The sequence below is a fragment of the Punica granatum genome, chromosome 5 (assembly GCF_007655135.1).
Source record: "Punica granatum isolate Tunisia-2019 chromosome 5, ASM765513v2, whole genome shotgun sequence".
Taxonomy (NCBI): domain Eukaryota; kingdom Viridiplantae; phylum Streptophyta; class Magnoliopsida; order Myrtales; family Lythraceae; genus Punica; species Punica granatum.
In genome coordinates this window covers 20,857,130-20,929,218 of record NC_045131.1, presented here as the reverse complement: position 1 = coordinate 20,929,218, position 72,089 = coordinate 20,857,130, and the positions used below count along the sequence as shown (strand labels likewise).

General features: G+C 45.6%; 2 non-coding genes and 2 pseudogenes across 2 annotated transcripts; 2 read left to right on the top strand and 2 right to left on the bottom strand.

Moving 5' to 3' along the window:
• Positions 1–48,392: 48,392 nt before the first annotated feature.
• LOC116209411 lies at positions 48,393–53,483 on the bottom strand (annotated as a pseudogene).
• On the top strand, positions 53,117–53,223 carry LOC116209723. Its single transcript, XR_004157316.1, has one exon. It is a non-coding gene; the product is annotated as a small nucleolar RNA R71 (small nucleolar RNA).
• A 3,266-nt stretch (positions 53,484–56,749) lies between the features above and the next one.
• On the bottom strand, positions 56,750–61,840 carry LOC116209412 (annotated as a pseudogene).
• Positions 61,474–61,580, top strand: LOC116209722. The gene has a single exon (XR_004157315.1). It is a non-coding gene; the product is annotated as a small nucleolar RNA R71 (small nucleolar RNA).
• Positions 61,841–72,089: the final 10,249 nt, after the last annotated feature.

Genomic DNA, 72,089 nt, shown 5'->3' with positions numbered 1-72,089 from the left:
ATTTCTGACCTTAGATTTTTCATTTGAAGCTCCCAGCACTTCGTTCCAGCTCTGTCCAGATTCAAGTCCTTAGGGCGTTTTCCCGGTTTCTAAGCGAGTTCTTCCTTCTCGACTTAAGCAAGCTCAACCAAACTTCATATCCCACATGTATTCGACCTCCCGAGTCCATTTCCGGTGTTAGTTTTGCGATTTGAAGTTTCCAGCTTGCCGAACCAGCTCTGTCCAGAACCGAGTTCCATAGGCATTTTCACGGTTTCCCAGGCTTCCTCGACATTTCCACCACCCCATGACTATGGCGAGTCGTGCCATCACTTTCTAGGGGTTCCTTACAACCCTCACTCTCCCCCGCGACGAGGTGGTCGCGTGCTGAGAGCCGTCCAACCGTGCACCACCGTCATTTCCCTCTTTTCTCCCTTCACAGATTTTTCCAGCTTTTTACCGGTTTTCTATGCATCTTTCAGGAAAATCGACATATCAAATCCTTCCGAAACCACCGCAGGCATGATCTTCAGTGAGTTAGGAGTCCAATGCCGCCGACCTTGCAGCAAAATACCACCGGGAACCTCCGGGACAGCCATTTCTTTCTGACCTGCCCAGTCGGATCAGTTCCGCCCAGTCGGTTCTGTTTTCTGCCAGCTAACCCGACTTTGTTTTCTATTTCCAGAAAATCTACGCATGCTCTCCTCCCGAAACCATCGCAGACGCGATCCTTGGTCTCTTGGGAGTCCAATGCAACTGGCCCCGCACGAAAATTCCATCCCGATCACCGATACAGCCCCGACAAGCCGTACTGCCAGTCGGGTCTGCCGCCGACCCGACTTCGCTGATTCGGGTCTGTTCATTCCAGGGGGCAGAACCGATTTCCCAAGCCCTTTTTCCGGCTTTCCTCGAATTTTCCCGCATCCCGGGGCTAGGTATAATCATTCCCAACTCAGAGAAGTTAGGACTTTTACGTTTTCTTTGCGTTTGTGGGGCGATAAGGCGGTCCATGACCGATTCGCATGCAAGTTTATGTTTTTATGTGTTTTTCACATCGTATTATGCATGTCTTCATCGTATATAGTGCTAGCATGTCGGGAAATAGCATGAATCGGAGTCAAGGAGACATCGTTGGATCGGGCAAGCCAAAGGAGCCTCTCGGCCTCACCCCAAGGGAGGTGGCCGAGAGCCCCTCTTGGCTTCCTCGGGCCATGGATGGCCTCCTTTCCCCGACACAAGTCGTTTCCCGAGTTTTTACATTTTTCACTTCCCATGAGTCGGTGCCGTTTTATCGATTCCTCTAAATATCGTGTTTGTGCTTGTTTGTATGTTTAATTGCGTTCCTAAGATCATGGCGGCACCGGCTATGTAAAAAATGTACGTTGTCATCGTGTTTGATGTTTTATGCATGCAAGAAACGGTCAAAACCGATTCTTGGAATTGATTGTAATCACAATTTTCATTTAATCATCGGTTTCATGTTAATTCGTATGTTAGGTACGTTAATATCGAACAATCATTTCATTGATCCATAACAATTGAGGCTCGCGGTCTCAATCATTAAACCACTTCACAAACGGGAAACGGGACGTACCATTCGGCTAAATGAACCACTCGGCCTAAGTAATTGGATAAATCGAATATCAACTCGTAAACGCGTCGACGAATCACTAAACGGTGAGAGTGCCCTTTTAAAATTCACAATTTCAAAACATCGAGACACATAACACGAATAGAATTAGTGTCAAGGGAGCACTCGTGCGCTATGACTCGAGTCAAGGCCCGATTTGAGGAGGCTCATGTCTAAGTGCGCGAGTCCTCTTTGGACCTCTTCGTGTCATGCGATCCCAACTTCCACATACACGCCCTACACGTTTTACCGTTCAAAGGGCATGACCATCATTTCGTGATTCGCCGACATTCTAGGCGTTAGGGAGACGGAAACACCTCGATCTATGGATGAAAAAGGGCAACCCGTTCGGGTGCGAATTTCATTCGTACAGCCCATTCCGTTCACTTTCGGTGTTTCTATCTTCCTACCGTAGATTCGGTGGTGAACATTTTACTTCAGTTACAAAATACCGAAAACCGGATTAATCATGCACTCGGCTTAAACGAACATTAGATAATTGATAGGTGGAATGCTAGGTTCCAATCTAGAGTCAAAACACAAGTTTGGTTAATTCGGTGAAACCATAGTGACACTTGACCGAATAAAAGCTCTAAAACAAATCCACTCATGTAATCGGCTTAGAACCATATTCTAGCCCACCATCCATGTTTGCCTAGGCTAGACACATTGTTTGTTAATCAACCCCGGCTAACAACTGATTAGATCACATACATTCGACTTAGCACACAACTTGTCTGTATTCACCTACATTTGTCAGTTGTTATCTGTCTTTCATCAGTTTTATCAGTTTTCTTCTGTTTTCCATTATCTTTTACTGATTTGTTGCGATTCGGGTCCGAGCCCATAAGTTACGTGTTGCACGGGGTCCAACGCCCCAAATCACCGAACACGAGGTCCAACGCCTCCTAATTCACTGAGCGTGTGCAACCCGAGTGCGGAATGGGATCTAGCCTCGAGTCACCATCGTGCTCCAAACATGGCCTATGTAGAAGGAAATTTGGATTGGATGCATGAAATGTGTTTAGATATCACCTGGGAGCTCAATCGGTCCAACGGTTGCAGTGGGAACTATTCGGTTCTCCTACAAACCGTCGGTTCGATTGGACCCGACCCCCGGCTCTTTGAGCCCGCGTTGCCTTAATTTGTTTGTCGGTCATTCAAAATACGCGGTGAGCCGGAGCGGAATATTGGCCCAATGCAAACCGATCGGGATCCATTTACTTATTCGGTTACACTTTGTAATTATTCGAGAGAACATTGCGAGGATTTTATCTGTACACTCACTCATTCATTTGTAAGGATCCCCGATCGGTGAGCGAGAGGTCCGAGTGTCGAACCGGCCAAGTCGGTCTATTGTTACCAAGAGGTGAGTAAGCTCGAATACTCGCGGTCTCGGTTCGCGCCGGGAATCGACCATCACGGTTCGATGAACTGTAACGTTAAGATAGTGAACCGATTCCTCGACGCACAAGCCTACTCATCTTTCGGATTCTTGGCCCAACTTGATCAATTCATCGACTTTACGGTGTCAAAACGGGCGAGTCAAGTGCAACCCTAAATCACGCAGTAAATAAACAAAACGGCAAGCCTAGCAAGCTAGAGTACCGAAAAGGCGTGCGGGATATAGGCCCGCACGTAATAGAACCCTCGAATTCGAAATTTTCGGTTCCGCATGACCATTGCCTTAGCATTTAGGTGTACCCCGTACCCCTAGACCCGGGCGGCTCAATGGCTCTCGACCTACGGGTCGTAAACAGTAAGTGGCGACTCCTTCTCACCCGTGTCCGTCGCGTGTCCCCGAGAAGGTGGACACTCCCAAGCCGCGTTGCATAGGCTTCGCGCATGCGTGCCCCGACGAGATAAAATTCAGGTGCGCACAGCTTGGCGACTCCACTGGGGACATCTAGATGGTTCGGGCTCAATCCCGTTTGCTTGCTTGCTTGTTTATTTACTGCTTTCCGTCGTTTACCGCTTATCTACTTACGCACATTAATTTCATGCATGCATTGCATATCATGCTAGCTTTAGGTACCTCGTCCGAAATCCCACGGGCGCCAAAGTAGGAAGCTATGTTAGTCAGAGGTTCCGAGTAAGGGAACGGATCGAGTCGGCTATGCCACCGAACCGGCCCCCAAAGATCCTCGCTCGATTTCAAGGAATTCACACCCTTGAGTCGGGAGCCCCCATCCATAGATAGCACGGTCCCTGTAGCACCAAACCATGCATCGTGTTATGGCTCCATGCAAGCCTTCAACCCGACTCCGACAACAGTCCATCGAGTCGGCCTGCGAACCATTTGAGTCTTTTCCATTTCAAGAGCGATGTACATATGTAATTTCTATTAAGCCGTGGGCATTTACTCTCTTCGCACTCATGCATCATGCAATTTTCAAAAATTAGGATGTCATTCATGTTGACGAGTCCTAAGCGGATTTTCCTGTCGTCTTGGTAAGGGACGCCTTGCTCGGCCTCCTGCCCGCACCTCGACAAAGTCCGCCAACACACGAGGACCTCACCGACTCGCCACAGAACGCGAATGGTGTATATTCCGGGACAACATGATCGACCTCATCAACACTAGGTTCGATCACCGAGAGGTCGCTGAGAGATGAAGAACTCGCCGGCTAACCACCTTAGAGGGAGCTCTCCCAAACCCATGCCAAGATGCAGAGATGCGGTCAGGAGCTCGCTTGGGCGAACGCCGCCCTGGAGAGGTCTAGGAAGAGGGCTCGTGGAGGACCATACATGCACTCTAGGATAAATATCTCCGCAAGGCCCTCGCCTAGAACCGGTGCTTTCCTAGGCCGCGCTCGCTCAAACCCCGAGTGTGGTGGCAAATCAGCTTAAGGCTCTATTTTACAAAATTTGCATTGTACTTTGAACCTTTCGAGTCAATGTGAACGACAACATTAGCCTTTGAAAACTCACGCACTGCATGCATCCTATCCATTCACTGTTTTACACGACGATTAACACTACCACACGGTAGACAAAGTTGTGACCGCCTTTGCAGGTGGACCTCTCGTGGTCCTCACCCTTCCTCCACGGCGAGACGATCAGTAGCTCAAGGGCCAACCATCCAGGCAACTTTAACTCCCCATTAATCCCGCGCAATCGATTATGTCATTGCATGGTTGAGCACACGTCCCTCTATGCTACAAGTGCTTCCATCAGCACAACTGAGCGTGCCATTTCCGCGTCGTGCGAGCACACCCCTACCTTGCCCATGCACGCATCATCGACACACCTTGTGCATGTCTCTCAGTGCACTCGCACAACGCCTACCAGGCTAGTTTAATCCCCTACGCCCTTACGCTGAAATCGCGAATATAGTTTTCTCCTTCATTGTTTTCTTTTCCCATTGTAGGAAATTCTACACAAGAAGACAGCCTGAATACTGATCGACCACAAATGAGACAACAAACGTCTCCTCTCCATCCAGCTCCTTGGGATTTCAACACTAAGTCCCCATTCCTGCTCCACAAAGCAAGACCGCAAGCAAATCAGCGTCACCGCATTGCAGCGCCTCACGCTATTCCTCAGCATTGACCTTTGCTTTCGCATTTCTTGCACTTTCCTATCAACCCCGCATTTATTGCATCGGGTTTCGGCCATGCATCGGGCTGCGGCTCTGCATTTACTGCATTGGGCTTCGGCCCCGCATCGGGCTCCGGCCCCGCATTTATTGCATTGGGCTTCGACCTCACATCGGGCTCCGGCCTTGCATTTACTTTTGGGTTTCGGCCCTGCATCGGGCTTCGGCCCTACTTTTGGGCTTCGGCCCCACATCGGGCCTCGGTCCTACATTTACTGCTTTTGGGCTCCGGCCTCGCATTTGCTACTTTCAGGTTTTGAGACCTCGCATCTACTGCTTTCAGGCTCATCTGAAATCCAAAATCGACTTGGATTCAAATTCATCCAAGCGATACTCCGAGGAGCAAGTCTAATCCTTCAACCGCAAAAGATCACAGACAATAGCTCCAGCGAACAGAGCATGGCCCTTCCCACTCGCCGCAAAAGTCACTCGCACGGTCACATCTCCGACCGAAGAATGATCCCTGCCCACCCTCCGCTGTGGCCATCAACCAGCCACTGGGGCAACATGCACTCTTCCCTAAACTCTCTCTTACATTTATTTATATGCATTCCCAAACAAGCTTCCGGCATGAACGAACCCTTCACGGGCGCACTAGGACAGCCCCAAAGACGACCTGTTGTTTCTATCGAAATTGTTTGATTCGTCTGTCCTCATGGGATCTGGCTCCTCGAGCCTTCCCTAGGACGGCTGCGCATACCAACCTGCTGTGCGCACCCGAATTTCATCTCGTCGGGGCACGCATGCGCGAAGCCTATGCAACGCGGCTTGGGGGAGTCCACCTTCTCGGGGACGCGTGACGGACACGCGTGAGAAGGAGTCGCCACTTACTGTTTACGACCCGTAGGTCGAGGACCATTTAGTCGCTCGGGTCTAGGGGTACGGGGTACACTTAAATGCTAAGGCAATGGTCGTACGGAACCGGAAATTCCGAATTCGGGGGTTCTATTATGTGCGGGCCTATATCCCGCACGCCCTTTCGGTACTCTAGCTTGCTAGGCTTGCCGTTTTGTTTATTTACCGCGTGATTTAGAGTTGCACTCGACTCGCCCGTTTTGACTCCGTAAAATCGATGAATTGATTGAGTTGGGCCAAGAACCCGAAAGGTGAGTAGGCTTGTGTGTCGAGGGATCGGTTCACTATCTTATCGTTACAGTTCATCGGACCAAGGCGGTCGATTCCCTGCGCGAACCGAGACCACGATTATTCAAGCTTACTCATCCTTCGGTGATGATAGACCAACTTAACCAATTCGACACTCGGACCTCTCGCTTGCCGATCGGGGATCCTTACAAATGAATGAATAGATGTACAAATAAGGTCCTCACAATGTACACTCGAATAATTACAGAATACAACTGAATAAAGTAAATGGATCCCGATCGGTTTGCATTGGGCCAATATTCCGCTCCGGCTCACCACATGTTTTTGAATGACTGATAAATAAATTAAGGCAATGCGGGCTCAAAGAGCCGAGGGTCGGGTCTAATCGAACCGACGGTTTGCAGGAGAACCGATTAGTTCCCACTGTAACCGTTGGGCCGATCGAGCTCCCGGGTGATATCTAAACACGTTTCACACATCCAATCCAAATTGCCTTCCACATAGGTCATATTTGGAGTGTAACGGTGACTCGAGGCTAGATCCCATTCCGCACTCGGGTTGCACGCGCTCAGTGAGTTAGAAGGTGTTGGACCTCGTGTTCGGTGATTCGGGGCGTTGGACCCTGTGCAACACGTAATCTATGAGTTCGGGCCCGAACCGCGACAAATTAGCAAAGATAAGTGGAATACAGAAGACAAATGATAAAACTAACGAAAAACAGACAACAATTGACAAATAGAAGCGAATACAGACAAATGGTGTATTAGGTCGAGTGTACGTGATTTAATCAGTTATTAACCGGGGTTGATTAACAAACAATGCGTCTATCCTAGGCAAACATAGATGATGGGCTAGGATATGGTTCTAAGCCGATTACGTGTGTGAATTTGTTTTAAGATTCTTATTCAGTGAGATGACACTGCGGTTTCACCGAATTAGCCAAACTCGTATTTTGACTCTAGATTGGAATCTAATATTCCACCTACCCATTATCTAACGTTCGTTTAAGTCGAGTGCATGATTAATCCGGTTCTTCGTATTTTGTAAATGAAATAAAATGTTCACCACCGAATCTACGATAGGAAGATAGAAACACCGAAAGTGAACGGAATGGGCCGTGCGAATGAAACTCGCACCCGAACGGGTTGCCCTTTCTCGCCCATAGATCGAGGTGTTTCCAACTCCCTAACGCCTAGGATATCGGTGAATCTCGGAATGACGATTATGCCCTTGGATAATAAAACGTGTGATGTTCGTGTACAAATTGAAGATCGTGTGACACGAAGAAGTCTAGGGAGGACTCGTGCGTCCCGACTCGAGCCGCCTCAAATCGGGCCCGGACTCGAGTCGTAGCATGCTAGTACTCGCTAGACGGTCGATTCTATTCGTGTTACACGTCTTGGGGTTTTGAAATTGTGGGCTTTTTAAGGAAAAGGGCATTCTCGCCGTTCCGTGAGCCATCGACGCGCTTACGAATTAATAATCAATTTATCTAATTATTTAGTCCAAGATGATTTAATTAACTGAATGATACGTCCCGTTTCTCCCATTTGTGGAATGGTTTAATGATTGAGACCTCAAACCTCAATTGTTATGGATCAATGAAATGATTGTTCGATATTAACGTATCTAGCATACAAATTAACATGAAACCAACGATTAAATGAAAATTGTGATTACAATCAATTCCAAGAATCGGTTTTGACTGTTTCTTGCATGCATAAAACATCAAACACGATGACAACGTACGTTTTTTACATAGCCGTTGCCGCCATGATCTTAGGACCGCAAACGGGCATACAAACATGCACAAACAAAATATTTAAAGGAATCAATAAAACGGCGTCGACTCATACAACGAAGAAATGGAAAATACGGGAACCGACTTATTTCGAGGCGAAAGAGGATTCCTTGGACCCGTGTGGTCCAAAGAAACTCTCGGCCACCTCCCATGAGGAATGGCCGTGAGTTTCCGTACTCACACGGGTCAAGGCGACCTTTTCAACCCCGATTTAAGTTCTTTTCCGTCATGATGCATGTGTTCATACGACGTATAGCATGATAAATGACGTACATTTGCATGGGAGTAGGTAAGAACGTAAACTTGCATGCATTTCAACTTGTTAAACGCCTTAACACCTCATATCAAACGAATATCGGAGATCCTAACTTCTCTAAGTCATAGAGGAGTGTTACCTAGCCTCGGAACACGAGGAAAGAGTCCGAGAAGGGGCAAAGGGAGTCGGGAGACTCGGCTGGAACGAACAGACCCAAATCGGTGCAGTCGGGTCGACTGGCAGACCCGACTGGCAGTCTGGCTTGTCGGGGCCGCATTGGTTGATCGGGATGGAATTTTCAAGCGGGGCCAGTTGCGTTGGATTCCCAAGAGACTAAGGATCGCGCCTGTGGTGGTTTTGGGAGGAGAGCATGCGTAGATTTTCTGGAAATCATAAACAAAGTCGGGTCAGTAAAAAAGGACAGACCCAGTCGGGTCAAACAGACCCGACTGGCACCCAATGAAGAAACGGCTCCACAGGAGGCTCCCGGTGGTCTTTTGATGCAAGGTCGGTGGCATTGGACTCCTAACTGGCTGAGGAGCACGGTGATAGGTGGCTCATAGCGAGATTCAACCCGAGCTGACCTGTACGTTCCTGCAAAGTTCGGGTCAGAATAGAAAACCAGAGGAACAAACCCGACTGGCACCCGATGAAGAAACGACTCTACGGGAGGCTCCCGGTGGTCTTTTGATGCAAGGTCGGTGGCATTGGACTCCTAACTGAGTGAGGATCGTGTCTGCAGTGGTTTCATGATGATTGGACTCGTCAATTTTCCTGAAAGATGCAAAGAAAACCGGTAAAAAAACTGGAAAATCTGTGAAGGGAGAAAAGAGGGAAATGGCGGTGGTGCACGGTTGGACGGCTCTTGGCACGCGACCACCTCATCACGGGGGAGAGTGAGGGTTGTAAGGAACCCCTAGAAAGTGATGGCACGATTCGCCATAGTCGTGGGGTGGTGGAAATGTCGAGGAAGCCCGGGAAACCATGAAGATGCCTATGGAACTCGGTTCTGGACAGAGCTGGTTTGGCAAGCTGGAAGCTTCAAATCGCAAAACTAACATTGGAAATGGACTCGGGAGGTCGAATACATGTGGGATATGAAATTTGGTTGAGCTTGCTTAAGTCGAGAAGGAAGAACTCACTTAGAAACCGGGAAAACGCCCTAGGGATCCGAATCTGGACAGAGCTGGAACGATGTGCTGGGAGCTTCAAATGAAAAATCTAAGGTCAGAAATGGACTTAGGAGGTCGAAAACATGTGGGATATGAAGTTTGGTTGAAGTTGGCTAAGGTTGGGTGGCGGTCGCCGGAAAACGGGATTGGTTTGGCCTTGTTTTGCCCGGTTTCTGGGCTGAGGAGGGGCTGCACGAATTCTGGAATTTGCTGAACTTTGAGAGGGCTTGGAAAGGGTTTCCTAGAGTGAGAAGGCTAGAGAGATGATGGGAGTTGAGTTGTGATTAAGTTAATGATGCAATGGGCTTATAAAGGAAGACTTAATGGCTTGTTTAGTGAAGACTAAGTGCAATTAGTGGGTGCTTAAGGGATCCGAATTTTTGGAGGGAAGATTAGGGTGGGGAAGTTGTCTTGAAAGGTGATGGGAGGTGATGGATGGGAGAAGGGAAGTGATGGGTGTAAGAAGATATTTTGAAAATGTGTGGTGGAGGCTCATTTGGCTTGCTTCTAGAGAAGAGCCATGGCTCGCGGCTCGGCTCGGCTCGGCTCAGCTCGGCTCGGCTTGGCTAGCTCAAGGGTCCCACTTGATTAGGAAGAAAGACAGAAGAAGCTCGGGGCTAGATTGATCATGCATTCGATTTCCGTGGTTCGCTTAAACGACGAATTATCGATGTATGCGCGAATACGGTCTTAATGAGCCTAATATTGACATTCTTCGTATGGGTGAATGCTCGGGCATCCCAGGGACTCGAAAGCCGGTTTTGCTCCGTTTGGATGATTGGGGTGAAGTTGTTCGTTTCTGTCGCTTGTTCGCGCCTCTGCGTGATGTACCGCTCGTGTCGGCGTGCTTTATGCTTTGGGCAGAACGGTTTACTTGCCGGCCCTGACTGGAGATCAATATCCGGAGGCGTCCTAAGAATCCGCGAATGGGGCTTTCTCGGTGTTTCCCTAGTGTTCTGATGTGTTCGGAGACCACTGTGATCTCCGTTTGTCAAAAATGAGTCCCGAAGGCTTGTCAGGAGGCGTTTATGACCATTAAAACGTTTATGACCGAAGGCTAGGAGACCACTCGGGAGCTCGGTATGATTTGCTTGGTCCGAGCCAAAATGATTTCCTAGCCCCTAGGGGTTGTTGGGAGTGGGTGGTGCAAAGCTCGGATGTCAACATTTCCTCGAATGAACTCTAAGCGCGAGATTCCGCTTGAAAGGGGCCCTTTTGTTGCCGGAATAGTACTCGGGAAACCTAAATGGATTGTGCAATGCGATCAGGGTTCGTTTTCCTAGGCCTTGAGGTCTTCGGGATTGGTCGGCGCGGATTTCGTGCACTTACGGTTCATTAAAAGCGTCTCTGGCCACGTTTCTGTGCAAAAAAGGGCCCTTTCTCCGGGTCGGGATCCACTCGGGAGACCAAGACGAACTCCGAAAGGCAGTCTGAAACTTGTTCCTTGGTCCTGGTGGTCCTTGGATGTGTGCGGGCCTGTTTCCGAGTGCCGTTTATTTGTTCGTGAATCGGGCCTCTCGGGGGCCCCGTTAGGAAGGCGTCTGTGAATATTCGGGAGTGCCCCGGCTTAAGCAGGGTGCTTCTGAAGTGTGCCCGGATGTGCCATTGGTCATTTTGGCACCAAGAGGGATTTTTAGAGTCCCATATTGGATATCTTTTGACGCTCCGGTGATCCGGCGATGAATAGTGCCATAGTGCCGGCTTTTGTTATTTTGGGGTTCGTTGCCTGTATGTTCTTCTTACTGCTCTCTTCTGTTTTTCTAATGGGCCCAGCTTTTCTCCTGTCGTTCAGGACTCTGTGACCGCACGTTCGCCTCTGATTGTCGGGTAATGAATAGTAACCTGGTCTTTGGACGGGGATTCTCGTGTAGGAAGCTGGTGGTCCAAAATGGGGTGCTGACACCTGCAATCAGGGAAAATACACCTATGTGGCCCCTAGCCACGGTCTGCCCACTCCAGGGTGGCGATGACTAGATCTCGGAATTGAGTGTCCCCATGCGCGGCACCCCATGGGTCGCACGTTGGATAAGGGGATTTTCCTATGGGTCTACTCTACATTTCTTACCACATATTCCACCGATCAATCACCTAATGCATCTTCTTCTTTAAAATCTCTCATAGGGACACGTCGGTCACAGGTAAAGAACGATACACAGGTTCACACCTCTCCGAGAACTCCTATCGGGTCTTTCTTCCTATACTTCATTAGGGAAGGGCCCGACAAGGAGGTACCCCCTATGAAGCCGATGACGGAAGCGTCCGAACGAGCCGCATACCTTTAGCGCAACCGTCTCAATCGACAAACAAGCATGCCTATTGGCTTCGAGAGCACACCTCTCCAACGTACAACTGATGCTGGAGCCACAAGCATGATCGGGGACGATGGTTGTACAAGGCGCCCACCACAGGTCACATTAACAATGAAGATTGGGGCATTCACATTCATCATTCACACCGAGACCATCTCGAACATCATCCTCCCATGATGAGCACTTCCAAATGACGTACACTGGGGCATCCCCGGTTGAAGCTCGCGACAACACGACCTCGGCAAGCGACGTACACTGGGGCATCCCCGGCTGAAGCTCGCGACAACACGACCTCGGCAAGCGACGTACACTGGGGCATCCTCGGCTGAAGCTCGCGACAACATGACCTCGGCAAGCGACGTAAGTGCATCCCCGGCTGAAGCTCGCGACAACATGACCTCGGCAAGCGACGTACACTGGGGCATCCCCGGCTGAAGCTCGCGACAACATGACCTCGGCAAGCGACGTACACTGGGGCATCCCCGGCTGAAGCTCGCGACAACATGACCTCAGCAAGCGACGTACACTGGGGCATCCCCGGCTGAAGCTCGCGACAACATGACCTCGGCAAGCGACGTACACTGGGGCATCCCTGGTTAAAGTTCGCCCTGAGGTCGCCATGGTGGGTCACTCCAACAAACAACACTGGAACGCTCCTAGTCATTCGCATCAAGAATGGGCATCTTCCATAGCAAGCATCATGACAACCTTGGTCACACACTCCTGGGGTAATTTTGTTTTCTTTTTAGACAATAGGGGAAAGGACTTGTAAAGTTTGCAAGGACAAAAGACGCGAAGTTCGGCTTTTGAGTGCACAAGCATCAGACTTCTGAGAAAACCAGCCATCACAAAATTGGGCTAGGACAACAAAGTACATCAAGTCTCCATGGGGCGAAGCAAACAAAAACAGCCTCGATAATGCAAAGTCGAGGAGTTTCAAACAAATACAAGGGGCACAATACAGACCCTAGCTGCAAGAAAAAAAACAGAGCGAAAAGAAGCGGGAAAAACCCGCTGTGCGCACCCGAATTTGATCTCGTCGGGGCACGCATGCGCGCTTTTGGATCGCGCGGCTTGGGAATGTCCACCTTCCCGTGGGGATGCGCGACGGACACGCGTGAGAAGAAGTCGCCACTTACTGTTTACGACCCGTAGGTCGAGGGCCGTTGAGTCGCCCGGGTCTAGGGGTACGGGGTGTCAGCACCCCATTTTGGCTCACCGATTTAAATTACATCATCAGCAATGATCCAAGCCATGACTTGAGCAAAATACAAAAAAACGACTTAACAGAGCAGAAAATCACTATTCATCCTCAAGTTAGCAAAATCGAGCAAAATGACACATGCATTTGACAGAAGGACTCCAGGGGTCACCAAAGGGTAATAGAGTGACTAGAGAGCTCAGCAATATCCAAAACCGGCATTTCCAGTTTACCACATGGATAGTCCTATTTTCCGATAGTTCGCTCGACCGTCGAAAGATAGCCAACATTGGACTTCAAAAATCTACATCGATGCCAAACAAATGAAAAGTGTCTTCAAACGCATTTCGCAAATCATCTGCTCTATACAGAATAACTTTCTGTATACAGACAACTTTTCAGTGGAAGTCTAAAAATGCCGGTTTCTCGGAGAAAAGTTAATTTCAAATATCAGATGCGGCCATGCCCCACAATCATACAGATCACGAGCAGTGCTTCAGATTGTCTTTTGGAAGCCATACAGACACCCTAAATGACTTCCGAGCGACAAAACGGGCAAACCCCTCTTCAGAGGAGCATAACCGGAGACTGATCTGATGGAATTACAGCAAACAAAGTTCACACTACATTGCCCTGAAAACTCCAGCGGACATTCACAATTGGGCAAAACAGACAGCAAAACCCTTCTCAGTTTCCCGAGTAACCTCCGCGGAGCAGAAATAGCCATTTTCAGTGGAAAGGCATATCCGGAGGTCCTTTTTACGGAAACTTGACGCCGGAAGCCTACGCTACACAGTGGTACACACTCCAAGGCTTAATGTGAAATCGTCGGACTGAACTGCACAATGTGTCTAGGCCTCCTGAGCATTGCTTTAAAGGTCTCAGATACACTTTTCAAGTCCTTAGAGATCTAGTCTTGACAAACGGAGATCACATTGATTTCCGGAACGCCCAAGCAACTCAGACAGCAATCTGAGAAATCCAATTTTGGACTCCTAGGACGTCTCCGGCTTCACATTTGCATTACCGGCTTAAGGGTCAATTGTTCACGTTGTCTGACAATAAATGTCAAAATGACCAACGTGGGATGCAGATACAAGATATGCTGTTAGAAGCGGTTAACTTCGCTCTGGTCACCCGGAACGGGCAAAAACGGCTTCCGAGCCTCGTACGCACCCGAAGCATTCTTCCACAAAAATTGACAATCTTGGGCTTATCGGGATCGTTTTCTCGCACACATTGTCGATACAACGTTCTTTCAAGTCACGGAACTCGAACACGTAACCGATCGACATCTGAGCATTCCCGATTCACCTCCAATCCCGTGTGGGACCCACGGGACCTTCTTCCCCTTGCCAAAGACAAGAAGAACCACCCCTCTCTTGTCATCTTCTTCTTCAAGCCAAGAAGACAACTTGCCTTTGTCTTCCTTTTGCAAAATATCTAAGTGTTTCAATTCAACACTCCAACTTCCCATCCAAGCCATCAATGCTCTTATCTCTTCTCCATTAATGCAATGGATGAGGATTGAGCTTGATATTTCCTTAAGAAATTCGGATTCCACTAATCCATGGCCCTAATTGCACTTTTCTTCACTAATCTTGCATTTAAGCTTTTCTATATATTGTCCAAATGTCATTAACTTAAGGACAGACCTTCAAGCACTCTCTCTCTAGCTTTTCTCACTCAAACAATTGCTCTCAACCTCCCAAGAACTTCAGCAAAATCGCAGCAAGCAAGAACCACCCAAAAAACCAAGCAAAACACTCAAGACTTAAGTCGGAATCCATCCCGACTTAAATCCAAACTTCACCAAACTTCATATCCTACGTTTTTTCGACCCCCTCTATCCATTTCCGAGCTTAGATTTCAAGTTTGAAACCTCTAAGTTAGAGAATCAGCTCAGTACAGAATCGAGCACAGTTTTGGCCCAGCCGGGTCAAAACTTCTAGCCCTGTTTTCTCACCTTTTCGAGTCGGTCTGAACTTTCAAAACCCATCAAACACCTCCGGGGGTTCGTTAGGAGTCGGGAGCCACCGACCTTGCTCAAAAATTCCATCGGAATCCACCGTTATGAATTCCGACCCGAAAACTGCTCAGTTGGGCCGGCGTTTCTGACTGTCTGTTCGGTTTTCTTGCAGATCGGGTTAGCAGTCGGGAGCCGTTGGCCTTGCTCAAAAATTCCATCGGGAGCCTCCGTGGCGACGTCCGACCCGACTTGTGCCAGTCGGGTCCGAAATTCCAGACGTGCTCTGTTTTGGGTGATATTTGCAGGACTGTACGAGTCGACCCGACAACTCTGGGAACAAACGACCACCACGGTCACCTAGAGGGGTCCCTTGGCTACCCAAGGCCGCCGACCTTGCCTCAAAATTCTATCGGGAGCCTCCGTGGCGACGTCCGACCCGACTTGTGCCAGTCGGGTCTGTCCATTATTCCAGCCGGGTCTGTTTGGTGCCATTCGGGTCTGTTCAACGGAAAACAGCCCAAACCCGACCCATCAACGGTCCAACCCGACTCTTGAAGGTACCATCCCGCATCTCGGGACTAGGTATGACCATTCCCGACTTAGAGGAGCTAGGACTTTTATATTATTGTTGTGTTTATGGAGTTTTAAGCATGATTTTAATTCCGAACTTTAATTTTATGCAATTTCCTTATTACATCATGCATATTTATCCTTGATTTATATGCTAGCATGTCGGGAAACACTTGGATCGTAGTCGAGAAGAACATCTCGACCCAAGAAAGGCAAAGAGCTCACGGGTTTCCCTCCAAGGGAGGTGACCGAATGCTCTCTGGCTCCTTTCGGGCAAGGAACGATCTTCTTGACCCGATCCAAGTTCGATTCCTGAGTTTCATCGCATTTTCTCATGTGCATGAAGTCGGTATTGTTTTATATATTCCTTAAATAACTTGTTTGTGCATGTTTCCATGTTCGAATGCGTTATTCAAATCATGGCAATACCGACTTTCGTTTAATCGTGTCATTTATAATGTTTGTCGTTTAAGCATGCGAGAAATGATTCGAAATGAGACAGGGAAACCTCGTGGAACCCCATTCGGGCCATGAGACCTCTCGGCTATCTCCAAGGAGAAGTAATCGAGAGCCTCTTAGACTCGTACAGGTTGCATGAGGCTTCCTCTTCCCGTTTTGAGTCCATTCTCGGCTTTCGTGTAATTTACAATTTACATTATCGTCGCAATATCGCATGAAAATGTCTTTTCAAAACAAAGCATGCATGAATTCGGGTATAGATGACTCATTCGGGTCCATTCAGTTACGAGGATAGTTTCGGTCATTGGACCAAATTATCCTTAATCCTTATGGAATCGTCTTGGTCGTCGAGTCGCGAATCGTTTTCACAATTAATGCATTCGGCACAACCCTTAAGCATTAATTCCACAAACGGGTTAAACGGGACGCTCACATGATTAAACCCATTTCACACTGATAAAGTTTACACGAATTGGCCATTAACTGATAACTCGCGTCGACGAGTTGTCAAATGACGTTGGTGCCCTTTTCAAACTTATTAATTTCAAAACCCGAAACGCGCGGTCCGATGTAGCATGGACGTCTGAAAAGGGCTTCTGTGTCTCAACTTGAGTTTTTACCTGATTCCAGGTAGCTCAGGTCAGGATACAGAAGATCTTTCTAGATCACTTCCGGGCAGATCGACCGGTTTTTTGGCTTTTTCGGGGTTCTTGCACAACCCTGGACGATCCAGGGATTTGGTTGACACCGGCTACAGGCCGAGGTGGCCCGCACTGCGATGTTTCCCCTTTTCTGAAAACAATTTTCAAATAAAGGGCAAAATAGTCTTTTCACAATTCAGTTACACCCTTAGGGTTAGCATGACAGAAACACTACAGTACGGGATAAGAATGGGCTACCTGTTCAGGTGCAGGTTCATCTGCATAGCCTTTTCTTATCTAACTAATGAGTTTCTGTTATCCTAACATAGACTCGGGTAACTAGAACGGTTATCTCTGTCAGAAAACATGCGAAATGCTGATTAACCTTTCACTCGACCTAACCAAACACTAGATAATGGTTAGGAGGAATTCTAGATTCCAAATCTAGAGTCAAAACACGAGTTTGGCTAATTCAATGGAAATTCAGTGTCACAATACAGAACAACTGTAAAAGCAATCCACACACATGAGATTTGACTCTCTTTGTCAAGTTCTCAAAACAAACCCGAATGCTGAAACATTGGCACGTGCTTGTTTGTATAGGGTAGGATTTGCATGCCAAAATACCCCGGATTAACAACTTGTTAAAACACGTACACTCGATAATAACAAACACCTTGTCTGTTATTTACCTGCTGCGTGTTATCTTTCCGCACCTGTTTGCCTGCGGGTCGAGCCTGATCCCTAGGCCGAATAATATTAGGGTTCAACGCCCTAATCATCAAGCACAGGGTTCAATGCCCTAATTAACACTCACAGGGTCCAACGCCCTATTCAGTGAGAGCGTCCATTGAATTTCAGTTCTTCGGTCTTTTCCCTAAACTCACGGTGAGTTAGAGTGGAATAATAACCGAACGCGAAACGACTGGAATTCGACCACTTTGTAATTTGTATTTATTGTTTTCGAGAGCATTGTAAGGATTTTATTTTGTACATTTATTCTGTAAGAATTCCAGTCGGTGAGCGAACGGTCCGAGAGTCGAATTAATCGAATCGGTCTAATGCTTGCCCAGATACAAGTAAATCCAAGAACTCGCGGTTCTGGTTCACGCAGGGAGTCAACCTCCATGGTTCGATGATCTGTAACGTAAGATTGTGAACCAATTCCCCGACACACGGGTTTACTTCTCTCTCGGCTTCTCCACCGACATCGTTTAATTCATCGAAGTTACGGTGTCAAAACGTGTGAGTCGAGTGCACCCTAATTCATGCGATAAATAAAACAAAAATGCAAGCCTAGCAAACCAGAGTACCGAAAGGGCGTGCGGGATATAGGCACGCACGTAACATGAACCCCCGAACACGGATTTTCCGGTTCCGTACAGACCAATGCCTTAACGACAAACTAGGTGTTCCATACCCCTAGACCCCGGGTAACTTATCCGCCCTCGACCTTCGGGTCGCAAAATGATAAGTGGCGACTCCTTCTCTCACGCGTGTCCGTCACGCGTCCCCACGGGAAGGTGGACACTCCTAAGCCGCGCAATCCAAAAGCGCGCATGCGGGCCCCGACGAGAGTCCACATTCGGGTCCGTACAGCTTGGCAACTCCACTGGGGACATACTTAGTGGGTTCAGGCTCGATTCGTTTGCTTGCTTGCATGTTCATTTATCGCTTCCCGCAATTTTTCGCTTATCTACTTTATGCACATTTACTTTTTTGCACTTGCATTGCATCACTCTAGTGGATTTAGGTACCACGCTTGAAATCCCACGAGCGGCAATTTAGGAATCTAGGTTAGACAGGGGTTCGAAGTAGGGGTACGGCGCGCGGTTCGACTGTCGCTTAGGCCTTGAAAAGAATCCCGCCCGATTTCAAGGAATTGATACCCTTGAGTCGGGAGCCCCCATCCCTAGTTAGTTGCTTTCCCGGTAGCACCTAAACCATGCACAAACAGGGACCGTCATGCTGGACCAAAATTGCCTTCATGCCGTCAACCTACCCAAAAGTTGAGTCTTTGAGTCGGCCTGTAGTTTTTCCTTTAGGCGGGCCTTTTGCTGTTTTTCACAAAGAGCGATGTACATTGTAACAGATACAGTTATACTTTACTTTTTTTCACTGCATGCATGTTTTCAAACAAACTAGGACATTGCATTGGTTTATTGCTTAAGTTCCCTTTTTCAAATGAACCATCTTCGTAAATCTGGGAACTTGAATCAAATCAATGCAACGGCATTAGCTTTTGAAAACTCATACATTGCCTGCATCCAATGTTTGCACAGCGACTACCATGTCCCGCACGACAGGCGAGTTGTGCTAACCTTCGCGGGTAGACCACCCACGGTTTTCACCTCTCCATGGCGAGGCGTGCTATGACCAGAGGCCGTCCATCCCGGCCACCCACCCCGCACGACAGGCGAGTCGTGCCAACCTTCGCGGGTAGACCACCCGCGGTCTTCACTTCTCCATAGCGAGATATGCTATGACCAGAGGCCGTCCATCCCGGCCACCCACCCCGCACGATAGGCGAGTCGTGCCCACTTTCGCGGGCAAGCCACTCGCGGCCTTCACCCGTCCTCTACGGCCAGACGAGCTGTGGCCCGAGGGCCGATCAACCTTCCCAGGCGAAGTTAACCAACACTAACTTCTTCCTAACAAAGAATGTCACCGCGTGATCAGACGCATGTCCCTCCGCGTGACCCCGCGCATCTACCAACGATCAAGCGTGCCTCACACATGTCCAAGCATGTTCACACCAACTCATACATGCCTGCTCAATGTATCAATGCATGTCTCTCGGTGTGCTCGCACGACACCTACCAGGCTAGATCGCTTCCCTATACTCTTGCATTGAAATGCTGAACGGTTCATGCTCCTTCATGGTTTTCTTTTCCCATTGCAGGAAATTCTCAACAAGAAGACAGCCTGAATACTAAGCGGCCACAATTGAGACAACAAACGTCTCCCATCCATCCAGCTCCTTGGGATTTCAACACTAAGTCCACATTCCTGCTCCATAGAGCAATACCGCAAGCAAATCGGCGTCACTGCATTGCAGCGCCTTGCACTATTCCTCAGCATTGACCTTTGCTCTTACATCTCTTGCATTTTCCTATCGAGCATGCATTTACTGCATCGGACCTCAGTTCTGCATTTACTGCTTTCGGGCCTCGGCCCAGCATTTACTGCTTTTGGGCTTCGGCCCCGCATTTACTGCTTTCAGGTTTTGACGCCTCGCATTTACTGCTTTCAGGCTCATCTGAAATCCAAAATTGACTTGGATACAAATTCATCCAAGCGATACTTCAAGGAGCAAGTCTAATCTTTCCACCACAAAGACAGAAAGTGACAGCTCCACAAACAGAGCATGACCCAACTCTCGATCGCAGACCAGCACGGTCATGCCTCCGATCAAGAATGGATCTCATCCACCTCCGTTGTGGTCATCGACTAAACACTGGGGCAACACGTGCAGTTTTCTTTAAACTCTCTGTTGCTTTCATTCAAATGCATTCCCACAAATGGGCTCCCGACATGAACAAATCCTTCAATGGAGCATTAGGATAGTCTTTGTGATGCCCTATTAGTTCTGTTGGACCTGTTCGACTCACCTGTCCTCATGGGACCCGGCTCCTCGAGCCTTCCCTAGGACGGCTGCGCATGCCTACTTGCAATTAAGGAAAATATGCTTATGTAACTTCAGTCACGGACTAACCACTCCAGAGTGGCGATGACTAGATTCTCGGAAACAAATGTCGTCTGCACGCAGCACCCCATGGGTTGCGCGCGGGACAAAAATGGATTTTCCCATGGGACCACCTCATATTTCTTACCACATATTCACTCGCATAATCGCCTAATGCATTGTCTTCTTTGTCATCCTTCACAGGGGCACATTGACCACAGGCAAAGAGCGATGCATGAGTTCACACTTTCCTGAGAACTTGTCTCGGACCCTTTCTTTATACTTTAACGAGGGAGGTGTCCAACGATGAGGTACCCCCTATGAAGTCGAAGATGAGGACAATCGAACGAATCACTCAGCATTTATGCAACCGTCTTCCTTGAACATCCAGTGACTTCAGCAGCGTGCACCCTCCAAGAGGCACGTACTGTAAAGAATAACAAAAGATGATCGGAGACATCGCACAAGGTGCCTGCCACAAGCCACTTCCACAAAATGAAGACCGGGGCATCCCCGATCAACATTCACACCGGGGCAACCTCGGTTTCCTATTCACGGGGCAATTCTACATTTTCTTTCTAGTCAACAGGGGAAATTCACATGCAATGCTTGCAAGGGCAAATGACACGGAGTTCGACTTCTGAGTGCACGAGAGTCAAACTTCCAAGAAAACCGGCCCTCACAAAATAGGGCTAGCAACATGTAACAAGTCTCCACGAGGCGAAGCACACTAAAGCGGCCTCGGCGATGCAAAGTCGAGGAGTTTCATACAAAAACATGGGGCACAAAACAAACCCCAGCTGCAAAAAAAAAAAAAACAGAGCGAAAAGAAGCGGGAAAAACCCGCCAATGAAGAGAGAGAGAAAAGACGCGGGAAAAACCCGCCAACCAACAAAACAGGGCAACGCCGACGTTCACCAAAAGCGCCGGCGCCGCCAATCCAGACGATCAACAAACCCCGACAAAAAGGGGAAGCAGCAGACACCAGTCCTCGATGGAGACAGAACACAATGCACTCGGAGATTGAATCCTTCAAAACCTTCGCCCTTGCAAACTCGAGAGATAAAAGAATCGAGCCCGCTAGGTCGAAAACCCCTTTTGGGGCGGCCTAGGCAAAAGCTAGGGCAAAAGAGAGGCACGACCGGAAACCCTCTAGGACGGTCGTGGCAAAAGGAGAGCTCATCCCCTTTAGGTTGAGAGGTACCGCCCCAAGGTGGGTGACCGTAGCAAAAGGAGAGTTAAACGAGGGATGGATAAAAATGACTCCCTGGTTCCTCACACATCGTGCGGACTAGGGATCCTCAACAGAAGTGGCCAGATTATCTACTCCAACATGATCCTCGATCAGCCCTCTAATACAGCTCAACCGTTCAGCGCAGATTCCTTCTCAAGCACAGTGGGCAAACCGAGCGTGCCATCCAAGCAGTTTGGGATAGTCTACATAACAAAAGAACAGAGGAAAAGGGGTACATCTCACTGCAAGCGTGAACTCGTGTATCCTTTTAGCTTGGGGCAGCGCGTTCCCCCAAGCTTTCTATCTTCTCTTTGTCTTTGTATAACTCCAAAATGGGTCACAGCCACCCTTCAACAGGCTACTACAATGCCGAAATCCCAGACATTCCTTTCCGAGGTCTAGTCATAGCATTCTGGAAATGGTCAGACCGAGTCTGATCAAATCTAAACAGAAATCTCCAAACGAGTTGCAAATGTAGCCGCCCTACGGTACCCTATTGAGAAGGGTTCAAAATCGACGGGCACGTCGAACAACCGATAGAGCTGCTAGGGCATTGTCATGGATGTCTCCATATGCCCAATACATAGCTAACGGGAGCCCCTGGAGGCCTCGCATCCAAGCCTCCGAGAACGGGACCCATCTGCACTGTTAAAGCAAAAATCTTCAAGGGTTACTCAGGCGACCCGAAATTGAAGATCTGCGTGTTGCAATAACATTTTCATGATCACCTGTGCCCATCACTTGTTAGTATTTCTCTTATGATTTACTAGTAATGCCAGGATCACAGGTACTACAAACGGCAAGAACTACGGCGGACTCTGATTCCCGACCACATGGGATACGTAGGCGCTCCTTCCCAAGAGCTCGAGTCTCGCAGGACAAGATGCCGAATCCTGGCGAACTTCCAGCAGGTCAAAGTACGATTGCCGAAGCCAGTAAAATCTGTCTTCCGCAAAGCGTAACCATTCCAACAATACGTGCCTTTGACGGATCAGCACTTTCGGGGCAGCATCCGCCCCACACAGCCACACCACCACTGTTCTACAGCTTTCGGGTTACACACCCACACATTTACTACTTTCGGGTTATACACCCTACATTTACTGCTTTTCGGATGCACACCCATCATTTACGGTTTTCGGGTTATATACCCTACATTTATTACTTTCGGATTCCACACCTACCTAAGTAACACACCTTTTATTAAGCTCAACAGTTTTCATTAAACTTGGCATATCGTTTTTTAATTAAACAAGGAATTTCCCATTAACTGCAATTTCCTTTATGCATGCACCATGCTTGTTGCTGCCAAACTTATGCACATCTCACCTCACTTCCTTTATTTTTCAATTAGGCACAATATCCCATATATCCAAAGCAAGAAGGAGAAGACCATTATAGGAATTTCCATATCGATCAGTGCTATCAAACTGGGGTGCTTCTGAAGTCTTTGGCTGCATCCTCTACTCGAGCACGCAATCAAAGAGGGGCAAGCTGTCAGCACCCCATTTTGGCTCACCGATTTAAATTACATCATCAGCAATGATCCAAGCCATGACTTGAGCAAAATACAAAAAAACGACTTAATAGAGCAGAAAATCACTATTCATCCTCAAGTCAGTAAAATCGAGCAAAATGACACATGCATTTGACAGAAGGACTCCAGGGGTCACCAAAGGGTAATAGAGTGACTAGAGAGCTCAGCAATATCCAAAACCGGCATTTCCAGTTTACCACATGGACAGTCCTATTTTTCGATAGTTCGCTCGACCGTCGAAAGATAGCCAACATTGGACTTCAAAAATCTACATCGATGCCAAACAAATGAAAAGTGTCTTCAAACGCATTTCGTAAATCATCTGCTCTATACAGAATAACTTTCTGTATACAGACAACTTTTCAGTGGAAGTCTAAAAATGCCGGTTTCTCGGAGAAAAGTTAATTTCAAATATCAGATGCGGCCATGCCCCACAATCATACAGATCACAAGCAGTGCTTCAGATTGCCTTTTGGAAGCCATACAGACACCCTAAATGACTTCCGAGCGACAAAACGGGCAAACCCCTCTTCAGAGGAGCATAACCGGAGACTGATCTGATGGAATTACAGCAAACAAAGTTCACACTACATTGCCCTGAAAACTCCAGCGGACATTCACAATTGGGCAAAACAGACAGCAAAACCCTTCTCAGTTTCCCGAGTAACCTCCGCGGAGCAGAAATAGCCATTTTTAGTGGAAAGGCATATCCGGAGGTCCTTTTTACGGAAACTTGACGCCGGAAGCCTACGCTACACAGTGGTACACACTCCAAGGCTTAATGTGAAATCGTCGGACTGAACTGCACAATGTGTCTAGGCCTCCTGAGCATTGCTTTAAAGGTCTCAGATACACTTTTCAAGTCCTTAGAGATCCAGTCTTGACAAACGGAGATCACATTGATTTCCGGAACGCCCAAGCAACTCAGACAGCAATCTGAGAAATCCAACTTCGGACTCCTAGGACGTCTCCGGCTTCACATTTGCATTACCGGCTTAAGGGTCAATTGTTCACGTTGTCTGACAATTCATGTCAAAATGACCAACGTGGGATGCAGATACAAGATATGCTGTTAGAAGCGGTTAACTTCGCTCTGGTCACCCGGAACGGGCAAAAACGGCTTCCGAGCCTCGTACGCACCCGAAGCATTCTTCCACAAAAATTGACAATCTTGGGCTTATCGGGATCGTTTTCTCGCACACATTGTCGATACAACGTTCTTTCAAGTCACGGAACTCGAACACGTAACCGATCGACATCCGAGCATTCCCGATTCACCTCCAATCCCGTGTGGGACCCACGGGACCTTCTTCCCCTTGCCAAAGACAAGAAGAACCACCCCTCTCTTGTTATCTTCTTCTTCAAGCCAAGAAGACAACTTGCCTTTGTCTTCCTTTTGCAAAATATCTAAGTGTTTCAATTCAACACTCCAACTTCCCATCCAAGCCATCAATGCTCTTATCTCTTCTCCATTAATGCAATGGATGAGGATTGAGCTTGATATTTCCTTAAGAAATTCGGATTCCACTAATCCATGGCCCTAATTGCACTTTTCTTCACTAATCTTGCATTTAAGCTTTTCTATATATTGTCCAAATGTCATTAACTTAAGGATAGACCTTCAAGCACTCTCTCTCTAGCATTTCTCACTCAAACAAATGCTCTCAACCTCCCAAGAACTTCAGCAAAATCGCAGCAAGCAAGAACCACCCAAAAAACCAAGCAAAACACTCAAGACTTAAGTCGGAATCCATCCCGACTTAAATCCAAACTTCACCAAACTTCATATCCTACGTGTTTTCGACCCCCTCTATCCATTTCCGAGCTTAGATTTCAAGTTTGAAACCTCTAAGTTAGAGAATCAGCTCAGTACAGAATCGAGCACAGTTTTGGCCCAGCCGGGTCAAAACTTCCAGCCCTGTTTTCTCACCTTTTCGAGTCGGTCTGAACTTTCAAAACCCATCAAACACCTCCGGGGGTTCGTTAGGAGTCGGAAGCCACCGACCTTGCTCAAAAATTCCATCGGAATCCACCGTTATGAATTCCGACCCGAAAACTGCTCAGTTGGGCCGGCGTTTCTGACTGTCTGTTCGGTTTTCTTGCAGATCGGGTCGATCCAGGACTCTTTTCGGAAAACGACCACCACAGCCACCTCCGGAGGTGAGTTAGCAGTCGGGAGCCGTTGGCCTTGCTCAAACATTCCATCGGGAGCCTCCGTGGCGACGTCCGACCCGACTTGTGCCAGTCGGGTCCGAAATTCCAGACGTGCTCTGTTTTGGGTGATATTTGCAGGACTGTACGAGTCGACCCGACAACTCTGGGAACAAACGACCACCACGGTCACCTAGAGGGGTCCCTTGGCTACCCAAGGCCGCCGACCTTGCCTCAAAATTCTATCGGGAGCCTCCGTGGCGACGTCCGACCCGACTTGTGCCAGTCGGGTCTGTCCATTATTCCAGCCGGGTCTGTTTGGTGCCATTCGGGTCTGTTCAACGGAAAACAGCCCAAACCCGACCCATCAACGGTCCAACCCGACTCTTGAAGGTACCATCCCGCATCTCGGGACTAGGTATGACCATTCCCGACTTAGAGGAGCTAGGACTTTTATATTATTGTTGTGTTTATGGAGTTTTAAGCATGATTTTAATTCCGAACTTTAATTTTATGCAATTTCCTTATTACATCATGCATATTTATCCTTGATTTATATGCTAGCATGTCGGGAAACACTTGGATCGTAGTCGAGAAGAACATCTCGACCCAGGAAAGGCAAAGAGCTCACGGGTTTCCCTCCAAGGGAGGTGACCGAATGCTCTCTGGCTCCTTTCGGGCAAGGAACGATCTTCTTGACCCGATCCAAGTTCGATTCCTGAGTTTCATCGCATTTTCTCATGTGCATGAAGTCGGTATTGTTTTATATATTCCTTAAATAACTTGTTTGTGCATGTTTCCATGTTCGAATGCGTTATTCAAATCATGGCAATACCGACTTTCGTTTAATCGTGTCATTTATAATGTTTGTCGTTTAAGCATGCGAGAAATGATTCGAAATGAGACAGGGAAACCTCGTGGAACCCCATTCGGGCCATGAGACCTCTCGGCTATCTCCAAGGAGAAGTAATCGAGAGCCTCTTAGACTCGTACGGGTTGCATGAGGCTTCCTCTTCCCGTTTTGAGTCCATTCTCGGCTTTCGTGTAATTTACAATTTACATTATCGTCGCAATATCGCATGAAAATGTCTTTTCAAAACAAAGCATGCATGGATTCGAGTATCGATGACTCATTCGGGTCCATTCAGTTACGAGGGTAGTTTCGGTCATTGGACCAAATTATCCTTAATCCTTATGGAATCGTCTTGGTCGTCGAGTCGCGAATCGTTTTCACAATTAATGCATTCGGCACAACCCTTAAGCATTAATTCCACAAACGGGTTAATCGGGACGCTCACATGATTAAACCCATTTCACACTGATAAAGTTTACACGAATTGGCCATTAACTGATAACTCGCGTCGACGAGTTGTCAAATGACGTTGGTGCCCTTTTCAAACTTATCAATTTCAAAACTCGAAACGCGCGGTCCGATGTAGCATGGACGTCTGAAAAGGGCTTCTGTGTCTCAACTTGAGTTTTTACCTGATTCCAGGTAGCTCAGGTCAGGATACAGAAGATCTTTCTAGATCACTTCCGGGCAGATCGACCGGTTCTTTGGTTTTTTCGGGGTTCTTGCACAACCCTGGACGATCCAGGGATTTGGTTGACACCGGCTACAGGCCGAGGTGGCCCGCACTGCGATGTTTCCCCTTTTCTGAATACAATTTTCAAATAAAGGGCAAAATAGTCTTTTCACAATTCAGTTACACCCTTAGGGTTAGCATGACAGAAACACTACAGTACGGGATAAGAATGGGCTTCCTGTTCAGGTGCAGGTTCATCTGCATAGCCTTTTCTTATCTAACTGATGAGTTTCTGTTATCCTAACATAGACTCGGGTAACTAGAACAGTTATCTCTGTCAGAAAACATGCGAAATGCTGATTAACCTTTCACTCGACCTAACCAAACACTAGATAATGGTTAGGAGGAATTCTAGATTCCAAATCTAGAGTCAAAACACGAGTTTGGCTAATTCAATGGAAATTCAGTGTCACAATACAGAACAACTGTAAAAGCAATCCACACACATGAGATTTGACTCTCTTTGTCAAGTTCTCAAAACAAACCCGAATGCTAAAACATTGGCACGTGCTTGTTTGTATAGGGTAGGATTTGCATGCCAAAATACCCCGGATTAACAACTTGTTAAAACACGTACACTCGATAATAACAAACACCTTGTCTGTTATTTACCTGCTGCGTGTTATCTTTCCGCACCTGTTTGCCATGCGGGTCGAGCCTGATCCCTAGGCCGAATAATATTAGGGATCAACGCCCTAATCATCAAGCACAGGGTTCAACGCCCTAATTAACACTCACAGGGTCCAACGCCCTATTCAGTGAGAGCGTCCATTGAATTTCAGTTCTTCGGTCTTTTCCCTAAATTCACGGTGAGTTAGAGTGGAATAATAACCGAACGCGAAACGACTGGAATTCGACCCCTTTGTAATTTGTATTTATTGTTTTCGAGAGCATTGTAAGGATTTTATTTTGTACATTTATTCTGTAAGAATTCCAGTTGGTGAGCGAACGGTCCGAGAGTCGAATTAATCGAATCGGTCTAATGCTTGCCCAAATACAAGTAAATCCAAGAACTCGCGGTTCTGGTTCACGCAGGGATTCAACCTCCATGGTTCGATGATCTGTAACGTAAGATTGTGAACCAATTCCCCGACACACGGGTTTACTTCTCTCTCGGCTTCTCCACCGACATCGTTTAATTCATCGAAGTTACGGTGTCAAAACGTGTGAGTCGAGTGCACCCTAATTCATGCGATAAATAAAACAAAAATGCAAGCCTAGCAAACCAAAGTGCCGAAAGGGCGTGCGGGATATAGGCCCGCACGTAACATGAACCCCCGAACACGGATTTTCCGGTTCCGTACAGACCAATGCCTTAACGACAAACTAGGTGTTCCATACCCCTAGACCCCGGGTAACTTATCCGCCCTCGACCTTCGGGTCGTAAAATGATAAGTGGCGACTCCTTCTCTCACGCGTGTCCGTCACGCGTCCCCACGGGAAGGTGGACACTCCCAAGCCGCGCAATCCAAAAGCGCGCATGCGGGCCCCGACGAGAGTCCACATTCGGGTCCGTACACGGGGTACACCTAAATGCTAAGGCAATGATCTGTGCGAAACCGGAAAATCCGTGTTCGGGGGTTCATGTTACGTGCGGGCCTATATCCCGCACGCCCTTTCGGTACTATGGTTTGCTAGGCTTGCATGTTTTATGATTTACAGCATGAATTAAGCTGCACTCGGCTCGCACGTTTTGACACCGAAGATTCGGTGAATTAAACGATGTCGGTTGAGAAGCCGAGAGAGAAGTAAACCCGTATGTCGGGGAGTTGGTTCACAATCTTGCGTTACAGTTCATCGAACCATGGAGGTTGAATCCCTGCGTGAACCAAAACCGCGAGATCTTGGATTTACTTGTGTCTGGGCAAGCATTAGACCGATTCGATTAATTTGACTCTCAGACCGTTCGCTCACCGACTGGAATTCTTACAGAACAAATGTACAAAATAAAAGTCCTTACAATGCTCTCGAAAACAATAAATACAAATTACAAAAAGGGTCGAATTCCAGTCGTTTCGCGTTCGGTTATTATTCCACTCTAACTCGCCGTGAGTTTAGGGAAAAAGACCGAAGAACTGAAATTCAATGGACGCTCTCACTGAATAGGGCATTGGACCCTGTGAGTGTTGATTAGGGCGTTGAACCCTAATATTATTCGGCCTAGGGATCAGGCTCGACCCGCATGGCAAACAGGTGCGGAAAGATAACACGCAACATGTAAATAACAGACAAGGTGTTTGTTATTATCGAGTGTGTCAGCACCCCATTTTGGCTCACCATTCCAAACAATGATATTAGCAATGACCCAAGCCACGACTTGAGCAGAATACAGAAAACGGCTCGGCAGAGCAAGAAATCACTATTCATCCTCAAGTTGGCAAAATTGAGCAAATGGCCCATGGACATGACAGAAGGACTCTAGGGGTCACCAAAGGGGAACAGAGCGACCAAAGAACTCAACAATGTCCAAAACCGGCGTTTTCAGTGTATTACACGGACGGCACTATTTTCCGATAGTTCGCTCGGCCGTCGGAAGATAGTGAATATTGGACTCCAAAAATCCACACCAATGCCAAAAAGATGAAAAGTGTCCCCAAAGGCATTTTTCAAATCATCTGCTCTATACAGAACAATTTTCTGTATACAGACAACTTTTCAGTGGAAGTCCAAAAATGCCGGTTTCCTGGAGAAAAGTTAATTCCAAATATCAGACGCGGCCATGCCCCATCAACACACAGAGTATGAACAACGCTTCAGATTGTCTTTTGGAAGTCACACAGACACTTCAAATGACTTCCGAACGACAAAACAAGCATACCCCTCTTCAGAAGAGCATAGCCGGAGAAGGGTCTGATGGAATTACGGCAAACGAAGTTCATACCGCATTGCCCAGAAAACTCTAGCAGACATTCACAATTGGGCAAAACAAACAGCAAAACCCCTCGCGGTTTCCCGAGTAACCTCCGAAGAGCGGAAATGACCATTTTTAGTGGAAATCCATATCCGGAGGTCCTCTTTGGGGAAACTTAACTCCGAATGCTTACGTTACACAATGCTAGCCTTCTCAAGGCTCAATGTGGAATCGTCGGAATAAATCACACGACTCACCTAGACCTCCCGAGCAGCGCTTTAGAGGTCTCAGATACACTTTTCAAGTCCTTGGAGGTTTGATCTCGACAAACAGAGATTACAGTAATCTCCGGAGTGCCCAAGCAACTCAGAAATCATCCTGAGAAATCCAGTTTCGACCTCCTAGGACGTCTCCGGCCCCACGTTAGCATTACCGGCTTAAGGGATAATTGTTCACGTTGTCTGACAATTTATGTCAAAATGACCAACGTGAGATGCGGACACAAGATATGCTGTCAGAAGTGGACAACTTCGCCCTGGTCACTTGCAATGAGCAAAACCGGATTCCGAGCCTCGCACACATCCGGGACATTTCTCCATGAAAAATGTCAATCTCGGGCTCATTAACTCCGTTTTCTCGCGTATATCGACAATTCGACGTTCAATTCGAACCACGAACTTCGAATGCGCGACCAATCGAGACCCGAACTTTGGCCCAAACTTACCTCGCGACCCGTGGGACCCACGGCCAACTCATTGCCGCCTCACCCATGCCCATTGCCCTCCATGTCTCTTTTCATCTTCTTCTTCAAGCCAAGAAGACAACTTGCATTTGTCTTCCTTTTGCAAAATATCTAAGTGTTTCAATTCAACACTCCAACTTCCCATCCAAGCCATCAATGCTCTTATCTCTTCTCCATTAATGCAATGGATGAGGATTGAGCTTGATATTTCCTTAAGAAATTCGGATTCCACTAATCCATGGCCCTAATTGCACTTTTCTTCACTAATCTTGCATTTAAGCTTTTCTATATATTGTCCAAATGTCATTAACTTAAGGGGGGACCTTAAAAACACTCTCTCTCTAGCATTTCTCACTCTTCAAAAGCTCTCAAACTCCATAGCAAACCGCAGCAAGCTTCAGCCATTTCCAGCAAGCAAAACCAAGCAAAACCGGGCAAAGTCTTAAGTCGGAATCCATCCCGGCTTGAATCCAAACTTTACCAAACTTCATATCCCACATGTTTTCGAGCCCCTCTATCCATTTCTGAACTTAGATTTTATGTTTGAAGCCTCTAAGCCATAGAACCAGCCTTGAACAAAATCTGGACAGATTTGGTCCTTCTCGGGTAAAAAATGTCAAACCGGGTTTCAAGCCTTTCCAAGTCGGTTTGAGCTACCAAAACCCATCAAACACCTCCCCACACAACCCTAGGGTGTCAAGAAGTCAAGAAATCCAAGAAAAACCCGTCGGTTTAACCCCAGGAAGAAGAAACAGCCCGACTGCCCAGTCGGGTCGAAATTTATGACTGTTTGTGCGGTTTTCTTGCAGATCGGGTCGATCCGAGACTCTTTTCGGAAAACGACCACCACAGCCACCTCCAGAGGTGAGTTAGCAGTCGGGAGCCGTTGGCCTTGCTCAGAAATTCCATCGGGAAAATCCGTAGCAACGTCCGACCCGACTGGTGCCAGACGGGTCCGAATTTCCAGACGTACTCTGTTTTCCGTGAACTTTGCAGGGCTGTACGGGTCGACCCGATAACTCTGGGACCAAACGACCACCACAGTCACCTCCGGGGGTCAGTTAGGAGTCAGGAGCCACTGACCTTGCCTCAAAATTCCATCGGGAGCCTCCGTGGCGACGTCCGACCCGACTTGTGCCAGTCGGGTCTGTCCAATATTTCAGCCGGGTCTGTTTGATGCCATTCGGGTCTGTTCAACGGAAAACAGCTCAAAACCGACCCATCAACGGTCCAACCCGACTCTTGAAGGTCCCATCCCGCATCTCGGGACTAGTTGGAGCTCTCGGGTGACCAGCGTCCGTCACCGAGCGTCACCGAGCGCAGCCAGCGCCCGTCACCGAGCGTCACCGAGCGTAGCCAGCGCCCGTCACCGAGCGTCACCGAGCGCAACCCTCGAGCGTCACCATTGTCCGTCACCGAGCGTCACCGAGCGCAACCCTCGGGCGTCACCAACGTCCGTCACCGAGCGTCTCCAGCGCCACCCGCGCCCATCACCAGCACACCCGCGCCCGTCACCCGCGCACGCCCGTGCTCGTCATCCAGCGCCACCCGCGCCCTTCACCAGCACACCCGTGCCCGCCACCCGCGCACTCCCGTGCTCCTCATCCAGCGCCACCCGCGCCCTTCACCAGCACACCCGTGCCCGTCACCCGCGCACGCCCGTGCTCGTCATCCAGCACGCCCGCGCCCGTCACCAGCGCACGCCGCGCCCATCACCCGCGCACGCCCGCGCCCGTCACCGGCGCACGCCGCGCCCGTCATCCGCGCACGCCCGCGCCCGTCACCGGCGCACGCCGCGCCCGTCATCCGCGCCCGCCCGCGCCCGTCAGCCGCGCACGCCCGCGCCCGTCACCGGCGCACGCCGCGCCCGTCATCCGCGCCCGCCCGCGCCCGTCACCCGCGCACGCCCGCGCCCGTCACCGGCGCACGCCGCGCCCGTCATCCGCGCACGCCCGCGCCCGTCACCGGCGCACGCCGCGCCCGTCATCCGCGCCCGCCCGCGCCCGTCACCCGCGCACGCCCGCGCCCGTCACGGCGCACGCCCGCGCCCGTCACCGGCGCACGCCCGCGCCCGTCACCCGCGCACGCCCGCGCCCGTCACCGGCGCACGCCCGCGCCCGTCACCGGCGCACGCCGCGCCCGTCACCCGCGCACGCCCGCGCCCGTCACCCGCGCACGCCCGCGCCCGTCATCAGAGCACGCCCGCGCCCGTCACCCGCGCACGCCCGTGCCTGTCATCCGCGCACGCCCGCGCCTGTCACCGCGCACCCCCGCGCCCTCCACCAGCGCCTGTCCGTGCCCACTAGCTCCCGTCACCGTGCTCGACCGTCCTCGTGCACGCCCATCCTTGCACCCGAATACCCTTTTAAGGGTTCCACCGAGTCACCCGACTCTCAAACACTTCCCCGACTCTTTCCTCGTATTCCGAGGCTAGGTAAAACACTTTCGACTTAGAGGATTTAGGACTTTTTATATTTTTGCATGGCTATGGAGTATTATGGTGTTTTCATGCATGTTTCATTCACAAGATTTAATTTTTATGCAATTTTATGTTATATTATACACGTACACTATCTTAGGACTTGCTACCATGTCGGAAAGGGGCTTGGATCATCATAAAGAAGACTATCCCGACCCTATTATGGCACATTAAGTCTCGGCCAATTCTCTAAAGGAGAGGGTTGAGATTTAAATTGCTCTTTTCGGGTTAAGATTGGTCTCCTTAGCCTATTCAAGTTAATTTCCGAGTTTGTTTATCATTATTGCATGCATGAAGCCGGTGTTATTTTATCCTTTTCCTTAGTTAACACGTTTGTGAATGTTTGTATGTTTAAATGAGCTAAACAAATCGTGATAACGCCGGCTTTTGTTAAAAAGGAGTGCTATTTATCACGGTTGATGTTTGAGCATGCGAGAAATAATTAAACCACGATTAGGAAATCATTCGTGACTCGGATAGAGCCATGAGAACCTTCGGCCACCCTTCACAAGATGAAGCCGAGGGCTTCTTGGCCTTCCTTGGGTCAAGAATGAGTTCCTTATCTCAAGTTTAATTTGTTGATCGGATGATGTGAAGTTTTACTTCAATGTCTTTACGATTCCCATTAAAATATCATGTAAAGACTCTTTCAAACGAAGCATGCATGGATTCGAGTATCGATGACCCATTCGGGTCCATTTGGTTATGAGGATAGTTTCGGTCATTAGACCAAATTATCCTCGATCCTTATGGAATCGTCTTGGTCGTCGAGTCGCGAATCGTTTTCACAATTAATGCATTCGGCACAACCCTTAAGCATTAATGCCACAAACTGGTTAATCGGGACGCTCACACGATTAAACTCACTTCACACTGATAAAGTTTACCCGAATTGGACATTAATTGATAACTCGCGTCGACGAGTCGTCAAAGGACGTTGGTGCCCTTTTCAAACTTATCAATTTCAAAACCCGAAACGCGCGGTCCGATGTAGCATGGACGTCTGGAAAGGGCTTCTGTGTCTCAAACTTGAGTTTTTACCTGATTCTAGGTAACTCAGGTCAAGATACAGAAGATCTTTCTAGATCACTTCCGGGCAGATCGACCGGTTCTTTGGCTTTTTTGGGGTTCTTGCACAACCCTGGATGATCCAGGGAATCGGTCGACACCGGCTACAGGCCGAGGTGGCCCGCACTGCGATCTTTCCCCTTTTCTGAAAACAATTTTCAAATAGAGGGCAAAATTGTCTTTTCACAATCCAGCGACATCCTTAGGGTTAGCATAACAGAAACACTACAGTACGGGATAAGAACGGGCTACCTGTTCAGGTGCAGGTTCATCTGCATAGCCTTTTCTTATCTAACTGATGAGTTTCTGCTATCCTAACATAGACTCGGGTAACTAGAACAGTTGATCCTTGTCAGAAAACCTGTGAAATGTTGATTAACCTTTCACTCGACCTAACCAAACACTAGATAATGGTTAGGAGGAATTCTAGATTCCAAATCTAGAGTCAAAACACGAGTTTGGTTAATTCAGTGGTAATTCAGTGTCACAATACAGAACAACTGTAAAAGCGATTCACACACCTGAGATTTGACTCTCTTTGTCAAGTTCTCAAAACAAAGCCGAATGCTAAAACGTTGGCACATGTTTGATTGTTTAGCATATGGCATTTGCTTGCAAAAACACCCCTGGGTTAATAATCTGTTAATTCATGTAAACACGACAATAACAAACACTTTGTCTGTTATTAACATGTTGCGTGTTATCTTTCCGCACATGTTTGCCATGCGGGTCGAGCCTGATCCCTAGGCCGAATAATATTAGGGTTCAACGCCCTAATCATCGAGCACAGGGTCCAACACCCTAATCAACAGTCACAGGGTCCAACGCCCTATTCAGTGAGAGCGTCCATTGAATTTCAGTTCTTCGGTCTTTTCCCTAAACTCACGGTGAGTTAGAGTGGAATAATAACCGAACGCAAAACGACTGGAATTCGACCCTTTTGTAATTTGTATTTATTGTTTTGAGAGCATTGTAAGGATTCTATTTGGTGCATTTATTCTGTAAGAATTCCAGTCGGTGAGCGAACGGTCCGAGAGTCGAATTAATCGAATCGGTCTAATGCTTGCCCAGACACAAGTAAATCCAAGATCTCGCGGTTCTGGTTCACGCAGGGATTCAACCTCCATGGTTCGATGAACTGTAACGCAAGATTGTGAACCAATTCCCTGACATATAGATTTACTTCTCTCCCGGCTTCTCAACCGACATCGTTTGGTTCATCGAATCTCCGGTGTTAAAACGTGCGAGCCAAGTGCAGCTTAATTCACGCGGTAAATAATAAAACATGCAAGCCTAGCAAACCAGAGTACCGAAAGGGCGTGCGGGATATAGGCCCGCACGTAACATGAACCCCCGAACACGGACTTTCCGGTTCCGCACATACCAATGCCTTAACAACAAACTAGGTGTTCCATACCCCTAGACCCAGGGTAACTTATCCGCCCTCGACCTTCGGGTCGTAAAATGATAAGTGGCGACTCCTTCTCTCACGCGTGTCCGACGCGCGTCCCCGCGGGAAGGTGGACGTTCCGACCAAGCCGCGCGATCCAAAAGCGCGCGATGCGGGCCCCGACGAGAGTCCACATTCGGGTCCGTACAGCTTGGCGACTCCACTGGGGACATATTTAGTGGGTTCAGGCTCGACCCGTTTGCTTTGCTTGCATGTTTATTTACCGCTTTCAGTACATTTCCCGCTTATCTACTTTACGCACTTTTATTTAAAAGCACTTGCATTGCATATCACGCTAGAACTAGGTACCTATGGGTCGCGTCCCACGACCGATTTTAGGCAACCCAGGTTAGATAGGGGTTCGAAGTAGGGGTACGGCGCACGGTTCGACTGTCGCTTAGGCCTTGAAAAGAATCCCGCCCGATTTCAAGGAATTGACACCCTTGAGTCGGGGGCCCCCATCCCTAGGTAGCACGGTCCCTGTAGCACTGAACCATGCATCGTGCTATGCTTCCATGCAAGCCTTCTACCCGACTCCGGTAACAGTCTATCGAGTCGGCCTGCGAGCCACTTGAGTCTTTTCCATTTCAAGAGCGGTGTACATGTACCTTGTAATTTTATTAAGCCGTGGGCATTTATTTTTCGCACTCACGCATCATACAGTTTTCAAAATTAGGGTGTCATTCGCATTGATGAGTCCTAAGCTGATCTTTTTTACATCTTGGTAAGGGATGTCGCATTCGGCTTCCTTTCTACGCCTCAACAGAATCACGCCACCGCTTGAGCAGATCAGTCACATATGGACCAGCCTGCGTCAAATTGACCGAAACTATATCACTTCCTTCGTCGGAGATGTGCCCATGCTCTCCACATGCCGAGTAGATTGGAATTTCCTAGGAGCAGCTGTGACGTTCTGGGATCCAACCCATGCGGTCTTCAACATTCAGGGTACAGAGCTTACGCCTATCATTGAGGAGTATCGGACCCTCATTGGTAGGACTGCTATTTCCCACGGCATTGTGGAGCCTAACCTCCGTACTACTCGATTGGTCTTAGTCTCGCGCCTACTCAGGGTGCACAGATCTCAACTGCATGCCGAACTTGCATACTCCGGAGGCACTGAGATAGTAACCACGAAACTTCTCTGCTTTATCAAATCACAAGCACACGAGGTTCGAGGGGACATTTTTCAAGCAAACTTATGTCATGTAGTTTTGCTCCTTATTTTTGGAACCCTTTTATTCCCTAGCGCAGTCGATCGCATCAACGCAGCTTTGGCTAGCGTCATCCTCCAAGTGGTCGGAGGTCGCGGGTACGAGGTAGCCCTAGTGGCTGAGACCATTCCGTGTTCGGGGGTTCATGTTACGTGCGGGCCTATATCCCGCACGCCCTTTCGGTACTCTGGTTTGCTAGGCTTGCATGTTTTATTATTTACCGCGTGGATTAAGTTGCGCTCAGCTCGCACGTTTTGACACCGTAAACTCGATGAATTAAACGATGTCGGTTGAGAAGCCAAGAGAGAAGTAAATCTGTGTGTCAGGGAATTGGTTCACAATCTTGCGTTACAATTCATCGAACCATGGAGGTTGAATCCCTGCGTGAACCAAAACCGCGAGATCTTGGATTTACTTGTGTCTGGGCAAGCATTAGACCGATTCGATTAATTCGACTCTTGGACCGTTCGCTCACCGACTGGAATTCTTACAGAATAAAATGCACCAAATAGAATCCTTACAATGCTCTCAAAAACAATAAATACAAATTGCAAAAGGGTCGAATTCCAGTCGTTTCGCGTTCGGTTATTATTCCACTCTAACTCACCGTGAGTTTAGGGAAAAGACCGAAGAACTGAAATTCAATGAACGCTCTCACTGAATAGGGCGTTGGACCCTGTGAGTGTTGATTAGGGTATTGGACCATGTGCTCGATGATTAGGGCGTTGAACCCTAATATTATTCGGCCTAGGGGTCAGGCCCGACCCGCATGGCAAACAGGTGTAGAAAGATAACAAGCAACAGGTTAATAACAGACAAAGTGTTTGTTATTGTCTTGTTTACGTGAATTAACAGATTATTAACCCAGGGGTGTTTTTGCAAGCAAATGCCATATGCTAAACAATCAAACATATGCCAATGTTTCAGCATTCGGCTTTGTTTTGAGAACTTGACAAAGAGAGTCAAATCTCAAGTGTGTGAATCGCTTTTACAGTTGTTCTGTATTGTGACACTGAATTACCACTGAATTAACCAAACTCGTGTTTTGACTCTAGATTTGGAATCTAGAATTCCTCCTAACCATTATCTAGTGTTTGGTTAGGTCGAGTGAAAGGTTAATCAACATTTCACAGGTTTTCTGACAAGGATCAACTGTTCTAGTTACCCGAGTCTATGTTAGGATAGCAGAAACTCATCAGTTAGATAAGAAAAGGCTATGCAGATGAACCTGCACCTGAACAGGTAGCCCGTTCTTATCCCGTACTGTAGTGTTTCTGTTATGCTAACCCTAAGGATGTCGCTGGATTGTGAAAAGACGATTTTGCCCTTTATTTGAAAATTGTTTTCAGAAAAAAGGGGAAACATCACAGTGCGGGCCACCTCGGCCTGTAGCCGGTGTCGACCGATTCCCTGGATCATCCGGGGTTGTGCAAGAACCCTGAAAAAGCCAAAGAATCGGTTGATCTGTCCGGAAGTGATCCAGAAAGATCTTCCGTATCTTGACATGAGTTACCTGGAATCAAGTGAAAACTCAAGTTGAGACACAAAAGCCCTTTTTAGACGTCCATGCTACATCGGACCGCGCGTTTCGGGTTTTGAAATTGATAAGTTTAAAAAGGGCACCAACATCCTTTGACGACTCGTCGACGCGAGTTATCAGTTAATGTCCAATTCGGGTAAACTTTATCAGTGTGAAGTGAGTTTAATCGTGTGAGCGTCCCGATTAACCAGTTTGTGGCATTAATGCTTAAGGGTTGTGCGGAATGCATTAATTGTGAAAACGATTCGCGACTCGACGACCAAGACGATTCCATAAGGATCGAGGATAATTTGGTCTAATGACCGAAACTATCCTCATAACCAAATGGACCCGAATGAGTCATCGATACTCGAATCCATGCATGCTTTGTTTAAAAGAGTCTTTACATGATATTTTAATATGGGAATCGTAAAGACATTGAAGTAAAACTTCACATCATCCGATCAACAAATTAAACTTGAGATAAGGAATTCATTCTTGACTCAAGGAAGGCCAAGAAGCCCTCGGCTTCATCTTGTGAAAGGTGGCCGAAGGTTCTCATGGCTCTATCCGAGTCACGAACGATTTCCTAATCGTGGTTTAATTATTTCTCGCATGCTCAAACATCGACCGTGATAAATAGCACCCTTTTTTAACAAAAGCCGGCGTTATCACGATTTGTTTAGCTCATTCAAACATACAAACATTCACAAACGTGTTAATTAAGGAAAAGGATAACATAACACCGGCTTCATGCATGCAATAATGATAAACAAACTCGGAAATTAACTTGAATAGGCTAAGGAGACCGATCTTAACCCGAAAAGAGCAATTTAAATCTCAACCCTCTCCTTTAGAGAATTGGCCGAGACTTAATGTGCCATAATAGGGTCGGGATAGTCTTCTTTATGATGATCCAAGCCCCTTTCCGACATGGTAGCAAGTCCTAAGATAGTGTACGTGTATAATATAACATAAAATTGCATAAAAATTAAATCTTGTGAATGAAACATGCATGAAAACACCATAATACTCCATAGCCATGCAAAAATATAAAAAGTCCTAACTCCTCTAAGTCGAAAGTGTTTTACCTAGCCTCGGAATACGAGGAAAGAGTCGGGGAAGTGTTTGAGAGTCGGGTGACTCGGTGGAACCCTTAAAAGGGTATTCGGGTGCAAGGATGGACGTGCACGGGCACGGTCGAGCACGGTGACGGGAGCTAGTGGGCACGGACGTGCGCTGGTGACGGGCGCGGGCGTGCGCTGGTGACGGGCGCGGGCGTGCGCTGATGACGGGCGCGGCGTGCGCTGGTGACGGGCGCGGCGTGCGCTGGTGACGGGCGCGGGGTGCGGGGGGGCGGGCGTGCGCGGATGACGGGATGCGGGCGTGCGCGGGTGACGGGCGGGCGGGCGTGCGCGGGTGACGGGCGCGGGCGTGCGCTGGTGACGGGCGCGGCGTGCGCTGGTGACGGGGGCGGGCGTGCGCTGGTGACGGGCGCGGGCGTGCGCGGGTGACGCCTGGCTGCGGATGCTGGCTGCGCTCGGTGACGCCTGGCTGCGGATGCTGGCTGCGCTCGGTGACGCCTGGCTGCGCTCGGTGACGCCTGGTGACGGGCACTGTTCACCCGAGAGCTCCAACTTCACCCGAAATGATCCAAAATGATAAGCAAACGACTCCAAACTAAAAAACTGGGTTCAGAAATGGAATCCTTGGGTCCGAAACATGTCGTCTATGAGGTTTGAAGAATTTTGGATATAAGTCGGAATAGTGCCCGCTATGGATCCCGACCTAAACTCCAAAGCTATTTGGCTTGATTCTTGATTTTATTTTCTAGAGGGAGAAACTAGCAAGATGAGGTGTGCTTCATGAATGATTAGCTTAATCACAAATAGGCAATATATATGTGAAGCTAATGAGCAATTAAGCAAAACAAAGCACCATTAAGGGCCTCATTAATGAAGGTCGGTTGCCCTAATGGAGATGAGGATGAATGTCATCCAAGTATCTTGATGAGGAAGAGCCAAGAAGCATTAATGGAGGTGGAGTTAATGGCTTGAGTGTTGACTTGGAAGACCAAAGATATTTTGGGCTAGGTGAGGGCAAGAGAGGAAAGGGGAAAAGGCCGAAAAGTTTGGGGCAAAGGGCGGTTGCCCTTGGGCAGCCCGTGGGTCCCACGGCTTGTGAGGAGAAACCGGGAAAAGACTCGGGTCTCGATTGGTCGCGTATTCGAAGTTCGTGGTTCGAATTGAACGTCGAATTGTCTGTATACGCGTGAAAACGGAGTTAATGAGCCCAAGATTGACATTTTCTATTGAGAAATGTCCCGGATGTGTGTGGGGCTCGGGAGCCGATTTTGCCCATTGCAAGTGATCGGGGCGAAGTTGTCCGCTTCTGACAGCATATCCCGTGTCTGCATCTCATGTTGGTCATTTTGGCATAAGTTGTCAAACCACGTGAACAATCATCCCTTAAGCCGGTAATGCTAACGTGGGGCCGGAGACGTCCTAGGAGGCCGAGACTGGTTTTCTCAAGATGACTTCTGAGTTGCTTGGGCACTCCGGAGATTACTGTAATCTCTGTTTGTCAAGATTAGACCTCCAAGGACTTGAAGAGTGTATCTGAGACCTCTAAAGCACTGTTTGAGAGATCTAGATGAGTTGTGTGAATTATTCCGACGACTCCACATTGAGCCTTAAGAAGGCTAGCATTGTGTAACGTAAGCATTCGGCGTCAAATTTCCCCAAAGAGGACCTCCGGATATGGATTTCCACTGAAAATGGTCATTTCCGCTCTTCGGAGGTTACTCGGGAAACCGCGAAGGGTTTTGCTGTCTGTTTTGCCCAATTGTGAATGTCTGCTAGAGTTTTTTGGGCAATGCAGTATGAACTTCGTTTGCCGTAATTCCATCAGACCCTTCTCCGGCTATGCTCTTCTGAAGAGGGGTATGCTTGTTTTGCCGTTCGGAAGTCATTTGAAGTGTCTGTGTGACTTCCAAAAGACAATCTGAAGCGTTGTTCCTACTCTGTGTGCTGATGGGGCATGGCCGCGTCTGATATTTGGAATTAACTTTTCTCTAGGAAACCGGCATTTTTGGACTTCCACTGAAAAGTTGTCTGTATACAGAAAGTTGTTCTGTATAGAACAGATGATTTGCAAAATGCCTTTGGGGACACTCTTCATCTATTTGGCACTGGTGTGGATTTTTGGAGTCCAATATTCACTATCTTCCGATGACCGAGCAAACTATCGGAAAATAGTGCCGTCCGTGTAATACACTGAAAACGCCGGTTTTGGACATTGTTGAGTTCTTTGGTCGCTCTGTTCCCCTTTGGTGACCCCTAGAGTCCTTCTGTCATGTCCATGGGCCATTTGCTCAATTTTGCCAACTTGAGGATGAATAGTGATTTCTTGCTCTGCCGAGCCGTTTTCTGTATTCTGCTCAAGTCGTGGCTTGGGTCATTGCTAATATCATTGTTTGGAATGGTGAGCCAAAATGGGGTGCTGACAGCTTGCCCCTCTTTGACTGCTTGCTCGAGTAGAGGATGCAATCAAAGATTTCAAAAGCACCCCAGTTTGATAGCAATGATCAAAATGGAATTTCCTATATGGCCCTCTCCTTTTTGTTTTGGATATGTAGGATGTTGTACCTAATAAGAGGGAATATGGTGAGATGTGCACAATAACATGTAGAGTTCGGAACAAAGCTGAAACAGGCAATTAAAGTCGGGACTGACCCGACGGGGATTGACCCCAATGCAAGAAAAGTAATCGGGACTGACCCGAAGGGGTTTGCAATATGCACGAAAAGTAATCGGGACTGACCCGAAGGGGACTGACCCCAATGCAGGAAAAGTAGTCGGGACTGACCCGAAGGGGACTGACCCCTATGCAGGAAAAGTAGTCGGGACTGACCCGAAGGGGACTGACCCCAATGCAGGAAAAGTAGTCGGGACTGACCCGAAGGGTTTGCAATATGCACGGGGCGCATACCGAATGAACTGCATGGTTCAAAGGCGCCTACCCGGTGGACTTGCGAGATGCACGAGCGCTTGCTCGGCGAGTTTGCAATATGCACGGGGCGCATACCGAATGAACTGCATGGTTCAAAGGCGCCTACCCGGTGGACTTGCGATGTGCACTGCAATCCTGAGAGGGTGCACGCTAATGAAAATGCATTGCGGAAATAAATGTGCACTGCGGTCCTGAGAGGGTGCACGCTAATGAAAATGCATTGCGGAAATAAATGTGCACTGCAGTCCTGAGAGGGTGCACGCTAATGAAAGTGCATTGCGGAAATAAATGTGCACTGCAGTCCTGAGAGGGTGCACGCTAATGAAAGTGCATTGCGGAAATAAATGTGCACTGCAGTCCTGAGAGGGTGCACGCTAATGAAAATGCATTGCGGAAATAAATGTGCACTGCAGTCCTGAGAGGGTGCACGCTAATGAAAATGCATTGCGGAAATAAATGTGCACTGCGGTCCTGAGAGGGTGCAAGCTAATGAAAGTGCATTGCGGAAATAAATGTGCACTGCAGTCCTGAGAGGGTGCACGCTAATGAAAGTGCATTGCAGAAATAAATGTGTGAGAAGTAAATGCAAACACTGGGGAGTGGTGTGAGGTGTGGAAGGAATCATTGTGTTCCTTCCCTCGTTGATTTCGTCCATGTCGCAATCAATGCTGTGGTGGGACGTTTCATTGCTCGCCAACTGATTGCGATGTAACTGAGTGCCTGGAGTGTTGTCCTGAAGGTCTCTCTTCGGATTTAGACTGTAGCCTTTGGCATAAGACAGACCTGCATTCGTCAAAAAGAAACTCTTTTCGGGGTTCAAATCCTGCTTCCTGCAACTAGAATCAAAAGGGCTAATAGTGGTTGTCAATCCTACTCTATAGCCATAATGAAGATGTATCAAGAAGTCTGAATAATAATGCTTTGGGGATTTGAACATGATGACCATTTAAAGGGGTGGTCGTCTCCCACTAGATTGTGACTCGACAAAAGGCTTATATTTACAGAATGGGCTTGACCCGTAGAATTTGCATTAAGGAAAATGGAGGGATTTTGGGATCCTCCATATCAAGGATACGACGATTCGACTGCATGTCGAAACGTGTCTTGTGCTGTGAGAGTCAAAGAGAGTTTGCTTGCATCGGAGACTGCCAAACTACTACTTGTTGTCGCTTCACACTGAGTGTAGTTGTTACTTCATAGTCGAGCTGCCGAAGGCCCCTAACTTTTGCCTAGGTCGCAAGATGCGTGACGACCTAGCGGGGTATTCTTTTAGACTCTTTTCTCATTTAGAGCTCACCTTTTGCTATGACCGTCCCAATTGGATTTGGTCATACCTCTCGGTTCCTCTAACTTTTGCCTAGAGCGCCTTTTCGGGTTTTCACTCTAGCGAGGATTTCGCTTTGTACTCTCCTTTTGCCACGATTCCCCTTTTTCGGGATTTTAAACCGTGCCCCTCATTCCCTAATTTTTGCCTAGGCCGCCTCAAAGAGGTTTTCAACCTAGCGGGAGATTTACTATTTTTCTCTCAGGACAAGTTCAGAGAAAGGGAAAAAGGCAGAAGCGGGGAGTGTATTAATAAGCGGAAATGAAAATGCTGGGAGATTGTACATGCGAAGAAAGTAAAGAAATGTAAATGTGCATTTGAGGAAAACATCCACGTGGAATGAGAGAAACACTATCATGGATAGTATTTCTTGAGTGTATCAGCATTGACCGGAAGAGCATTCTCGTTCCCATCCATATCATTGAGAATGATTGCCCCACCGTCAAAGACTTCTTTAACAATGAAGGGACCGTCGTATTTGTAAGCGAATTTGCCCCTGGAATCAGGGGCAATATGCAGAACCTTTCGCAGGACGAGGTCGCCGGGGCTGAACTCGCGGGGACGAACTTTCTTGTTAAAAGCTCGGGCCATTCTTTGCTGATAGCACTGACCGTGGCAAAGTGCTGTTAGCCGCTTCTCATCAATGAGATTGAGCTGTTCGTAGCGTTGCTTTGCCCACTCTGCTTCCTTGAGCTTGGACTCGGCAAGGATCCTCATAGAGGGAATCTCTACTTCGATTGGAAGAACTGCTTCCATGCCGTAGACCAAAGAGTATGGGGTTGATCCAGTGGACGAGCGGATAGAAGTCCGATACGCCAAGAGTGCGAATGGGAGCATCTCGTGCCAGTCTCTGTAATTAACTGTCATCTTTTCGATGATCTTCTTTATGTTCTTGTTTGCTGCCTCTACTGCACCGTTCATTTGTGGACGATACGGAGAGGAGTTGCGGTGTAGAATCTTGAACTGTGCACAGAGCTCATCGATGAGCTTATTGTTCAAATTCTTGGCGTTGTCTGTGACAAGTGTCGCAGGGACCCCGTAACGTGCAATGATGTCACGTCTGAGGAAGCGTGCCACGGTCTTTGCAGTGACTGATGCAAGAGTGATAGCTTCGATCCATTTGGTGAAGTAGTCGATAGCTACCAATATGTACAAGTGCCCATTGGATGCTTTGGGGTTAATAGGACCAATCACGTCCATGCCCCACATTGAAAAGGGCCACGGAGCAGCCATTGGATGCAGCTCATTGGGTGGTGCTCTGATCTGATTTGCGTAAACTTGACACAAGTGACAGTGCCTGACATGTTTGACGCAGTCAGTCTCCATGGTGGACCAGAAGTACCCAAGTCGCATGAGCTTCTTTGCTAGCATGAGCCCGTTCATATGAGGTCCGCAATTTCCCTCGTGCACTTCTTCCATGAGGCGTTGTGCCTCATTCTCATCAACACACCGAAGCAGTGTGGCATCGAAAGAACGGCGGTAAAGGATTTCACCGCTCAGGAAGAAATTTGCTGCAATGCGCCGAAGAGTCCTCCGGTCATGTCGATCGGTGAATGCTGGGAACTGACCCGTTTGTAGCAAGTGTTTAATGTCTGCGCACCACGGCTTGCCGTCGATAGCGTCGATTACATCGCAATGGGCAGGACCCTGAGCAATCTCAAATTCGAGGGGCTCGATGAGATTCTCTTTTGTAATGCTAACCATGGAAGCGAGTGTTGCGAGTGCATCAGCGAACTGGTTCTTCATGCGTGGTGTGTATGTAAATGAGATGTCCTTGAAGTTTTCTGTCAAGTCTTCAAGGTACTCATGATATGGCACCAGTTTTGGATCTTTCGTCTTCCATTGTTTGAGTGTCTGAAAGATTGTGAGCATGGAATCTCCAAACACTTCAAGCTCCTTGACTTTGAGGTCGATTGCCGCCTGCAAGCCGAGGATACATGCCTCATATTGATCCCTTTGCAAATATATATAAAAATAAGCTCAAATTCTACCAGCAAGTGTACTGGGTCAGATCAAGTAATATAGTGATGAATAGAGTGTCGATCCCACAAGGATTAATTAAGTACTAAACCTATATTAGATTCTATTATTATCTAAGCAATCAAATTAAGAGAATTAACTAATTAACTACTAATCAACCTAAATCGTCACAAAGAGCAGAAAGAGAATTGTACGAAAATATATCAATTGAAAGTGGGAAAAACAGAATCCACCCTAGTTTCACTAATCAGATTGCCATCATGTTATATAGACTGATAGCTATGTGATTATTCAAGTGAGTTTATCAAGCCTTTAAAATTAAAGTCTTAAACCTCTAATTAATCAATCAGCTCCCGCATCTCTAATTAATAGTGGACTCTAAATTATAATCATACACCTTCCAGTGCTATGATTGTCTAATGCCCTAAATTAATTATCCCTAATGTCTTAGCGAATAACTAACTAGAAACATTGCATTAATCCCTGGATAATCTCTAATTAAACTAATTAACGCAGCTATCGCATTTAACTAATTAGTCTAATCAAGAATTCCTAACAAACACTATATCAACTCCCGTATCAATAGTGTTTCTAACAATTATAACCAATTAAGAATTAAAATTGAAATTATAGGAATTGCAATCATGAATCATCAACACATCTATTAATCCTATAACATGGCGACAATCATCATATTAGCTACCTAGGGTTTCATCATATTCCCACAAAAGAAGCTTAGAATATCATGGAATTGAAAACACAATTATAATTCCAAGGAGTCATTGCAATAGAATTCATATTCAGCAGTAAACTCAAGATATTGAATCCTAAAACAAAAACCCAACAATTCCTTTAAGGAATTATCTCTTCCACAATTCTTCGCTTCAAATCAATTGATCCAGGTGACGGCTCCAGACAAGACCCTCTCCAAAAACTCTCTAGGTTAAAAGAATGGTGAAAGATGGCTCCCCCCCTAGGGTTTCCTAATCTTGTTATGAGGAGTATTTATATCCACAACAAAAAAAAGATTTCCGAAAGATATATGCTGGCTCCAAATTGCGCAAAACTCCTCAATATTGCTCGTAATTCCATCTAAGTCCTCAAAGACCTACAATATCAAATTACACATAATTAAGCACCGACTTCTTATAATTTCTATAAAATTAATAATAATTTAACATGAATTGCACAATAAAATATGAGTATAATATGCCCTTATCAACTTCCCCACACTTGAACTTTTGCTTGTCCTCAAGCAAAATAAATAAGACCAAGGAAAGAAATCTATCAGAGAGAGTACAAATTTTCATATTCACTGATTTAAGCATTTGATATCTCATAATTTATTACTCGTTATTTTGTGGTGCCCACTGCTCAAACCAAACTGGAAACATGTGATCAGAGTACTACAGTTGAAATTAACCAGCTAATCTAGAGAAAGCAAATTTTAATCCAAGCGTTTAGCCTAAGATTTCTATTTCAAAAGTAAATACTCAGTCCTATAAGGAAAAATACACATTTAAACTTCATAGCTGTTAGCAGGCATATAATCCCTCTAATTTTCCCTCTAAGCAAGTCAACAAGGTAGTGAAAGCATATGGTATCTGCTTCGTCCCTAGGTTTTCTTCCTTTTTATTACAAGTCTTAATTTATTTTTTTGTTTTTGCATTCAATTTTTCCTTTCTGTTTAAGAAGCAAAATTTTTTTTTTTTCAAGTCCAATTTTTGTTTGAACTTGTGCCTTTCCGCTCTTCTCGTTATAGTGAGTTCATTGAGTCGGCACATCCCGGGCTCATCACCCAAGTGACCGGGTTTTAAAGGGACCCCTACGAACTCTTCCTCACTCTAACATTCAAGTTAGGATACTCATAACTCAATTCTTGAGTCATTGGAGTAAAGGCTATGCTTGCTTTTTTTTTTTTGAATGCTCACTAACACTTTTCAGACTTCTTTTATAGGAATCACTAAGTACAAAGCTTCTTCTACCTCTTTCACTAAATGTTAAAGTGCTATTAGAATAATTAAAAAGAGGATATACTAACTAACTTTGCTTAGAAGTAGACCTGTTTATTTTTCACTTAAGGACTTGACTGACTCTTAAACTTCAAACTCTAGGGCTAAAAACTAGGTAAATTTGATTTCTAAAGATTTGACTAATTAATTTTAACTAAGTACAAAAATCACAACAGTGGTGAGTAGGGCGCCTAAGTGAGTCAATTTTTTTCAAACAATTCCTGAACAAATGCTATCAACAGTATTCTTCGTACAATCTCTAGATTTCAATAATTAAAAAAAATTAAAAAAAAAAAAAAGAATTTGGCCTAACAATTGCCAGATAACTTAAGGACAATTATAATTCAAGGTGACAGGGAAGTATAACTATTTATCAACAAAGACAGGCATCAGATGTCATGAGTAACAAATTAAATCACAGAATTCAGACATCAACACTATACTCAATTTTATACTCCATCTGTTTAGTATCTCCCTTCCCCACACTTAGATTAAACAGTGTCCTCACTGTTCCTAATGTAGCTCTAGTAAAACGAAAATAAAAATAAAGAACATAAGAGAAAAAGAGATACTAGTACTTCCCCGGTTTCGAAAAATTAAGTTGAAGCAATTGGAGTTCCAACTGGTATAGCAATAGAGAGAGTCAGCAGTTGTTATCCACCCTGGCTTCAAAAACAAAAAGAAAACAACAAAAAGAACAAAAATAGCAGATAATCCATCTTAACTAAAACAATCAAATAGCAAATATCCCAAGTCTACCCAATGAGTGGGTGCTTGATAAAGTACAAACCAACAGCAAATCAAAATAAAACAAATGAAGCAAAAGAATTGAGAGCCAACAGGGACTTTAGCTCTCAGACATGGGCTGCCTCCCATGAAGCACTTAGTTTATAGTCGCTAGTTCGACTTTTCCAATTCTTCAACCGAATTTGCTAGATCCACCGTAGTGGCATCACCATCAATATTTTCCCCTTCAAAGTAATGCTTGAGAAGATGACCGTTTACTTTAAAAGTGCGGTCATCTTCTGACTTCAGCTCAACTGCACCATAGGGAAAAACATTAGAAATAACAAATGGTCCAGACCATCGAGATTTTAACTTACCTGGGAACAACTTCAAGCGAGAGTTGTATAATAGGACTTTCTGACCAGGCAAAAACTCTCGCTTTAGGATGTTCCTATCATGCCATCGCTTGGCTCGCTCCTTGTATATCCTAGCATTTTCATATGCTTCCTCTCTCATCTCAGCCATCTGATTCAATTGGAGCAATCTCTTTTCACCTGCAGCTTGTAAATCAAAGTTAAGGTATTTTATGGCCCAATATGCTTTGTGCTCAAGCTCTACTGGTAGGTGACATGATTTACCATAAACAATCTTGTATGGGGACATTCCTATGGGGGTTTTGAAAGCTGTCCTGTAAGCCCACAATGCATCATCAAGTTTTAAAGACCAATCTTTCCTAGATGCATTGACTGTTTTCTCTAAGATACGCTTTATTTCCCTATTGGACACCTCAACCTGTCCACAAGTCTGTGGATGATAAGGGGTGGCAATTTTATGAGTAACTCCATATTTTGATAATAATTTTTCAAATTGCCGATTGCAAAAATGTGATCCCCCATCATTTATAATGGCTCTAGGTACCCCAAATCTTGAAAAGATGTTCTTTTTCAAAAATCTGATTACAACTCTGGCATCATTACTTTGTAGAGCAACTGCTTCTACCCATTTTGAAACATAATCAACAGCCACAAGAATATATTTATTTGAAAAAGAAGAGGGAAAAGGACCCATAAAGTCTATTCCCCACACATCAAAAAGCTCAATTACAAGAATGCTATTTTGTGGTACTTCATGTCTCCTAGAAATATTGCCAGTTCTTTGGCATGGAGCACAAGACATAATGTAATTCCTGCAATCATGAAATACTCTAGGCCAATAAAATCCACAAGATAAGATCTTAGTTGCAGTTCTTTCCACACCAAAGTGGCCTCCTGCTTCCTTAGAATGACAGTGTTGTATTATGCTAAGTTGTTCAGTTTCAGGCACACAGCGTCTAATTACTTGGTCAGCACAATATTTAAACAGATATGGTTCATCCCAAAAATAGTATTTCACATCATGCAAAAATTTCTTTTTCTGTTGAGATGACAAACCATATGGTGTGATGTTGCTAACCATGTAATTCACTATATCAGCATACCAAGGTAATCCTTGGATTTCTGCTACATGCAATTGTTCATCAGGGAACTTTTCATTAATGGGTGAATCTAAACAATCAGATTCCAAACGGGATAAGTGATCAGCCACTACATTTTCAGTTCCCTTTGTGTCTCTAATTTCCAGGTCAAATTCTTGTAGCAGTAGAATCCAACGAATTAGCCTAGGTTTAGCATCAGCTTTGGCAAACAAATATTTCAGGGCAGCATGGTCTGTGTATACTATGATCTTAGAACCTATCAGATAAGGCCGAAACTTGTCACATGCAAATATGACTGCTAAAAGCTCCTTTTCAGTTGTGGCATAGTTCTTTTGGGCCTCATTTAAAGTTCTACTAGCATAGTATATTGCATGAAATACCTTACCTCTCCTTTGCCCAAGTACTGCTCCTACAGCATAGTCGCTGGCATCACACATCAGCTCAAACGGAAGCTCCCAATTAGGTGCAACGATCACTGGTGCAGAAGTGAGTTTCTCCTTCAATAAATTGAATGCCTGCAAACAATTGTCATTAAAAACAAAAGCAGAATCTTTTTCAAGTAAATTACAAAGAGGTCTAGAGATTTTAGAAAAGTCCTTGATAAATCTCCTGTAGAAGCCAGCATGTCCTAAGAAGCTCCTTACTCCTTTTGTTGAAGTGGGTGGTGGCAACTTCTCTATTATCTCCACTTTTGCTCGATCAACTTCAATCCCTTTCTTTGACACCTTGTGACCTAAGACTATACCCTCTCTTACCATAAAATGACATTTCTCCCAGTTCAGAAGCAGATTAGTCTCCTTACATCTTTTAAGCACACAGCCTAAATTTGTCAGACAAGATTCAAATGACTTCCCAAAAACAGAGAAATCATCCATAAATATTTCAATAAAATTCTCTAACATGTCAGAAAATATAGACATCATGCACCTCTGGAAAGTGGCAGGTGCATTACAGAGACCGAAAGGCATTCTCCTAAAGGCAAAAGTGCCATAAGGACAAGTAAATGTGGTTTTCTCCTAGTCCTCGGGTGCTATATGAATCTGATTGTAACCAGAATAACCATCTAGAAAACAATAATAATCATGCCCTGCAAGTTTTTCTAGCATCTGATCAATGAAGGGGAGGGGGAAATGGTCTTTACGGGTAGCATCATTTAGTTTCCTGTAATCTATACAAACTCTCCACCCAGTCACAGTACGAGTCGGGATTAATTTATTGACCTCATTTTTAACCACAGTCATACCACCCTTTTTGGGCACTACTTGAACAGGACTAACCCATTTACTATCTGAGATAGGATAGATAATACCTGCATCCAACAGTTTAAGCACTTCTTTCTTCACTACCTCTTTGAGAGTTGGGTTAAGTCGCCTCTGTGGTTGCACTATGGGTTTGCACTCAGCTTCCAACATTATCCTGTGAGTGCAAATCAAAGGGCTGATCCCTTTGATATCTGCAATAGTCCATCCTATTGCCTCCTTGTGCTCTCTCAGCACGCTTAGGAGCTGTTGCTCCTGATCACCTGTCAAGGAAGAAGAGATAATTATTGGCAAAGTATCATCTATTCCAAGATAGGCATATTTTAAATGGCTAGGCAATGGTTTAAGTTCTAGCACCGGGGACTGTGTCAAAGATGATACTGGTTTTGTCGCACTAGTGCCCAGCTCCTCATAGTAGCGAGCCTTGATTTCTGATACCTTCTCCACAGATTCTTCCTCATGCTCATCATCATCACTCCAATCGTCCAGATCCCTAAGGACTGATTCCATTGTATCCACACCTGCTTTCTCCTCCACAGACTCAGAGATAAGCTCATCAATAATATCAATGGTGTAACATGATTTGCCATCATCAAATTTCTTTATGGCGTCATAAACATTAAAAGTTATTTGTTCATTCATAACTCTTAAAGTGAGCTTACCTTGTTCCACATCTATTAATGCTTTACCTGTCGCAAGGAACGGTCTGCCAAGGATCATGGGCACCTCTCTGTCCTCCTCCATCTCCAAGACTATGAAGTCGACTGGAAATATGAATTTGTCTACCTTCACCAGGACATTCTCAACAATACCCTTTGGATATTTGATACTCCTGTCAGCAAGTTGCAAGGTAATATGAGTTTTCTTGCATTCTCCAAGTCCAAGTTTCCTGAAAATAGACAGAGGCATTAAATTTATACTTGCACCTGAATCGATAAGAACGTTCTCAAAATGAAAATTCCCTATAGTACAAGGAACAGTGAAACTCCCCTGATCTCTTTGTTTGCGTGGTAAGTTAGGCAAGTCCTTTTGGAGAATCATAGAACACTCTCCTGTAAGCATCACAGGCTCACTCCCATCAAACTTCCTCTTTTTAGTGAGCAGATCCTTCATGAATCTAGCATATGAAGGCATCTGCTGGAGTGCTTCTGCAAATGGAATGTTGATTTGCAGCTTTTTAAAAACATCTAGGAATTTAGCAAATTGGGCGTCCAACTGTTGTTGCTTCAATCTTCCTGGAAAAGGGACAGGAGGAACATACGGTTTCACCCCTAGTGACTTCTGCCTTGGTTCCTCCACCTTTTGCTTACCTTTGTCTTTCTCCGGACTCTCCTCCTGAGTTTGAGCTTTTCTATTGACTATTTCCAATTCCTTGCCACTCCTCAGCATTATAGCATTGACACCCTTGGGGTTCTCTTCAGTGTTGCTGGGTAAAGACCCTGATGGTCTATTACTCAATTGCTGAGAAATCTGACTAATCTGACCCTCTAGGTTTCGAATAGTGGCTTGTTGATTCTGTAGCATGGTGTCAGTCTTTTGCATATAGCTCAACATGAGCTCTTCCATTCTCGACTGACTTTGCTGAGGTGGAGCATTCTGAGCAGGGCCTTGCTTTTGGAATCCAGGTGGCGGTTTAAGTGCATTATTCTCATTCCTCCATGAGAAATTAGGATGATTACGCCACCCGGGATTGTAAGTGTTCGAATAAGGCCCTTGATTACTCCGTTGGAAGTTGTTGACAAAGTTCACTTGCTCTCCATTGGGTGAAGCCGAGGGATTTCCAGACATGCATTCAAGAGTCGAATGTGGTCCTGAACACAACTCACAAAAAGCAACCTGATTAGTATTAAAAGAATGTGCTGAGGTGAGTTTACTTACCTGGGTAGTGAGAGCTGAAATCTGGGTTGTCAAATTAGCAATAGTGTCCATGTCATTGACTGATGCCACTCTTGATTTACTTCTTTCATTCTGCCAATTATGTGCACTGGAGGCCATCTCTTCTATCAAAGCACTTGCTTCATCATAATTCTTACCCATCAGTGCGCCTCCTGCTGCAGCATCTACTAGAGACCTCAATGTATCATCCAGGCTAAGATAGAAGACCTCAATTAGGAGATTATCTGGCAATCCGTGATGTGGGCACTTTCTGATTGCCTCCTTGAATCTCTCCCATGCCTCATAAAGTGATTCACCATTGAACTTGGTGAAGTTAGTGATTTCGTTCCTCAATCTTGCAGTCCTAGCTGGTGGGAAAAATCTCCTGAGAAACTTAGATGAAAGGTCGGCCCAGGTGGTGATGGACTCTTGTGGCAGTGAATTGAACCAGGCTCTCGCTTTATCCCTAAGCGAGAAAGGAAAAAGCTGTAATCTAATAACATCATCAGTGACATTATTCATCTTTACCGTGTTACAGTATTGGAGGAATCCTGCAATATGCTCATCAGGACTCTCGTTGGGATATCCTCCAAACTGATTTGATTGAACCATCTGGATGAGTGCTGGCTTCAGTTCAAAGTTATTAGCTGGAATAGTGGGCCTTCTGATCGCAGAACCCATAATAGTAGGTACTGCATAGTCTCGAAGTGCTCTGGCAGCACCCTGTATTTGGCGGTTGATGTCATCATCTGCCATCTCAACTACCTGCAATTCTTCCCTTCTTCTGTTCTCTCTTCTCAACCGATGCAAGGTGCGCTCTATCTCAGGATCTAATGGTAGAAGTTCAGCACTTCTACTCCTGCGCATAGAATACCTGGAAAGAGAACAAGAAATAAACACACAGTAAAGTGCGCCTAATTTAACAATAGAACTAAAGGTGGTCTAATATTAAGTTAATCCCCGGCAACGGCGCCAAAAACTTGATCCCTTTGCAAATATATATAAAAATAAGCTCAAATTCTACCAGCAAGTGTACTGGGTCAGATCAAGTAATATAGTGATGAATAGAGTGTCGATCCCACAAGGATTAATTAAGTACTAAACCTATATTAGATTCTATTATTATCTAAGCAATCAAATTAAGAGAATTAACTAATTAACTACTAATCAACCTAAATCGTCACAAAGAGCAGAAAGAGAATTGTACGAAAATATATCAATTGAAAGTGGGAAAAACAGAATCCACCCTAGTTTCACTAATCAGATTGCCATCATGTTATATAGATTGATAGCTATGTGATTATTCAAGTGAGTTTATCAAGCCTTTAAAATTAAAGTCTTAAACCTCTAATTAATCAATCAGCTCCCGCATCTCTAATTAATAGTGGACTCTAAATTATAATCATACACCTTCCAGTGCTATGATTGTCTAATGCCCTAAATTAATTATCCCTAATGTCTTAGCGAATAACTAACTAGAAACATTGCATTAATCCCTGGATAATCTCTAATTAAACTAATTAACGCAGCTATCGCATTTAACTAATTAGTCTAATCAAGAATTCCTAACAAACACTATATCAACTCCCGTATCAATAGTGTTTCTAACAATTATAACCAATTAAGAATTAAAATTGAAATTATAGGAATTGCAATCATGAATCATCAACACATCTATTAATCCTATAACATGGCGACAATCATCATATTAGCTACCTAGGGTTTCATCATATTCCCACAAAAGAAGCTTAGAATATCATGGAATTGAAAACACAATTATAATTCCAAGGAGTCATTGCAATAGAATTCATATTCAGCAGTAAACTCAAGATATTGAATCCTAAAACAAAAACCCAACAATTCCTTTAAGGAATTATCTCTTCCACAATTCTTCGCTTCAAATCAATTGATCCAGGTGACGGCTCCAGACAAGACCCTCTCCAAAAACTCTCTAGGTTAAAAGAATGGTGAAAGATGGCTCCCCCCCTAGGGTTTCCTAATCTTGTTATGAGGAGTATTTATATCCACAACAAAAAAAAGATTTCCGAAAGATATATGCTGGCTCCAAATTGCGCAAAACTCCTCAATATTGCTCGTAATTCCATCTAAGTCCTCAAAGACCTACAATATCAAATTACACATAATTAAGCACCGACTTCTTATAATTTCTATAAAATTAATAATAATTTAACATGAATTGCACAATAAAATATGAGTATAATATGCCCTTATCAACTTCCCCACACTTGAACTTTTGCTTGTCCTCAAGCAAAATAAATAAGACCAAGGAAAGAAATCTATCAGAGAGAGTACAAATTTTCATATTCACTGATTTAAGCATTTGATATCTCATAATTTATTACTCGTTATTTTGTGGTGCCCACTGCTCAAACCAAACTGGAAACATGTGATCAGAGTACTACAGTTGAAATTAACCAGCTAATCTAGAGAAAGCAAATTTTAATCCAAGCGTTTAGCCTAAGATTTCTATTTCAAAAGTAAATACTCAGTCCTATAAGGAAAAATACACATTTAAACTTCATAGCTGTTAGCAGGCATATAATCCCTCTAATTTTCCCTCTAAGCAAGTCAACAAGGTAGTGAAAGCATATGGTATCTGCTTCGTCCCTAGGTTTTCTTCCTTTTTATTACAAGTCTTAATTTATTTTTTTGTTTTTGCATTCAATTTTTCCTTTCTGTTTAAGAAGCAAATTTTTTTTTTTTCAAGTCCAATTTTTGTTTGAACTTGTGCCTTTCCGCTCTTCTCGTTATAGTGAGTTCATTGAGTCAGCACATCCCGGGTTCATCACCCAAGTGACCGGGTTTTAAAGGGATCCCTACGAACTCTTCCTCACTCTAACATTCAAGTTAGGATACTCATAACTCAATTCTTGAGTCATTGGAGTAAAGGCTATGCTTGCTTTTTTTTTTGAATGCTCACTAACACTTTTCAGACTTCTTTTATAGGAATCACTAAGTACAAAGCTTCTTCTACCTCTTTCACTAAATGTTAAAGTGCTATTAGAATAATTAAAAAGAGGATATACTAACTAACTTTGCTTAGAAGTAGACCTGTTTATTTTTCACTTAAGGACTTGACCGACTCTTAAACTTCAAACTCTAGGGCTAAAAACTAGGTAAATTTGATTTCTAAAGATTTGACTAATTAATTTTAACTAAGTACAAAAATCACAACAGTGGTGAGTAGGGCGCCTAAGTGAGTCAATTTTTTTCAAACAATTCCTGAACAAATGCTATCAACAGTATTCTTCGTACAATCTCTAGATTTCAATAATTAAAAAAAATTAAAAAAAAAAAAAAAGAATTTGGCCTAACAATTGCCAGATAACTTAAGGACAATTATAATTCAAGGTGACAGGGAAGTATAACTATTTATCAACAAAGACAGGCATCAGATGTCATGAGTAACAAATTAAATCACAGAATTCAGACATCAACACTATACTCAATTTTATACTCCATCTGTTTAGTATCTCCCTTCCCCACACTTAGATTAAACAGTGTCCTCACTGTTCCTAATGTAGCTCTAGTAAAACGAAAATAAAAATAAAGAACATAAGAGAAAAAGAGATACTAGTACTTCCCCGGTTTCGAAAAATTAAGTTGAAGCAATTGGAGTTCCAACTGGTATAGCAATAGAGAGAGTCAGCAGTTGTTATCCACCCTGGCTTCAAAAACAAAAAGAAAACAACAAAAAGAACAAAAATAGCAGATAATCCATCTTAACTAAAACAATCAAATAGCAAATATCCCAAGTCTACCCAATGAGTGGGTGCTTGATAAAGTACAAACCAACAGCAAATCAAAATAAAACAAATGAAGCAAAAGAATTGAGAGCCAACAGGGACTTTAGCTCTCAGACATGGGCTGCCTCCCATGAAGCACTTAGTTTATAGTCGCTAGTTCGACTTTTCCAATTCTTCAACCGAATTTGCTAGATCCACCGTAGTGGCATCACCATCAATATTTTCCCCTTCAAAGTAATGCTTGAGAAGATGACCGTTTACTTTAAAAGTGCGGTCATCTTCTGACTTCAGCTCAACTGCACCATAGGGAAAAACATTAGAAATAACAAATGGTCCAGACCATCGAGATTTTAACTTACCTGGGAACAACTTCAAGCGAGAGTTGTATAATAGGACTTTCTGACCAGGCAAAAACTCTCGCTTTAGGATGTTCCTATCATGCCATCGCTTGGCTCGCTCCTTGTATATCCTAGCATTTTCATATGCTTCCTCTCTCATCTCAGCCATCTGATTCAATTGGAGCAATCTCTTTTCACCTGCAGCTTGTAAATCAAAGTTAAGGTATTTTATGGCCCAATATGCTTTGTGCTCAAGCTCTACTGGTAGGTGACATGATTTACCATAAACAATCTTGTATGGGGACATTCCTATGGGGGTTTTGAAAGCTGTCCTGTAAGCCCACAATGCATCATCAAGTTTTAAAGACCAATCTTTCCTAGATGCATTGACTGTTTTCTCTAAGATACGCTTTATTTCCCTATTGGACACCTCAACCTGTCCACAAGTCTGTGGATGATAAGGGGTGGCAATTTTATGAGTAACTCCATATTTTGATAATAATTTTTCAAATTGCCGATTGCAAAAATGTGATCCCCCATCACTTATAATGGCTCTAGGTACCCCAAATCTTGAAAAGATGTTCTTTTTCAAAAATCTGATTACAACTCTGGCATCATTACTTTGTAGAGCAACTACTTCTACCCATTTTGAAACATAATCAACAGCCACAAGAATATATTTATTTGAAAAAGAAGAGGGAAAAGGACCCATAAAGTCTATTCCCCACACATCAAAAAGCTCAATTACAAGAATGCTATTTTGTGGTACTTCATGTCTCCTAGAAATATTGCCAGTTCTTTGGCATGGAGCACAAGACATAATGTAATTCCTGCAATCATGAAATACTCTAGGCCAATAAAATCCACAAGATAAGATCTTAGTTGCAGTTCTTTCCACACCAAAGTGGCCTCCTGCTTCCTTAGAATGACAGTGTTGTATTATGCTAAGTTGTTCAGTTTCAGGCACACAGCGTCTAATTACTTGGTCAGCACAATATTTAAACAGATATGGTTCATCCCAAAAATAGTATTTCACATCATGCAAAAATTTCTTTTTCTGTTGAGATGACAAACCATATGGTGTGATGTTGCTAACCATGTAATTCACTATATCAGCATACCAAGGTAATCCTTGGATTTCTGCTACATGCAATTGTTCATCAGGGAACTTTTCATTAATGGGTGAATCTAAACAATCAGATTCCAAACGGGATAAGTGATCAGCCACTACATTTTCAGTTCCCTTTGTGTCTCTAATTTCCAGGTCAAATTCTTGTAGCAGTAGAATCCAACGATTTAGCCTAGGTTTAGCATCAGCTTTGGCAAACAAATATTTCAGGGCAGCATGGTCTGTGTATACTATGATCTTAGAACCTATCAGATAAGGCCGAAACTTGTCACATGCAAATATGACTGCTAAAAGCTCCTTTTCAGTTGTGGCATAGTTCTTTTGGGCCTCATTTAAAGTTCTACTAGCATAGTATATTGCATGAAATACCTTACCTCTCCTTTGCCCAAGTACTGCTCCTACAGCATAGTCGCTGGCATCACACATCAGCTCAAACGGAAGCTCCCAATTAGGTGCAACGATCACTGGTGCAGAAGTGAGTTTCTCCTTCAATAAATTGAATGCCTGCAAACAATTGTCATTAAAAACAAAAGCAGAATCTTTTTCAAGTAAATTACAAAGAGGTCTAGAGATTTTAGAAAAGTCCTTGATAAATCTCCTGTAGAAGCCAGCATGTCCTAAGAAGCTCCTTACTCCTTTTGTTGAAGTGGGTGGTGGCAACTTCTCTATTATCTCCACTTTTGCTCGATCAACTTCAATCCCTTTCTTTGACACCTTGTGACCTAAGACTATACCCTCTCTTACCATAAAATGACATTTCTCCCAGTTCAGAAGCAGATTAGTCTCCTTACATCTTTTAAGCACACAGCCTAAATTTGTCAGACAAGATTCAAATGACTTCCCAAAAACAGAGAAATCATCCATAAATATTTCAATAAAATTCTCTAACATGTCAGAAAATATAGACATCATGCACCTCTGGAAAGTGGCAGGTGCATTACAGAGACCGAAAGGCATTCTCCTAAAGGCAAAAGTGCCATAAGGACAAGTAAATGTGGTTTTCTCCTAGTCCTCGGGTGCTATATGAATCTGATTGTAACCAGAATAACCATCTAGAAAACAATAATAATCATGCCCTGCAAGTTTTTCTAGCATCTGATCAATGAAGGGGAGGGGGAAATGGTCTTTACGGGTAGCATCATTTAGTTTCCTGTAATCTATACAAACTCTCCACCCAGTCACAGTACGAGTCGGGATTAATTTATTGACCTCATTTTTAACCACAGTCATACCACCCTTTTTGGGCACTACTTGAACAGGACTAACCCATTTACTATCTGAGATAGGATAGATAATACCTGCATCCAACAGTTTAAGCACTTCTTTCTTCACTACCTCTTTGAGAGTTGGGTTAAGTCGCCTCTGTGGTTGCACTATGGGTTTGCACTCAGCTTCCAACATTATCCTGTGAGTGCAAATCAAAGGGCTGATCCCTTTGATATCTGCAATAGTCCATCCTATTGCCTCCTTGTGCTCTCTCAGCACGCTTAGGAGCTGTTGCTCCTGATCACCTGTCAAGGAAGAAGAGATAATTATTGGCAAAGTATCATCTATTCCAAGATAGGCATATTTTAAATGGCTAGGCAATGGTTTAAGTTCTAGCACCGGGGACTGTGTCAAAGATGATACTGGTTTTGTCGCACTAGTGCCCAGCTCCTCATAGTAGCGAGCCTTGATTTCTGATACCTTCTCCACAGATTCTTCCTCATGCTCATCATCATCACTCCAATCGTCCAGATCCCTAAGGACTGATTCCATTGTATCCACACCTGCTTTCTCCTCCACAGACTCAGAGATAAGCTCATCAATAATATCAATGGTGTAACATGATTTGCCATCATCAAATTTCTTTATGGCGTCATAAACATTAAAAGTTATTTGTTCATTCATAACTCTTAAAGTGAGCTTACCTTGTTCCACATCTATTAATGCTTTACCTGTCGCAAGGAACGGTCTGCCAAGGATCATGGGCACCTCTCTGTCCTCCTCCATCTCCAAGACTATGAAGTCGACTGGAAATATGAATTTGTCTACCTTCACCAGGACATTCTCAACAATACCCTTTGGATATTTGATACTCCTGTCAGCAAGTTGCAAGGTAATATGAGTTTTCTTGCATTCTCCAAGTCCAAGTTTCCTGAAAATAGACAGAGGCATTAAATTTATACTTGCACCTGAATCGATAAGAACGTTCTCAAAATGAAAATTCCCTATAGTACAAGGAACAGTGAAACTCCCCTGATCTCTTTGTTTGCGTGGTAAGTTAGGCAAGTCCTTTTGGAGAATCATAGAACACTCTCCTGTAAGCATCACAGGCTCACTCCCATCAAACTTCCTCTTTTTAGTGAGCAGATCCTTCATGAATCTAGCATATGAAGGCATCTGCTGGAGTGCTTCTGCAAATGGAATGTTGATTTGCAGCTTTTTAAAAACATCTAGGAATTTAGCAAATTGGGCGTCCAACTGTTGTTGCTTCAATCTTCCTGGAAAAGGGACAGGAGGAACATACGGTTTCACCCCTAGTGACTTCTGCCTTGGTTCCTCCACCTTTTGCTTACCTTTGTCTTTCTCCGGACTCTCCTCCTGAGTTTGAGCTTTTCTATTGACTATTTCCAATTCCTTGCCACTCCTCAGCATTATAGCATTGACACCCTTGGGGTTCTCTTCAGTGTTGCTGGGTAAAGACCCTGATGGTCTATTACTCAATTGCTGAGAAATCTGACTAATCTGACCCTCTAGGTTTCGAATAGTGGCTTGTTGATTCTGTAGCATGGTGTCAGTCTTTTGCATATAGCTCAACATGAGCTCTTCCATTCTCGACTGACTTTGCTGAGGTGGAGCATTCTGAGCAGGGCCTTGCTTTTGGAATCCAGGTGGCGGTTTAAGTGCATTATTCTCATTCCTCCATGAGAAATTAGGATGATTACGCCACCCGGGATTGTAAGTGTTCGAATAAGGCCCTTGATTACTCCGTTGGAAGTTGTTGACAAAGTTCACTTGCTCTCCATTGGGTGAAGCCGAGGGATTTCCAGACATGCATTCAAGAGTCGAATGTGGTCCTGAACACAACTCACAAAAAGCAACCTGATTAGTATTAAAAGAATGTGCTGAGGTGAGTTTACTTACCTGGGTAGTGAGAGCTGAAATCTGGGTTGTCAAATTAGCAATAGTGTCCATGTCATTGACTGATGCCACTCTTGATTTACTTCTTTCATTCTGCCAATTATGTGCACTGGAGGCCATCTCTTCTATCAAAGCACTTGCTTCATCATAATTCTTACCCATCAGTGCGCCTCCTGCTGCAGCATCTACTAGAGACCTCAATGTATCATCCAGGCTAAGATAGAAGACCTCAATTAGGAGATTATCTGGCAATCCGTGATGTGGGCACTTTCTGATTGCCTCCTTGAATCTCTCCCATGCCTCATAAAGTGATTCACCATTGAACTTGGTGAAGTTAGTGATTTCGTTCCTCAATCTTGCAGTCCTAGCTGGTGGGAAAAATCTCCTGAGAAACTTAGATGAAAGGTCGGCCCAGGTGGTGATGGACTCTTGTGGCAGTGAATTGAACCAGGCTCTCGCTTTATCCCTAAGCGAGAAAGGAAAAAGCTGTAATCTAATAACATCATCAGTGACATTATTCATCTTTACCGTGTTACAGTATTGGAGGAATCCTGCAATATGCTCATCAGGACTCTCGTTGGGATATCCTCCAAACTGATTTGATTGAACCATCTGGATGAGTGCTGGCTTCAGTTCAAAGTTATTAGCTGGAATAGTGGGCCTTCTGATCGCAGAACCCATAATAGTAGGTACTGCATAGTCTCGAAGTGCTCTGGCAGCACCCTGTATTTGGCGGTTGATGTCATCATCTGCCATCTCAACTACCTGCAATTCTTCCCTTCTTCTGTTCTCTCTTCTCAACCGATGCAAGGTGCGCTCTATCTCAGGATCTAATGGTAGAAGTTCAGCACTTCTACTCCTGCGCATAGAATACCTGCAAAGAGAACAAGAAATAAACACACAGTAAAGTGCGCCTAAATTAACAATAGAACTTAAGGTGGTCTAATATTAAGTTAATCCCCGGCAACGGCGCCAAAAACTTGATCCCTTTGCAAATATATATAAAAATAAGCTCAAATTCTACCAGCAAGTGTACTGGGTCAGATCAAGTAATATAGTGATGAATAGAGTGTCGATCCCACAAGGATTAATTAAGTACTAAACCTATATTAGATTCTATTATTATCTAAGCAATCAAATTAAGAGAATTAACTAATTAACTACTAATCAACCTAAATCGTCACAAAGAGCAGAAAGAGAATTGTACGAAAATATATCAATTGAAAGTGGGAAAAACAGAATCCACCCTAGTTTCACTAATCAGATTGCCATCATGTTATATAGACTGATAGCTATGTGATTATTCAAGTGAGTTTATCAAGCCTTTAAAATTAAAGTCTTAAACCTCTAATTAATCAATCAGCTCCCGCATCTCTAATTAATAGTGGACTCTAAATTATAATCATACACCTTCCAGTGCTATGATTGTCTAATGCCCTAAATTAATTATCCCTAATGTCTTAGCGAATAACTAATTAGAAACATTGCATTAATCCCTGGATAATCTCTAATTAAACTAATTAACGCAGCTATCGCATTTAACTAATTAGTCTAATCAAGAATTCCTAACAAACACTATATCAACTCCCGTATCAATAGTGTTTCTAACAATTATAACCAATTAAGAATTAAAATTGAAATTATAGGAATTGCAATCATGAATCATCAACACATCTATTAATCCTATAACATGGCGACAATCATCATATTAGCTACCTAGGGTTTCATCATATTCCCACAAAAGAAGCTTAGAATATCATGGAATTGAAAACACAATTATAATTCCAAGGAGTCATTGCAATAGAATTCATATTCAGCAGTAAACTCAAGATATTGAATCCTAAAACAAAAACCCAACAATTCCTTTAAGGAATTATCTCTTCCACAATTCTTCGCTTCAAATCAATTGATCCAGGTGACGGCTCCAGACAAGACCCTCTCCAAAAACTCTCTAGGTTAAAAGAATGGTGAAAGATGGCTCCCCCCCTAGGGTTTCCTAATTTTGTTATGAGGAGTATTTATATCCACAACAAAAAAAAGATTTCCGAAAGATATATGCTGGCTCCAAATTGCGCAAAACTCCTCAATATTGCTCGTAATTCCATCTAAGTCCTCAAAGACCTACAATATCAAATTACACATAATTAAGCACCGACTTCTTATAATTTCTATAAAATTAATAATAATTTAACATGAATTGCACAATAAAATATGAGTATAATATGCCCTTATCACATATTCGGCTATGTTGTTGGTGCAGGGGAAATCAATCTTCGCTGCAACAGGAAAATGGCGCCCTTCCGGGGATATCAGCACTGCGCCAATCCCTGATCCGGTGGAATTAACTGCACCATCGAAGTACATCTTCCATCTGGTGGTTTCCTCCTCACCACTCATTTGGAGGATTTTTTCGTCGGGGAAATCAGAGTCGATCGGTGTGTCATCGACAATCGGGAATTCTGCTAAATGATTTGCTATCGCTTGGCCCTTGACTGATGTGCGCGACACATATTCGATGTCGTACTCCGTCAGTTGGCAACGCCATTTTGCTATGTTCCTCATGGAGGACGGAGTACTAAGCAGATATTTCAAAGGATCTGTCTTCGACAGCAGGCGAACAGTATGGTAGAGAGTGTATTGCCGGAGTCTCTGCATGACCCACACAAGTGCGCAACACATTTTCTCTATCTCAGGGTAGTTGGACTCCCCTTCAGTGAACTTTTTGCTCAAATAATAAATGGCTCGCTCTGCGTGAGAGGACTCGTCCTTTTGTCCTAACATGCATCCGATGGATTGTCGGCGCACCGTCAAGTACAAAATGAGAGGACGATCAGGTGAAGGTGGAACTAACACCGGCGGCTGACTTAAATATGCCTTGATGGTATCAAAAGCTTTCTGACACTCATCATCCCATTCGACCGCTGCATTCTTGCGAAGCAAACGGAAGAGTGGTTGGCACTTGTCTGTCAAATTTGCGATGAAACGCGCGATGTAATTCAGCCGTCCTAAGAAGCTCCTCACTTCGCGCACTGTCGATGGAGGGGGCAATTCCATGATCGCTTTAACTTTGTCAGGGTCGACCTTGATGCCTTCCTCACTGACTATAAACCCTAACAATTTCCCTGACTTGACGCCAAATGTGCATTTTGTTGGGTTAAGTCGGAGTTTGTATTTCTTGAGGCGGTCGAACAATCGTTTGAGGTTAACCAAATGATCTTCTCCTTCTTTGGACTTCGCGATCATGTCGTCTACATAGACCTCGATCTCTTTATGCATCATGTCATGAAAGAGAGTGACCATTGCTCGTTGATAGGTTGCCCCGGCATTTTTGAGACCGAAAGGCATGACCTTGTAGCAAAATGTACCCCACATCGTGATGAATGTGGTCTTGACTTTGTCTTCTTCGGCCATCTGAATCTGATTGTATCCAGAGAAACCGTCCATGAAGGAGAATTGTGAGTGGCGTGCTGTATTGTCCACCAAGACATCGATGTGTGGCAGCGGAAAATTATCCTTTGGGCTAGCCCTATTGAGATCTCGGTAGTCGATGCAGACTCTGACTTTCCCATTTTTCTTTTCCACTAGAACAATGTTCGCTACCCATTCAGAGTAATTGCATACCTCCAGGAATCCCGCGTCTACTTGCTTGATGACTTCTTCCTTAATGCGTAAGAGAAGGTCAGCTCTTTGACGTCGCAAGTGTTGGCGTTTGGGTGGGAATCTTTCAGTATCGAGTGGGAGGAAATGCTTTACGATTGAGGGGTCTAGGCCTGGCATATCGGCGTAGGACCAAGCGAAGACCTCCTGGTACTCTGTCAAGAAGTTGATCATTCGGGTCCTCTGTGCAGAGTCGAGTCCTATTCCGATTCTAAGGGTGCGTGGTTCGCCTGCATTGCCTACGTTGATGTCTTCGGTTGGCTCAACGGAAGTGAGTTGGTGGTTTTCGAGACGATGCAAACTCTCTTCTATCTCGGGCACGCGACCATCCTCGTCAAGTCCTTCCCCGAAGTATATGGGTAGGGACTTTCCGAGATGTGTTTCGAGTGAATCCGAATCGTTATATCCATGATTTGGATTCGATTGGAGCCTGGACATGAAAGTGAATTGTCTTAGAAATTAAAGATGTTAGAAGCGAGTGCAAGAGAGAATTTAGGGACAGGAAATCAAAAACATGCAGGGATTCTATTAACAAGCCATAACAAAAACCCCTCTTCTGTCATGTGGCTTATGGCATTGCCGACATGCAGGTAGCATTATGTATAAAGACCGTCTTACACATCGGCAACTATGGCCGAGTAGAGCGGGATTGAAGTCCAGTTGGTAAGCTCCTCATCCTCCTGTGCAGGACGGATATGAACCTTAGAAGATGTCTCCTCAATGACGGCATGTATGGCTGGCAAAGCTAAAAACGCTTCAACCGCATCCGAAGAGAAGTCATCTGTTTCAGTGATTGGGTTCTCTGAGGTGTCTCCCATGATTTGTGGTGGTGCTGCAAAAAACTGTGAGAGTGGTGGAAATGGCATGCCCCTATAGAGCTTCCCATAATGTGCAGCAAGGTGGTGTAGATGTTTTCCGCGACGGGCTTGTGTGACCTCATGGCAGGAAGGGCGAAAGCCGAGTCCCCTCCTATTGCGGTATTCCTCCATTTCGATTGGTCGAAGAATTCCCTGTGCGCGTGCCCCGAGTCCAGTTCCAGGGACATAATTGTTCTTCAAGAGAACCTTTCCAATCATGCGATCAGTTCGCGATGGACTAACCTCTCCGTAGTCTCGAATTACGGAGATCATGTCAAAAGAATGGAAAGGGAGATTCTGATCTTCTCCAATGCTGATATAAGGGATGGCCGTTTCTTTATAGACCGCGTAATCTTCCTCGCCGTTGACAGTGATGAGTTTGCCTTCGGCAAAGAATTTTAACTTCTGGTGCAATGATGAAGGAACGGCGCCGGCGGCGTGAATCCATGGTCTTCCAAGTAGGAGACTAAAAGCATTGGGTATTTCCAAGATCTGGAAGGTAATAGAGAATGAGCAAGGACCCACCTCGATTAGGAGATCAATTTCACCGTTCACCACTCTCTTAGAGCCGTCAAAGGCTCGAACGGTGGTCTTGCTTGCACGAATGTGACTCATGTCCACGTTCATCTGTTTCAACGTGGAGACGGGGCAAACGTTAAGAGCAGAGCCGTTGTCGATCATGACTCGACCAACGATGTGGTTGTTGCACTTGCAAACTATGTGCAACGCCCGCAAATGTGCTTGTCCTTCCGTGGGAATTTCGTCTTCCGAAAAGGAAATCTGATTTGAGAAAATAGAATTCACCGTCTCCTCAATTCTATTCGGTGCAGTATCTTTCGGGACTTGTGCCGCGGTGAGAACTTTCAGCAAAGCGTTCCGATGAGGTTCGGAGTTCAAAAGCAATGCGAGCAATGATATATGAGCTGGTGACTTGCTCATTTGCTCGATCACTTTGTACTCGCTTGCTTTGATCACCTTCATGAAGTCTTCGGCTTCTTGATCGGTGACCTTCTTTGTAGAGAATGACACGGCTTTTGGAGCGATTGAGGATTCAGTAGCAAGAGCCTTTCCTTTGTCAATATGCTCTGGACCCTGATATACTCGTCCCGAACGCGTGATTCCCATCGTGCTCATCTTCAATTCTGCACTGGCAACCTCGCTCTCGTATGTCCCGGGAACTCGACTATCGTGATAAGGCTCCTTTGCAGGAACTTCTATAACGAACGGGGCGGGAGCGAATGCGAGTTCTACTGGAGCATAGTTAATAGCAAATGGAATTGAGGGCTTTCGCGCATCTTCTTCCTCCTCAATAGCAGCAATGCTAATCATGTTCACAGAAGGTCCTGCACCTGATCCATGATCCGGAAGAGGATTTGCACGGACATTTGGCGGCTTCACCTCATTAAAGGAGATTTGTCTTGCATCAATCATCTCCTGAATTTTATCCCGGAGTCTCCAACAAGTGTCCAGGGTATGACCAGGAGCACCCCGATGAAATTCGCATCGAAGATTCTGGTTCTGCATGGACGGATCGAAACGAGGATTTGGTGCTTCCGTTTTGATCTTGTCGCCTGCAAGGAGCTGTCTGAATATGTAAGAGGGAGGAGCCGGCAAATTGGTGTATTGCTTGCGTGAACGCGGTTGAGCAGTATTGTCTTGTTGAGTTCTAGGAGCTGGGACACGTTGAGCCGGCTGAGGAGGCCTCGAAGTCGGGGGTCTAACTGGTTGAACTTGAACAGAAGGGTACGGTTGCGGAGGTTGCGACTGGATAACAGTGGGCGGGGTTGAGAAGTAAGCTTGCGGCGTTTGATGAGGTTGCATATACTGCACGGGATGCGCATATGGCTGAGAAATCGGTAATGCAGGGGCGTAGTCCACCGACATTGGGTGTGGAGCTTGATGTCCAGGATTGACGATGCCGATAGTCGCGTTTTTGCCTCTTCTGGATGTTCCGGCAGTTTGTTTCTTCGGTGTCTCTCTGTCTTTATTCCTTGCCGGATCTTCAATTCTTCCTAACTTAACTCCCATATCCAACTTCTTTCCTGCCTCAATCAGGTCTGAGAAAGAGGAAGTATGAGCCAGGAGATGTGAATAATACGCGCCTCTGAGCGTAGAATGAAACAGTTGAACTTGCTGACGCTCAGTGATTGGAGGTATATGCTTTGCCGCTTTTCCCCTCCATTCCGTTGCGTATGCTTCGAAAGTTTGACTTTCTTTCATCTCTGCCATGCTAAGATCAAGAAGAGTAGGAGGTGTCTCTGCACAGAATCGGTATTGGTCGAGGAATTTCTGAGAGAGATCTGTCCATGTAGAGATGTCGCCGGCTTTCAGGGTCATAAACCAATCTAGCGCTGATCCCGTAAGACTGTCTTGGAAAGTCTGGACGACAAATTCCTCATAATCCCAATACGGAAGCATTTTGCTATGGTAGTGACGGAGATGATGCCGAGGGTCTTTGGTCCCGTCGTACCTCTTGAAATCTGGAATTTTGATCTTAGGGGGTAACAACATGCCTGGAAAGAGATTCCAGTCACTGTCGCTGAAGTCATGACGGGACGTGCCTGCTTGGAGGGTTCGAATGGTTTCCTCCATTCTCTTCATTCTTTTCTCCTGTTCATTTTCAGGAGGAATGTTCGTCGGTAGAATTGCAGGTGCGGCATGAGTAGGTGTGCCAGGCTCAGTGGGAGGAATATTTAGAGGCGGTGGAGTTTGGTAGGAGAAGCTCATTTGGGTTTGTGGAGCTTGGAATGAAAAAGGTTCCATAGTGGGAGCAGGGACTTGTGTGATCGCGACTGGAGGAACCGTCGGTGGTGGAACGGTGTAAATGGGGGATTGAGTAGGTATGGTGAGCGGCGGCAAAGTGATCATTGCGGGATCTGTTGATAGGAACGCCGCGGGTGGAAATGGCACTGATGTCGGAGCCGGTGGTGGTGGCATAGGATCACTGACTGGAGTGATTGTCGGCACATATGTCGTTGCTGGAAAAGACATATCTTCGCTATCAGTCACATAAATAGGAGGGTCAATCGGATTCCGATGAACAGTTGTCCTGCGTTCAGGAGACGGAGTATGGCTTGAGGAAGCTCGGTTTTGATCCCGAAGCATTGCCATGAGCTCTGTCATATTGGTGTTCATATTGGCAGCCAACTGATTAACGATCCCTTCAAGTGCGGCAAAGCGCACGGGATCGACAACATTGGGTGACACTTGTGCAGGAGAAGGGAAGTGCGTTGGAATAGCACCGGAATACGTTGTAGGTGCTGGAGATGATATCACACGTGTATCTTCCGGATGGACTGTGCAGGCATCGGTGGCGCGTCTCGCTCCGAGATAACAGGTTGTTGCTCTTCAGCCATTTTTCCGCGTGCCCGAGTAGGGTATCGATGCGACGCCAGTTGTTAATACCTATATATGTGTAAGTGTATAAGTGCAATTGTTATGTGTTAACCATCTTCTAGATGTAAATGACAGTATATAAATGCATGAGATGTATGAGTTTAAAAACACTAATGCCATTACATCAGCTTGATTCGCGTTTCATAATTTACAAAGGCAGTCTGTTCAAAAGGAAACATAAACATTAAACCGCCAACTGTTACGACCCGTAGCTGAGTGAGCGCTACGCGAATTCTGTACAGGCAAAAACGCTCAGTAAATGAGCTCAAGGGTGGGAGATCCTGCGCGCTCTTGCCTGCGCTAGATCCAGCGTAGCGTTCAAACGCGCTATCTCCCTGTCTTGGCCGGCTACGCGTGCACGAGTTTGAACCAACTCGCTCTGAAGCTCTCTGTGATCAGTGAGTTCTGCGCGAATATCCACTAGCTCACAGCGAAGACGATCTCGTTCTGCCCTAATAACCTGCAGCTCTGTGCGTGCGACTCCTTGACTTGAGCTCTCTGCATCCGAAATGTCTGCGTGCGATGTTGGCAGTATCCGTGGCATGCGTAGTCGACGAACAGGTGCGAATCCATATGGATGGAACTGCATCACATACGCTGCTGTAGCTGCAAAAGCTCGCTCCTCGTCAGTGGGATGTTCTGGAAAGTACAATTGCTGGACGATGCGCGTGCTCCATAAGCGTCGGACCTCTCTAACTCGTAGAATCCTATCCGGGAGTGAAATTGTGGTGTTTGACCATCTGAAGCAGTGTGAAGTGCGATCTGCTTCTATAGGCATATCTTGTAGCCCGCCGAGTTGTCTGATGACTCGGGATGGAAAGATAAGTGTGCTCCCCAAATGACTGATTAAGGGAAGTCCTATAATCGAAGGACATCCCATGATCATGGGACCGCCAGGATTCCAACGTGTAGTCCATAAAAACTGTGCTGGGGTGAGCTCCTCCATAAACTGCATCCAGTCGGTGTAGTTACGGTCGGAAGGTCGAAACACATGAAGTAAGCGAGCGATGAGTGATCGCTCGTCGGTGATACATGAAAAAGGATGAGATAAGCCGAACGGCCTGAGGTGTGCGAGAAGCCAAATCTGAAGCAAATGTGGAGATCCTCTCATCCTGCCCCGTCGATTCTCTCGTACATAGTCAAGAGACCGAATGGTCTCAGCCAAAACGGCTTCCACATAACTATGGCCTCCTACCACTTGGAGGATGACTTGAGCAAGTGCCCCGTCTGTGAGGTTCGACGAGTACGGGAATAGCATGGTTCCGAAGATGAGTAAAAGAAATCCGTGACAAGCGTCGCGCTGATAAGACTCTCCTGTGGCATTCAAAGCACTGGTCTGTATGAAGTCTATGAGCCATGTGGTCCTAATGCTGTGCTCCCCTCCATACTGAAGCTCGCAATAAACTTCTTCGTTGCGGAGACCTAAAAGGACGGCTAGTCTTTTCTGTATCGTGGCAAACGGGTTGGGCACCACGATGTCATGAACCGGTGTAGACAGCTGAAGAAGCGTCGCATATTCCTCTACTGTAGGTGCTAACTCTGTCCCATGGAAGCTGAAAACGGCTCGCTGAGTATCCCAAAAACTAATGGCAGTTCTGAGTAGGGTCCAATCAATGGGAGAATCGGCGAGCAATGGTAGGTCTCCTATGAAGAGCCGGAGGAATGCGCGGTCTACTGGGCGGAATATGTTCCAAAGGCGAGTAATGTCCGCTGACGGTGTGATGATGACTCCAGCCTAGGACAGGGACGCGGGCGATCCATTCTTACCTAAATGGATAAGATATTGGTTTAATGTTTATAAACAAACTGATGTAATGTCCTAGTTTGTTTTGGAAATATGCATGCAGGTACAGAAAATAAATTATAGCACGAGTTCTTTACATTATACAACACTCTCTTAGTGAAAACAACAAAAGGCTCGCCTAAAAAAGAAAACTACGAGCCGACTCAAAGACTCAACTTTTGGGTCGGTAGGCGGCGTGAAGGTTATTTTTGGCCCAGCATGACGGTCCCTGTTTATGCATGGTTTCAGTGCTCTACTGGGAAAACCACTAACTAGGGATGGGGGCCCTCGATTCAAGGGTGTCAATTCCTTGAAATCGAGCGAGGATCTTTGGGGGCCGGTTCGGTGGCGGAGCCGACTCGATCCGTTCCCTTACTCGGAACCTCTGACTAACCTAGCTTCCTAAATTGGCGCCCGTGGGATTTCAGGCGAGGTACCTAAATCCACTAGTATGATGCAATGCAAGTGCGGAAAGTAAAGGTGCATAAAGTAGATAAGCGGAAAATTGTAGAAAGCGGTAAATGAACATGCAAGCAAACAAACGGGATCGAGCCTGAACCCACTAAGTATGTCCCCAGCGGAGTCGCCAAGCTGTACGGACCCGAATGTGGACTCTCGTCGGGGCCCGCATCGCGCGCTTTTGGATCGCGCGGCTTGGTCGGAACGTCCACCTTCCCGCGGGGACGCGCGTCGGACACGCGTGAGAGAAGGAGTCGCCACTTATCATTTTACGACCCGAAGGTCGAGGGCGGATAAGTTACCCTGGGTCTAGGGGTATGGAACACCTAGTTTGTTGTTAAGGCATTGGTCTGTGCGGAACCGGAAAGTCCGTGTTCGGGGGTTCATGTTACGTGCGGGCCTATATCCCGCACGCCCTTTCGGTACTCTGGTTTGCTAGGCTTGCATGTTTTATTATTTACCGCGTGGATTAAGTTGCGCTCAGCTCGCACGTTTTGACACCGTAAACTCGATGAATTAAACGATGTCGGTTGAGAAGCCAAGAGAGAAGTAAATCTGTGTGTCAGGGAATTGGTTCACAATCTTGCATTACAGTTCATCGAACCATGGATGTTGAATCCCTGCGTGAACCAGAACCGCGATATCTTGGATTCACTTGTGTCTGGGCAAGCATTAGACCGATTCGATTAATTCGACTCTCGGACCGTTCGCTCA